Genomic DNA, 72,089 nt, shown 5'->3' on the forward strand with positions numbered 1-72,089 from the left:
TAAGGCTCTGCCTTGGGCTCAGATCATGATCTCAGGGTCCTGGGATCAAGCCCCGCATCGGGCTTTCTGCTCAGCAGGGAGCCTGCTTCCCCCTCTTTCTCTGCCTATTTGTGATCTCTCTCTGTCAAATAAATAAATAAAATCTTAAAAAAAAAAAAAGAAAGAAAGAAAAAGAAAATCATAAGGGGGTGCCTGGGTGACTCAGTAGGTTAAGCCTCTGCCTTTGACTCAGGTCATGATCTCTGGGTCCTGAGATAGAGCCCTACACCAGGCTCTCTGTTGAGTGTGGAGACTGCTTAAGATTCTTTCTCTTTCTCTCCGTCTCCCCTCTCCAGCTTTCTCTTTCTCTCTCTCTCTCAAGTAAATTTTAAAAATATACTAAAAATCCTTTTCTATAATTAAGTTTATTTTTTATTTTTTTAAAAAGATTTTATTTGTCAGGGACACCTGGGTGGCTCAGTGGGTTAAAGCCTCTGCCTTCAGCTCAAATCATGATCCCAGGGTCCTGGGATCCAGCCCCGCATCAGGCTCTCTGCTCAGCCGGGAGCCTGCTTCCTCCTCTCTCTCTGCCTGCCTCTCTGCCTGCTTGTGATCTCTGTCTGTCAAATAAAAAATAAAAATAAAAATAAATAAAAAGATTTTATTTGTCAGAGAGAGAGAGCACAAGCCGGGAGAGCAGCAGGGAGAGGGAAAAGCAGACTCCTCACTGAGCAAGGAGCCCAAGACCCTGGACCCTGGGATCATGAGCTGAGATGAAGGCAGATGTTTAACCACTGAGCCACCCAAGCATCCCTATAATTAAATTTAAATTAGCATTTTATAGAAGCTGCTGTATCTTGATTTTTATTGAAAATCAACCTGCTTTTATTCAATCTAGGTAAATATAATAAGGAATTATGTTTGGCCTTTATCATGCAACAAATTTCTTTTAAAGAATTTATTTATAAAGGTGGAGCAAAATGTACCCTAGCATATTAGTATATGAAAAACACCTTGTACTGATTACAAAATCCAAAATTAATTGTTCCTTGTCATAATGTTTTGTGGGTTTCACTTTAAATTATATTGATTTACAAACCCAAATATCAGTGTGTGTGTGCACTTGATTAATTTCCTACAGACTATAATTTGAGTATTTTAAGAAATCTTCCAACATATTTTATATTTTATGGATATTTTTTGCCCTGAATTATTAAAATAAAAACACCAATGTTCTCTGTGATTTGATTGTATATAATTGTACCTCAGGTGCGCACGATCCAGCATTTGCAATCTCCCACTAAATGAAGTAGCTAGTAGAAAGGAAGAGTAGTGACACAGACCTTTTGTCAGCCAGAAAGTCATGCCTCTTTTGAGAGGAGGCCAGGTTACTCTCATACAGGCCTGCAATAGCTGGGGTATAAAAGGAGAAACTTAACATAAATCCAGGACAAGAATACACATTACCTGTGACCTTCACAGATTGTCCTTTGAAAGCCCAGAATGAGGCAAGCATGGAAAAAGTAGATTTCTCATCAATACATCCATTAAGGTTTGAACAGGACATTCTCACAGCTGGACTATTTGAAGTCAGTTTATTTTATCACACTTTCAGAATGTAGGACACATGGACTGAAAGGGCAAATGGACCTCTCAGTATACGTCATTCAGATTCTCCATTTTCAAATATCTCTGAAAAATTGTTTTCATATTGTACAAGATTTGGGGGAATGGAGGCTTGATCCCCCATGTGGTTACCTTGTTTCTGTCTCAATCACAAACACTGCAAGCTTAGAGCACCCCAAGTTTTGCTCTTTAAAATTATTGCTTAATCTTGACATTACATATATCTTTTCCTCATAGCCTCGTTATTGCATTTCTGTCATCATGGAAAAAGTTCATAAGCCCATTATGAATAGGTATTTAATGATATTTGCTACTAATTATTCTTATAGGCCTCAGCCCCAGTTATTACATTCAATTTTATTCTTTTTAAATAAATAATTTAACTACAGATTTCCTCTGATAAAAACAAGTGTCCCTTAGAAGGCTATAATACAAATAATATTGAACTATATCATCATGCCAGAGGTTGAATTATTAAATAGCTACTCATTAAATCATTCACTTATTCATCTCACAATTATGACTAACAACTTATAATTTATACCAAAGCTTTTCTCCAGATCTGTGAGACATGCAAGAAGTAAAAGTACTCAGACTTAATTAAATGCATGTTGTTTGGTATGTATTAATTAATTCATTAAACAAATAATTATTAAGATTTTTAAAGGTAGCCAGGTCTCTGCTGTACACTAAAGAGAGACAGTCACTGGGATTACAGTGGTCTAGCCTACTGGAAGAATATATAGAAATAATTACAAGTAATTGTGTAAGGGCAGTGACATAGGGATGTGTGCCTTTAAGGAGAACCACAAAATCAAATTCTGGCATGGGTTGGCATAGGATAGAGATTAAGAACAGTTGTGTTTTAAGAGATAGTATCTTATTTGAGTCCTGAGAAATTTTTAAGTGTTAATGGCATAACTTAGGGGAAAAGGAGACAAAACAAAGAAAATCACATGAAATCACGAACCTAACAAGTGGTCCTCATGGAAGCATTCAGTATTAGGAGGGCAGTGAGAAGAACTGAAGACAGAAACATAGCAAGGTAAAGAACAATCCTGTAGATTTTTTAAAAAGATTTATTCATTTATTTTAGAGAGCACATAAGCTGGAGGAGGAGCAGATGGAGAGGAAGAGAGAGAATTCTCAAGGTGAACCCCAGCTGAGTGCAGAACCAGATGCCAGATGCTGGGCTCGATCTCATGACCCTGAGATAATGACCTGAGTCAGATGCTCAACTGACTAAGCCACCCACGCATGCACCCTCAATTCAGTGTCTCTTTAAACTGCTTCATTATTATCCACAGGCAATGGTTATTCAATGTTTGCATAAATCACCTGATATTGGCTGATTTAAGTTTTACGTATACCACTGGTTGTCGTAGAGAAATGAAACTGACCTTTAAGAAAGGCTAGGAAGATACAAATTACAAGTCACCAGAGGCAATTCAAGAGATGCATGATAAGAGTGTTAATGAGGGATATCATGATGGAAATATAAACATGTTCATTAATTATAATTAATAATAATAAACAACGGATCAGCACAACCCGAAGCTTCCAGATCCCCTCTGCATATGTAGGCATGGTCAAATTTTATGTGTTCATAAGTATGGAAGATTAGCCTTCCTCTTTCTCTTTGTGAATATCTTTAGATTAATCTCGTTTTCTCCACTTGTGCTTATTTTACTTTATTGCCCAGAAAATTTTCTCATTTTATTCTTCATAGTCTTTCTGTTGTCAAGAGATATATTTACAGAAACAGCTTCATTTTAAACCTTTCCATTAAGCAATTCACACGCAGTGCAAGACATCGTTTCAGCCACATAGTCAATAAACAGCACCTCCAACAATGTTGACCTCATCGGCTGAGCTACACGTTTCCTGAAAGCCACTGAGGTTCCACCACGGTGTTACTGCTTATTCTGTATCTACAGGTGTGAGCAGAGATATGCCAGCACACACTCACCAACTCAAGCTCATACTGATTGTTCCACTCACTCTTCTGCTATCCATGTATTCAGTTTTTGTACACATTCAATTTTATTGCACTTCTAAGTGCTTCCTGAGTAGAGTTCTACCACCTCTTTTCAATTCCTCATTATTGCCTGAGAGTCAACAAATATTTTATCTTTTTATTCTTATTACTTAATAGATCATGTGAGAAACACAGACAGAAAACAGTGTTGCCTCTGAACATGCTGTGTCTTGCCTGAAATATTTTTTACTACCTTGCATTTGGTTAAATCTTAAATTATCACAGAAAATTAGTGTCAGAATACTTTCCACAGCCTACATTGGTGTGAGGCCCTTTTATAAACTGCCAGCATAGTCTAGGCTCACTTTAACCACTGTCTTACTGCTCTGCACCATGATGTCTGTGTCTCATTCTCCCATAGACCACAACTGTCTTGATGGACTATGTTTACCGATCTTCGCAATGTAGGACTAATACAGTAACAAGTCACATATGTGAACTCGATCAGTGTGAGTTCAGTGAATAAATAAGTGGGGTGAAATTTATGCTATTTCCTAGAACTTCTGTTAATTCTGTATCACAGGTAGAAAAGCACAAAATAATGTTTAGGATATAACTCAAGTTAAGTATCTTTTTTTATTATTTTGTTTCTTTTCTGGCAGTCATAATTTTTGAAGTGAATGTAGCAAAATAGTACCAGCTGATGTACGGAAGTGTTGAATTACTATATTGTACACCTGAAACTAATATTACACTGTGTGTCTTAACACTGTGTGTTAACTAACTGGAATTTAAATAAAATTTTTAAAAGAGAGAGAAATGTTCATGAAAGACATAAAATATAAGCAACTAGAATATAATATTTTTTAAATAAACCTATTGGAAAAATGTAAGTGGTTGATTTCCACCTTTTCTGCTTTTATAGACAACTCCCCTCCATGGTAGATCTCATCAGCAATTCAAACTAAAAACTGCTCATTTTAAATTACAGTCAAATTAGTGAATTCAGTTAAGAAGTACTAAAATGGCAAGTGTGACTTAAAAGTAAAGAGTCTGCAAAAATGATCCATTTGTTTCTATTTTTTTTAAATTTTTTTATTCCTTTGTTTCTGTTTTTAATTAGCAAACATTTGATAAAACTTTGACATATTAATACATTTTATAATTATCAAACATCCTTTCACCATATAGACATAGCCCTAAAATTATATATACTATCTGAACAACTATATTAAACATACCTTAACAAGTTTAAAAGAATAGAAATCATACAAGGTATCCTCATAAACCACAATTACATTAATATAGAAATTAACAACAAGGAATAGCTGGGAAATGCTCAAACTGCTGAAGCTTAAACAGCACCCTTATAAAAACAAATGCCTCCTTTGGTGAGTGCTGTGAAGTGTGTAAACCTGGCGATTCACAGACCTGTACCCCTGGGGATAAAAATATATTATATGTTTATAAAAAATATAAAATAAAAAAAATTTTAAAAAAACAAAAACAAATGCCTCAAAGATGTCTGAAGAGAAAATATATTTTCAAAAACTTCTAATATTAAATAAATGTAAGAAAAATAAATACATCACAAAACCATGTTTCTAGGTAAGGAAAGAAGAACAATTTAAGCTTAACGCAAATAGAAGAAAGAAAGTAATAAAAATTAGAGCAGAAATCAATGAAATGGAAAACAGGAAGCAAAAGGGAAAAATCAATGAAACCAAAAGCTGATTCTTTAAAAATAACAATAAAACTGATAAAATTCAAGTCAGGCTGACCAAAACAAACAAACAAACAAACAAAAAATAGAAGACACAAATTACCAACATGAAAAATGAAAGAAGAGGTGTCTGCACAGATTGCATAAAAACAATGGGATATTAACATAAAGGATAGCCATAAGAGGTTAATAAAACAGGATAGAGTGAGGGAAAAAGAAAAAACAGTAGACTTATGGTTGATTATCTTTTGACAGATATTTCCTTTTAATCTCTGTAGTGTCAGTAGCCATGTTTTCTCTTTCATTTCTGATTTTTTTTCTTTTTCCCCCTTGGTCAGTCTCCCTAGAGATTTATCAACGTTATTAGTCTTTTTTAAAAACTTGCTTTTGGTTTACTATGTTCCTGATTTATTTTCAATTTCTGCTTTCATTTTCATTTTACATTGTTTTGTGTTTATTTTTTATTCTTTATTATATTTACTTAATTGGAAGCTTAGTTAACTGCTATGAATAATTTAGTTGATAAAATTCCCTACAATAATAAGCATGTAAAAACAGGAAGAAGGAAGAATTGTACTCATGTGAGTTTTTGGTTCAGGTGTTCATTTTTTGTTTTTGGATATTTATATCAGCTTAGAGTGTTGTATTACAGTTTTCTTATGCTTCCTGTTTGGTTTTTATGAGAGAATTTTCATCAGCTGAAATGTTTTGATTCTCATTTTCTATGCTCTTCCTGTAATATCTTAAAATACGTTAAACATATTTTTCATGGAGAGGAGTGGTGGGGTGGGTACTTTGTTGGTTTCCTAGGTCAAGGGTGGCCTCTTCTGTCAAAAGAATGCAATGCAGGGGCGCCTGGTGGCTCAGTGGGTTAAAGCCTCTGCCTTTGGCTCAGGTCATGGTCTTGGGATCCTGGGATGGAGTCCCACATCAGGCTCTCTGCTCAGGAGGGAGCCTGCTTCCCACTGCCCACCCCTGCCTCTCTGCCTACTTGTGATCTCTGTCTGTAAATAAATAAATAAAATATTAAAAAAAAAAAAAGGAATGCAATGCAGCATTTTCAATGAAAATGATTTCAATGATTTTGGAGAGAGAAAAAGGTAGGATTTTTGTTTTGTTTTGCTTTTGTTTTTTTATGTCATTTTGTCTAACATAGCTTAACACTCTCCCCACTTAATACACATATACCTGCTTCCTTTCTGACTAAGCTAACTTGGATTATGAAATGCATTTTTATTATCAACAAACACTGGGCACCTGGGGGTTCAGTCCATTAAGCATCTACCTTCGGCTCAGGTCATGATCCCAGGGTCGTGGAATTGAACCCCACATCGGGCTACTTGCCCGGTGAGGAGCCTGCTTCTCCCTCTGCCTGCCACTCCCTCTGCTTGTGCTCTCTCTCTCTGTCTCAAATAAAAATAAAATCTTAAAAAAAAAAAAAAAAGAACCATTGATGTTATCTCTCTTTACCCAAACAAGCAGGCAAACTCAATGCTTTTAGTACAACTTCAGGTAATTTTCTAAGTCACTACAGGAAGCATAGATTTTAGGAGGTAGTAAAGAATCCCTTTTACTTACACATTTGATGGAATTACATCTCATCTGAATTCAAATACCCTGATTAAAACAAGTATTATTCCTCCACTGTTGCCCAGTGGAAGAAAAAAGTCTAAAACTTTGATCCCTGTCCGGCATTTTACAAATAGCAAAAACACCTTCAATAATACCAAGCAGAGAGTTTTAGTTAAATTTACATATTAATCTCCTTCTGTTTTTCACTTCTTCAGTCTTGACCAGAAAGTGTCATTCTAGCAAGTAGTATCCTATCCAATATTTAGTCCTTCAGTCTCTGTATCTACTGTTATATAGTCCTTTAAATGTTTAAAGAAAGATTAAAAACTACACTACTGTGAGATTCTAATCAAGATTCTTATCATTGTTAGAAAATAATTCTATGCTACTGTCTGTTACTTCACAATATTCCCCCAGTGCCTCAGAAAATATATACAGTAGTCCCTCCATCTGTGGTGTCAGTAACCCATGGTCAACTGCAGTCTAGAAGCAGACAATCCTCCTTCTGACATTGTCAGAAGGGCAATAGTAGCCTAACACTGAGTCACAATGCCTACATCAATCACCTCTCTTCATCTCATCACCTAGGCATTTTCCCATCTCAAATCAGCAGAAGGATGAGAACCGTACAACAAGATATTTTGAGACACATTCTCATAACTTTTATTATTTTATATTATAATTTTTCTATTTTAATACTAGTTATTGTTATTAATCTCTTACTGTATCTAATGTATAACTTGAACTCAATTATAGATATTATACATAAGAAAAACAGTATATATAAGATTGGTACTTCTCCCCCCACAGATAAGGGGAAACAGTACATGACCGACATCTTTATTTTTTTACATCTATACAAGACATATTTAGATGTTAAGAATATTAACTCATGACTATATGCACCTTATAAATATATTTTTCAATTTATTCTTGTCTTCCTTTTTGAAAAATTAATTGTAGCCAGTTTAATTACAAGCCATCACAAATTTCCTAAAATTTTTTCTGTAATTTTTGCTTTAAAAAATCCTTCACATTCTGATTCAGTTACTTCATTTTCACTATTTTTTCAGTTTATATTTCTCAATCTACCTTCATTTTTTGAATATATTTTGACATATAGTATGTAAGAAATTTGTAAACCTATTATTTTCTAAATTACACAATTGTTATGCAATAAGCTGTCCTTCCTTAAATTATTTAAAATGCCACTTGAATAAGAGCAATAAAATTCATATTTTTATAAATCTGTTTCATTTAAAAATATGACAGTAAAATGTTTTAACCCTATCAGACAAATTTTCTCTTATTATCATTATAATTTTTTTTTACTTATTTCACTTTCCTCCAGATGAACTCTAAACCAAACTCCTTGATTCATTGTTTGCATATAATAACCAGTGCTCAAAAGCTAATGATGACCAACATAGCATAATAAAAATATAAATAAATAAACAAATAATAAACAAAAATAAATAAAAATAAACAAAACCTTTGGAATAATGGAATATTTGGAATAAGGCAATAATTAGAATAAAACAATTTGTATATGTGTAAAAAAAATCTTAACAAGTTTATATTAAATTGATATTTAAATCACAAAAGCCAAGTATGCAGATTTGTCTACATAAAACCCTTATCGGTTTCTTAATTTTGGAGTAACATGATAAAAAAAAGTCTAGTAAGAGTTCTCTAACAACCCAATTAAGCTGGGTTGCTGAATCATTTTTACATACATCTACATGATATGTAAAATAACACTTTCCAATGCATGCTTCCATGATGCCTCACATTCTGCTATGATTGTACATAAGCAATAATCAGAAGACTTATTGAGTGATAAAAAATATTTCAATCAGTTTGATGCAGTGCATTAACAGTTAAGAGTAAAGTAAATATCCCCATACCTCATTAAACTAAAGCTTATTAAAACTATTCAGTGTCCCCCATGTGAGTCTTAATCTACCAATAATCACAGCATTGGCTCTCTAGCTTTGATTTTTGGTTTCTATTCATTTTCCTTTTTTTTTTTTTTTAAAGACTTTATTTATTTATTTGACAGACAGAGATCACAAGTAGGCAGGGAGGCAGGCAGAGAGATTGGGGGGAAAGCAGGCTCCCCACTGAGCAGAGAGTCTGATGCGGGGCTCAATCCCAGGACCCTGAGATCATGACCTGAGCAGAAGGCAAAAGTTTAACCCAGTGAGCCTCCCAGGCGCCCCTTCATTTTCCTTTCTTAGTTGAAAGCGCAAATAGAAATTTAATTCTTTTTCATATTAAACATTCACTTGTATCTTATTATTTTTTATCTGTTAGTACAGAACTTATATGAATGTTCTGGGTTTAGAAAAATGAAATAAAATAATTTTTTAAAAAAGTAAAGAGTTCAGCATCATCGAGACATCTTCAATCTGTTCAAAACAAAGAGGAAATCATCTAGGTACAAATTCTTTTGTCACTTATATGCAGTTAAAGTATTAAGTATAGTTCTTATGCTTACCTTAGAATAAGTTGTTAAATATAAGGAATATAGTAGGGAAAGCATAATAATGTAGGAGATAGTAAATTTAATTTTAGCCTCCATTTACTGATCATTTAATGCCAGACATGTTTGGAGTCCTTAGCTGATGATAATGCTGAATACATGACAAATGATAGATAAGTAGATACATGGATGATAGGTGGGTAAGTAGATAGATGATAGATGATAGATGATAGATAGATGATGATTGATAGATAGATGATAAATAGTTTGAATGGTATGAGTTTTCCTTGGCAAATGGTATGCTGAAATACTGAGACTTTTACTGTTCCACAGAGCCCACTGCTACCATTTTAACTTCAATTTCACACTGAGATTGGCCATTTTTGAAGAATTTTGTATGTCCATAAAAGTGGGATTTTTTGTTTGTTTGTTTGTTTTTCAAGTGTGTGTTTACTCCTTACAGCACTAGACTTTTTCCACTCCCTTCTTCCTGACTGAGAGTCCTCAATCCATATTACTGAGGAAGCAGAAGTAACTGAGAAGATACCTGAAGTTTTCTTACTTATTGTGACCATCAGCTAGTTCAGTCTGATAGCCTCAGTTTCCAGACACATCCTCCATATTTCCTTATAAAACGAAGGTAAGCAAAATGGAGACTGAGAAGATCTACTTGCTGACTTGGTCCTTCATTTTAAAATGAAAATTTTCTAGTTTCCATGAGTTTACCTTCTGTAAGGGCCTGCTTAGCCAGAGGGAGTCATTTTGTGTTTACGCAGTGAACTTAGATTGACCCTGCGTCTCCCAGAGGAAATTACTTGCAAAGCCTAGATACAAGGGCAGGTCAGGCCAGGTAAAGACATCCAATCAGTGAAGCGCACATATATCTACTAGGGTAATTTGAAATTCAATTGGCCACCCATGTGTAACCTAGCAGTTTTCTCTGTGTGTTGCAGACCTAGCATGACTGTGCAGTTTTCTCTGTGTATTGCAATCTCATGGGCCACCTGTGTATAGCCCGGCTAAACTACCCCTATAAAAGTTAGTCTGTGAGGCTGGGAGGGGTCACCTCTTTGCAAGAGACAGCACTGACCGGTCAGTTTGATGCTCGATACTTGGTGCAAAATAAAGCTTTGCTTGACCTTCACTTTGTATCAGTCTCGCTCCTTTGATCACGGACCCTAACACCTTCTACATAATTAAAATACATAGAGAAGATAAAACATTCACTTAAATATATTCATAGATGCTTAAAAGCAGAGGCCAAATATATAATATGGGTTATAAAATTCTTCCTGTAATTTATCTGCATATAACTAGACCAGTATTAAAAAATCCTTGGGAGGGACGCCTGGGTGGCTCAGTTGGTTAAACAGCTGCTTTCGGCTCAGGTCATGATCCCAGTGTCCTGGGATCAAGTCCCACATCAGGCTCCTTGCTCAGCAGGGAGACTGCTTCTCCCTCTGTCTCTGCCTGCCATTCTGTCTGCCTGTGCTCGCTCTCTCTGACAAATAAATAAAATCTTTAAAAAAAAAAAAATCCCTTGGGCAATTTGATTATGTCTTAATTTCTTGGCACATAATAAATTTAATTTTTTTTGCTTCTCTTTCATATACAATTGAGAAATAATTTTACTGTATGTATTGCAGCTATGATCTTTGCTGTAAAAGAAAAACAAGAAGCAGAAATGGGAGCTGTATATTTGGCTTAATAATGTAGGAGTAAATAAGACGGTTTGAGTCATCTACAAGATATCATTACAGGCACTGAGTTAAACCAAGGTGTCAAACACATTCATTTAATATTTCTTCAATTAACCAAAGCAAGTACAAGTGCAGAATTTTTTTATTAATGTGACCATTCTGTTACTCTATTTCTTTCTCTAAATTCCCAAGGGGAAACAAACTACTCAATGTTGTAAATGTTTTTCAGTTAAAACATTTACTCAGTCATACTGACATACCAACTGTAATTCCACTTAAAATAGCTGCTTTTGTTCACGTACTTTACCACATCAGTGATATTGTCTCTTTGCAAAAGCGTTAAAACTAAGTCCGTGACTACTTCACGATAGAAAAATAAAGACACCACTGTGACCATACTGGTTTAGAAGTTCTGCGTACTAGAGAGGATGTTGGGTAACCAATAAGTCAACCTTCCCTCAGCTCATCACCTTCTCCAGTTACTGCTCAACCTCTCCTTAATTAAATACCTTGAAAAAAAAAATCTAAACTTCCTTTCTCCATCTCATTAACCACTGCAACCAGTTTTGTTCTCGTTAAAAAAAAAAAAAAAAGCCGTATTTTCTAGGCAGTAATTTGCTATCTATAAACGGACTAAAGCCCAGATCACTTGGTAACAGTTTGAAGATGCCTGCAAATTAAGGACTGAGGTGTGGGAACACAATTTCCCAGTTGGTACTGGGACAGAAATTCAACACATGTAGTTATTTTATAGTCTGTCATTGATGGACTCTTTGACCTAAATTAGCAGAATCCTTTTTTTCTTTTTTTACACATTATTTAAGTCATTGAGGAATTGGAAGCTTGGTTGATGTTGCAAATCTTAACCAAAAGCATGCAATTACTGGCACTGTGGCATAATTTCTTATAACACATCACTGTGTATTTATTTAACTTTTCCTAAGAGTATTACTCATCATATTTTATGTATTAAAAATATGTTTAGGGGAAAAATATCTGAGTCGAGTTGACACACAATGCTGCATTCATTCCAGGTGTACAAGGGAATGATCCCTCAAGTCTATACAGTATGCTATGCTCACCACAAGTAGTGCCAGCAGCCGTGGTGTTATGAAAAACAGGTTATGATAGTATCACATCACATCTCTGACTCTATTCCCTATTCTGTGCCCTTCATCCCTATGACTTATTAACTCCATAACTGGAGGCCTGTATCTCCCCTTTCCCCATTTTGCTCATCCTTCCATAGTCCCTCCCTCTGTCAACGATCAGTTTGTTCTCTGTATTTACAAGTCTGTTTCTGGCTTTTTTTTAGTCATTGCTTTTTGTTTTGGTTTGGTTTTTGTTTTTTTTTTGTTGTTGTTGTTGCTCTTCTTTAGAGTCCACATATGAATGAAATCATATGGTACTTATCTTCTTCAGTCTGATTTACAACCCATAGAAGGCATTAAAAAGATGAGATCGTGCCATTTGCAAAAACATGGATGGACCTAACTTTAGTTCTTCTACTATCCCATTAAAGCTACTAAAACCAAGATCACAAATGATAACATCTCTGTAGCTAAACCTATCACTTCATTATTCTTGAAATACTCAAAAGTTTCTAAAGTATTAATTTTTCTGCATTCTTTTCTTTTACAGGGCAATGTAATAATACATTCTCCTTTGGCTCCATTTGACATCATTTCAATACACATTCACATATGGTGCTAGATCTCCTTCTCCATCATGATCCTGCTTTACTAATATTTATTAATAAAAGGTGATTATCAGCTATATATTACTAACTTTGTATTTTTGTGTTTTATATAAATTGTATTATACCTCTACACCATGTCAGCAAAATAGTTATCTGTTAGTTGTAAACGTAGATAGCCAGGTATGAACTTGACATCTTGTCATAAAGAAATAAAAGGAACATATTGCAGTTACAGTGGCTTTTATTTTGGTCTCCAGCTGATTAAAACATGATAGTTTTCAGTCCTTTCCAAATGTGCAAACTATGTAAATATAGTCAAAATGTTTCTATGCTCACAAAATGTTCGAGTCTACTCTCTTCCACTTGCTTCCTGTTTTCAGTAAACCATTGTTAAATGTGGGATTTTTTTTACTGTGCTAAGGGGAATAGATTATAATTTTCTCTTTTTTAAAAGATTTATTTATTTTAGAAATATTGCACATGTGGTTTGGGGGAGGGGCAGAAGGCAAGAGGGACAGAGTCCCAAGCAGACTCTGAGCGTGAAGCCCAACACAGGGCTGGATCTCATGAACCTGAGGTCATAACTTGAGCTGAAATCAGGAGTCAAATGCTCAACTAACTGCACCACTCAGGAAACCCTCGATTAAAATTTTCTTTACCAGAAGTTTTAATATAACTGGCTGTGACTGGAGAAATGAAATGCAGAAGAGAAAATGTCTTGATTTACAGCTAACAGTATGTGAGTCGGTTTAAATTCCTCACAATCCCCCAACTTTCGTTTTTCTACATTTATCACAGACATTTCTGGATCAATGAAACCCCTTGGCAAGTCACAGGTAGAATAATGAAACCCCTTGGCAGGTCACAAGAAGAACTACACTACTGAGTGTTCTCTTACTTCCACACTATTTGCTGCGTGTGTGTTTATTGACTTTCTCTGTGTCCTCTGTGACAGGCTGAGAGGCATCAAGGACAATGTGATTCTGAATTTGCAGGAGAGGACTTTTCAAAAGTGCTTTTCATTTGGGAACATTTTTTAAAATCTATTTTTTACAGATAAATGTAAAGGCTAAGTGCAGAACTAATTTTCTGAGAATTTTTTTTTTTTTACCTACAATTTGCTCTATTGTTAATTGCATATGTATAAGTTAAAACGAAATTTATAAACTAGGAGGTTCTGAGCATTCTAGTCTCATTAAACCAACTAGGCTGTGGTTTTAGAGCATGCAATCAGTGGATGTTTCACAGATATAACAAACTTATTATACCTAAAACTTAAGATTCTGGACCTCCGGAAACCCTTTCTCCTGTATTCCCCACTGAGAGGAGCCATCAGCCAACTAGATGTCCAATGATATCACTGGACTTAATCCATGATCCTAAACAACTGATTCAAATGAGTAAAGAAGAACCTCTCTTTATTTCATCTCCTTTCAGTCAGAAGTTGAGTGGTTGCAGAGTATACCTTTCTCTGTGCCATTTTCTCTGTAGAAAAGGTCTTGTGCTTCACATTGACCTCTGACCAATTCTCACTTTCTCCTTCAGGTTTAAGTTCTTTATTCCATCATTGCTGCTGTGCTGTGCCCTGATTCCCCCTACAGGACTATAATACAAGTTCCCACAGATACCAGGGATGCTGATGCATGACAGCTCAGAGATCTCAGCCCAGAGGCATTGCCCTCAGCTAAAGACATCTAATTCACTCAGGATCACTACCCATCCTACTGGACACCTACATCCCATGTCTGGTTGAAACAAAAGAGATAAAGGCCTGGCCCTCACTTCAGTTTGGGATTATTCTGATGGACCTTCCCAGCTTCAGGAATTCCCATGAAGTTGGCTGAAGTTCTAAGTTGGTTGTGAGTTCCTTGCAGCTTGTTCTGTCCAATATTGTCCTTCTTTCCTATAAAGTGCCGGTCACAAGAGCATTTTTGATTCAATAACTTCTGTCTCAGATACTATTTTGCTTGGAAACTAACTCGTAATGTATTCAAAGGACAATTTGAAGCTTCTGCTACATATCAAGATATAGTTCTAGAAATCCCGTAGGATTCCTCTCCCGGTTCACCCTTAAATCTGAGTTGTGTCCCTTACATGTACTCCCTAAAGAATATGCTCTTTAACTGTCACTGCAATTCTACTGCAAAACTGTAAAAGCTTGTATAGTCTTCTGAATTCCCCATTATTTTGTATCAAATATGGAGTCATTAAATTTTTTTATTCACTATTTTCCAAGGCTTCTAGTGTAATCTTACCTGTCACTAAGTGGTATATTATGTTTATGTTAGGTGCCTCTTTAGATAGGTATATGAGAAAATACATATGCTAGTGTGTTTCAGGGCCTGGATTTTTACATTAAGATATCAGAGTTCAAATTCCAGCTCTGCCACGAACAAGTTCTATAACCTTGGAAAGCTTCAAGTAGTCACTTCTTTCTTCTGTCAAATATTACAATCTACCTTATTTGTTTAAGAATAAATTTGATTAACATATATAAGTCACTTGTAATTGCACTTGACAGAGTAAATTCTAAATGTATGCTTGCTATTATTTTATTTTATTTTTCTTAAAATCTCTAGGCTTTCTTGAGGAACATATTTGGTTGGTGGCACCTTTTATTTGCACAGAAAAAATCAGTGCATGTTTGTGGGAGCATTCATGCTATTGTCAGTCAGACTATACCCATTCTTCTGAGAACTTCTTCCCCTTCCATACATAAGCCTATACCTAAGGTGCCATATATTGATGGCTTAGCTCACCCTTACCGTGACATTTTTTTTTCTAGTAAAATTAAATAGGAAACTTTCTCATCGTAAAAGCTATAAGACAGATGCCTGAGAGTGGTTATTATCTATGTTTCCAATTACATGGAAGCAATCTACCATCATTATGAGAAAAAATAAATAAATCTGACATGGAAATAGAAAGGCAGAGAAAACATCACAGGTGTGTGGTAGAATTGATGTTCCTGGCTTATTTTCCCTGTGGCTAAGCTCTATTGTTACCTTTCCTATGGTTTGTTCGTTCAAACTTTTCTTCCATTAGACATAATAACCAAGTACATTTCCAAAGGTTTCCCATTTTGTTCAAGCTAGATTGAATCCTGTTTCTTTTTTTTTTTTTCCTTTAAGGTTTATTTATTTATTTATTTGACAGAAAGAGGTCACAAGTAGGCAGAGAGGCAGACAGAGAGAAGCAGGATCCCTGCTGAGCAGAGAGCCCGATGCGGGGCTCGATCCTATGACCCTGAGATCATGACCTGAGCCGAAGACAGAAGCTTAACCCACTGAACCACCCAGATGCCCCTGAATCCTGCTTCTGTTACTTGTAATTAATGAAGTCAACCTGACTTATAGAACAGGTAAAAGGACAGGAAAGTAGTAACGACAATTAATTTATCTGTGTCAATAAACTGAACATCATCCTAAATGAAAAGACTGTTCCCTAATGAAAACTTCAACTGCAAAACACTAGGGAGCAATTTTAAAAAGATCTGTAAAGGAGACTAAAACTATAGGAGCAGAGTGGAAGAAAGAAAACCAAGATGGAGCAGAACTGCTCAAAGTAAAATAATACTGTATCTAAAAACGATGATGATGATGACAAAGTGCCAAAAAAAATGAAATAAGTAATCCAGTAAAATTCTGTAGATAGAGCAAACAATACAAGCATTGAAATATATTGGATTTATGAGTTTAACATACTTCCTAACATATATAAAAAAACATATAAAGACATATAAAAAAATTCAAAGCGAATGAACAAATGAATGACTACCAAACAGACCATTAGTATTTTAAACAAAAACAGTCTCAATAAAGAGGAGAAAAAGAAGATACAAATAACAGTGTTCTGAGTAATTATTTGAAAGTGAGAAAATACATAATTTGTGTAGATTCTTCCCTCAAGTACGTTTACTTTGAAAAGAAGCCTAAATAAGGGGCTAATTGAAGGGGACATGAGTAGAACCAGATGGGTACAGATGCATAGTTTCTGTCTTGGAAGTAAGGTATTTTAAGGGGAACTGGTTGCATGTATGTGATGGGAAGATTAATGGCATAAAACTTGAACAGGGGAAGTTGTGGGGAGCTAATCTAGTGTCTATTCAAAAGTAGCCTTTTCCACTAAAAGGGGAAGCAAGGAATTAAAGATATAAGTGAAACTGATATATTTTAAATCTGGTAGGAGGACTTTTGTGAGCAACTTTGGAAGTAGATGATTTCAGAGATTTGATTTATTTTTTCTTTTTTGTGTGATTTTGTTACTGTTGATAATCCTGTACTTTTTTACATTCTTGTATGTTATATGTTAAATCATTTACTTTTATTTCCCAATGTATTTGTTCTAAAGACTAATTTCCATAGGGTCATAACTATAAATGAATAGACTTTAAAATATAAAAGAGGTCTAGGGGCACCTGGGTTGCTCAGTGGGTTAAGCCACTGCCTTCAGCTCAGGTCAAGATCTCAGGGTCCTGGGATTGAGCTCCGCATCGGGCTCTCTGCTCACCAGGGAACTGCTTCCCCCTCTCTCTCTCTCTTTCTGCCTGCCTCTGCCTACTTAGGATCTCTCTCTGTGTCAAATAAATAAATAAAATCTTTAAAATAAAAAAAAAAGAAAGAAAAAAAAATATATATATATATAAAAGAGGACCAGAAAGATTAAGTAGTCATAATAAGTGATATGTTTATTGGTTCATTTATATAATTCTCACAGAATCAATCTGTATTACTTAGAGATTTCTGCTACAACTTAAGATCTTAGAGATTTCTGCTACAACTTAAGATCTTGCCTTCTATCACAAAGTCATTTATCATTTTCTGCCATGAAAAAAAAAGTTACAAATAACATGAAAAAACAATAAAATAAAGATCGGCAGATCTTGAGTCTGTAATATTATTGAGGTGTGAGCTTCATAACTTTTAACTTTCTTCTTCTGATTTTTAGAGGACACTCTTCTCACACAAGCATGAAGAGTACTTAGTGCAGTTATCAGTACCAACAGCGTGTGAATTTACATACACACATTTTCCCTGGAAATCCAGACTTGGCTCTGGCAAACCCCTGAGAAATTAAAAAACACGAGTCATTGGCCATACTCACCATGTTCATACTAAATGATATTATTTAAAAACCACTATGTGAAATTTATTATGCCTAATGCTGTCAAGAACTCAAGGCTGTAAAGACACTCTCCCTCTTTTGCATAAAGAACTCATGCATTTATAGAAGAGGTGAATATATACACAGTAAATAAGTTTCACAAAATGTGGTAATTATTTACAAGTGGGAAAATATACACCAGTATAGAGAGAAAGAGAATGATCTGGCTGGAAAATTATGGCAATAGCATGAAAGGACATATGACCTGGGATATAAAATTATGTTTTAAGTACAGATTGGCATAATAGAAGCCATTCAATTATGCATGCACAGCTGCAGTTGAAGGAGGGATACTTTGCTTATAAAAACATTACATTAGGTACTCAATATTAGTAATGAAATTTAGTATATGCGTACATACACATGTGTGTTTTGGTGTCTGTGTATATCTGTGTCTGTGTAATATGTCAGGACCTTTCCCTGTGCTCTGATGAGTTCTTCAGTTTACAAAGTCATCACTGACATAAATGACATACAGCAGATGCTATCAAATACTCTGGTTGAATTTAGTCCTTGACTAAAGATCTAGAGCATTTTAGGTATTGTCAGTAAAACTACCTTTCATCAACTCTACAGCAAAATTAGTTGTCTAGTATTGCCTGGAAAAAGTAAAGCTTATCTACTCAATTATTAAATGCATAATACATTATTTTTCAAAATGTCAAAGAAATTAGAAAAAATTCTGAACTGCCTAGGAAAAATAAATTGTCAAAATATTTTATACATTCTTCAGTTCATTAATTCCACATATTTATTGAGTATTCTGTGTAGCAAACATTGGACAGGGTTTGAAGCAAGGAATATTCAAGTTACAAAATTCTAATAAATAAAATGATCAACCATGTCATCTAATGTCATCCTGAATCTGATTACTAAAATTTTTTTTTTATTTGACAGAAAGAGGATCACAAGTAGGCAGAGAGGCAGGCAGAGAGAGAGAGAGGAGGAAGCAGGCTCCCCACTGAGCAGAGAGCCCAATATGGGGCTTGATCCCAGGACCCTGAGATCATGACCTGAGCCAAAGTCAGAGGCTTAACCCACTGAGCCACCCAGGCGCCCCTGATTACTAAAATTATTAAGAAATCTTTTTATTGTCATAATGTTTATGACATTCTTCCTTCCCTAGAAGATTGATGAAACTTACTGTGATTGTGGGAATGTGATTACCCTATATGAAGAGATAGACCATGATCACATAAGAAACCTAATAAAGGGGTACCTAGGTGGCTTAGTTGGTTGAGTGTCTGCCTTTGGCTCTGGTCATGATCCCAGGGTCCCAGGATCGAACCCCATGTCAGGCTTCCTGCTAAGGACACTGCTTCTGTCTCCCCCACTGCCCATCCCATTCATGCTGCCTCTCTCATTCTCTCACTTTCTCCCAAAATAAATAAATAAAATCTTTTTAAAAAGGGAAAACATATAATGATACCAAAACCTCCATTTAAAAAACACTGTATACTTAAACGAATTTTGAGATGGAAATATTAAATCCCTTTATCTTTTATAATCGTTAATTTGAAAATGATATTTCTCCTAAGACAAATTTATTTGGGCAATTATAGTGAAAATACGCCAAAGATATATCTTGCCTTTCTCTATAATTTAAAATGAAAGGATGTGATTTCAAAGCCAATATGATATTTCATTTGGCAAAGGAAGAAGAAGAAAATTCATTATTAAAACCAGAAAAAGTAATAAATAAAATTATCAACCATGGAAATAAGCAGACTCAGAATTTAACACAATGGTATAGGTTAAGTCCAGAAAAATATTCAAGGTTGTTCACATGTTGAAATATTTACACAAACCATGAAATATTTAAATGACATATGAAATGAGTTAGGTTATTTAAATATTAAAATTTTAATATATGATAAATATGACATTAAATTCAGTGATTAAAAATAATCATTTAAACAGTATTCTAACAATTGACTCCCTAATTGAAATATACATTTTGGGGATAGACAAAATTATAACTAACGTGAATACACATGTACATGCTTCAACTTTCCCCATCTTATGTCAAAACAAACTTTAAATGTGTAAAGACAATCTCAGTATACCTGAACGTTAACTCTTTGCTCACTTAATAAAAGCAAATAAACTTAAACAGCAAATCACTAAAGGAAAAAACTGGTAAGAATGTCTGAAAGAGTGTTTAGAAACTTAATATATAAGAAGCTATAGCAAAAAATAAAAAAGTAAATAAGATAAAATGGTCAAAAACATTATTATAGGTTATAGGAAAAATCATTTCACTAAACATCAGAAGAATATAACCTTAAAGAACAAAATAAAAATAATCAGCTATCAAAATTATCAAAACTTTGAAATTCTAAGTTTGTCACACAGTGATGAAACAGATGTATATATAGATAGATAGATAGAGAAACACACACACACACACACACTTGCCGTAATTGTCTAATGCAATGTTTCTGGATCACAGTTGACCAATATGTACTTAAAATCATAAAAAGAACACAAACTCTGTAGCCAAAGAGTGAAATTTTATACTTCTAAGAACAACAAAGATGTCCCAAAGTTTATATATAATCATATTCTTCTTCATATTACATTTCTTTCTTTTTTTTAAGATTTTATATTTTTGTCAGAGAGAGAGAGAGAATAAGAGAGCGAGCACACACAGGGAGAACAGCAGGCAGAGGCCGAAGCAGGTTCCCCGCTGAGCAAGGAGCCGCATGTAGGACTAGATCCCAGGACCGTGGGATCATGACTTGACCTGAAGGCAGATGCTTAACCAGCTGAGTCACCCAGGCATCCCCACATTCCATTTCTTATCTAAAATTGTAATTAATCAGATCATCTAATAATAGAAGCATATTTACATTAATTTTAAAAATCTGAATAACTTTATGATTTATAAAATTGCTGACAGTATAATATGAAATAACAGAAGCAAAAAATAAAAATGTCCAGATTCTGTCCCAGGTAATCTTCTCTATTTCCTCAAGCTCTTTAAGCAAAAGACATTAGGAAAGGAATAAAGAATTGGGTTATATATTAGAAACTTACAGCTCAGGAGAAGGAGAGGAGCCATCCTCCCACTTCCATTTATTGTCCTCCTCCTTGTAAGACAGGCCAAGCCAAGTATGAGTTACTGTAATTAATTTCATGATATTCTGGATGGAACCAACAGATACAAAAGTATTAATAATAAAAGCACATCAGAGATGAAAATATGTGATTTGTGTCAGGCAAGAAGTAAAGAATCATAAAAATAAAAATACTGCAGTCTATATATGTCCAGTCCACTAATAAAGGAAACATCAAAAAGTTACTTAGTTCTGTAGTGTCTGTGCTTTTCTCAAACCAGGAATAAATATGAAGAAAAAGAAAAGATAGCTAATAGAAAACTGTATAATCAGCAGGACATTGCACACTAAAAATAATATTTTAACTCATTTTAGCACTTATTAAACTCTGTGACTATTCGTCTAGATTAAAATATATCATTGAACAAAAATGAGAAAACTCCCAATTTGGTGGGATTGGGTCCAGATAGAAGTAAACATCATATACACAAATGATATGTAAGAAGGTGACAAATTCTATGAAAGAAATTAGAGCAAGGAATCACAATGTGGTATCACCTCACACTGGTGAGAATGGCTAAAATCAACACTTGTTGGTAAGGATGTGGAGAAAACGAACCACCGTTTTGCACTGTTGGTGGGAATCCAATTGTGCATCCCCTGTGGAAACCAGTATGGAGGTTCCTCAAAAAATGTAAAAAATAGAACTACCCTATGACCCAGTGACTGCATGACTGGGTATTTACCTAAAGAATACTAAAACATTAATTTGAAAAAATATATGTATCCCTATTTCTATTGCCGCATTATTTACAATAGCCAAGATATGGGAGCGGCCCAAGGTGTCCATCAGTAGATAAATGGATAAAGAAGATGTGGCATACATATCTCCAATGGAATTTTACTCAGCCATAAAAAGAATAAAATCTAGTCATTTGCAACATGAACGGAGCTACAGGGTATAATGCTTAATAAAATACACCAGTCAGAGAAAGACAAATACCATATGATTTCACACATATGTGGAAGTTAAGAAACAAAACAAATGAACAAAGAGAAAAAAAGAGACAAACCAAAAACCTACTCTTAACTATGGAGAACAAACTGTTGGTTACCACTGTGGAGGGGAGGGATGAGTCAATTCGATGGTAAGGATTAAATATTACTCTTATCAAAACATAATGATGTCATTATTTCTGTCACTGAATTAAATAGAATAAGTTAATTTTGAGAAAAAAAGGTGCACTTATGATGTACACTGAGCAATATATAGAATTGTTGAATCACTGTGTCATACACCTGAAACTACTATAGCACTGTATATTAATTATACTGCAACTAAAATAATAAAAGAAATTAAAGATCAGGCAAGGAAAAGAATAAAAATTAGAGCAGGGTCAGAAGGACTAGGCGTACAAAGGAAGGCATCTGTGGAGGGGTAGAAGAAAAGGTGAGCACTGATGCACAAGTTGCAGTTTTAAGTGGGGGTTGTCAGGGTGGGTCTCATTGAGAAGATGGAAACAGAATGAATGCATACTTGAAGAAGGTGAAGTAGTTAGTCATGGTTATAGGAGAGAAGAACATTACATGCAGAGGGAACAGCAGATGCAAGGTTTCTACAGGAAAAGTATGCCTGGTATGTTGGGAAAGAAAAGGTGTTCTGAAGTGGAGCATACCAGGAAAAGATGAGTGAAAAACAAAGCATGGGTATTGCTTTCTCTGGTTTTAGAGGTGCAGGTGAACAGTTACTTTAACTGGTACCTATTACATATTCATATCTCAGAATCAAAGAATAAAATACAATCTCACCTCCAATCTACCCCCTTCTGTCTTAAAAAATGTAGCATTCAAAGAGACACACAGATCAGAACAGTTTAACCAAGAAACCATTTCCATGGTTTGATGGTAACAGTGGTCTTTGTACTGAACCCAGTGCTTCAGAAGATGTCCACACTCGACTCCTAGGAAAGAAGATAATTATAGCTCAGAGTCCACAGACCCTCAAAGCCCACAAACAAAGCCTTATTTCTTCAGACCTTTCCCTTTTAAGATATATAAAATTGTTATTAAGAATTATTATTTTTAAAAAAAGAATTACCTACTCAGAATTTTTTCGATTTCTCCCAAATTACCTTGTTTTTCCTTTAGTTTGTGTAAAGCCTCAATGAGATAATCCTTCTGGCTCTGGAGCCACTCTAGGGTTTCTGCATAGAACAGTAAGACTTAATAGATGAAAATACACATTATATGACATTATTTTTTTTACTATCTTAAGGGTCATAATAATGAAATTCTCAAGTGGCAAATACACAAATAATTCTGGTTTAGTTCCCTTCTCTTCTGAATTAGTTTCATCTCTAGCTGAAATAATTGATTGCTTAGAAACCAGCCTTTTAAAATGCAGAACATAGTGTTCATAGTCAGCAGTGCTGTATTATAAATTCAAAGTTGCTAAGAGACTAGATCTTAACTGTTCTCAATAAAAAATTGATAAATATGTGACATGATACATGATGGTAGCAATCATACTGCAATATATAAATGCATTAAACCAGCATGCCACACACCTCAAACTTACAAAATGTTACATTGTAAAGCATATCTCAATAAAATAAGAAAAAAGAAGGAAATCTGTCTTTAACAGAACCTATCATGAAAAGATTCTCAAATGATTGATTCAGTTATTCAGTATAGATTTGATACTTTGCAGGAAACAAATATGGTAATACGAAGCTTTTGTAAAATATTTATTTATGGTAAACAGACTATTTTATATTATAATTAATTAGCATAAAAGAAGCTTTATGATGACTCCAGTATTTTAAACTTCTCTCCTTAGGAGACATTTAGAAACTATGAAAATACTACGATTTTTCAGATATTTAAGTTCTCCCATTCCCCATGCTCCCCAAATATCTTACATGTACCTCTGTTTCACACCTAGACACTTTGATTTATTTTCAGTTTATACTATTTCTCCTGAGCCTCCTAAGGGCAGGGATCATGCGGATCACAGCCTGGTGGCTGGCATTTAATGTGCATTGAACAAATGTGAATGAATAAATGAGTGAATAAGCTAATTAAAATAGGAGGCTCTGTCTCAAAATGTGTGACTCAGTTTCAGAGGATGATGGGAAAAAGAAGCAAGAAACTGTCCAAACTGTCATGCTGCTGAGTCAGAGAGCTCCTCTTAAGTTTCGCAATCAGCCATTTCAGGGCTGTAGTAAGAACCAACTTGCGTCCTGTAAAGAGAGTTTTTTCTAGCTCTCACATTACCTTTGTTTCGGTCAAAAACTTTTTGGATCTTTAGAAAATTTTCGGTTTTGTTTTGTAAAGACTCAATCCATTCGTTCAAGATCTTCATCTTGGTTGCTGACGCCTCAACAGTGTGAAAGTCTAAGAACAAGAATTCCCAATATATGTAAGCCACATGCTTAATTATGAAACAGCAGTGTATTCAATTATAAAGAATATATTTTTTTAGTTTCCTACCTACTGAAGGTCTCCATAAATGTTTTCAAAAGTTGCAAAAAGTTATTTGGCCAAATACTCTCTCATTTATCCACTATTATTTCTAAAGTCCACATCTAAATCTAAAATATCACCATGATTTCCTTATGAGTTCGAATACATGTTTCTATTAATAGAAAAATGGTCCAATTCAATTGAAACAGACAACAAAAATGGCAAACATCATCTTGAATAAACCTTTTGGTGTCATGATTTAATGTGTTAATTTAATGTGCAGAATTTCATTCCCTGATCAAAATTATAGTGTTTTCAGTATCAAACTAGTGTTATCAATGAAAGAGGAACATTTACTTTTAAATCACCAGTTGGGAATAATTTTAGTAATGATGAAAACATTCTATTGATCTAATTTAGGCTGCTGGAGATATTGAAAATTCAAACAAATTATAAAAGAAGTTACTTTCTGAGTTCTAAATAAATACGGTTGTAAATTCATTGACCTTATTCCTTCACAAATTGTAATTTTCAAATAGTAATAATAATAATTGTTATTATCAAGATCTCTACAGTAATTGCAATAATATTGCTTCCCTAGAAAAATACTGTAGTTACTGAGAGCTTACAAAGTTAAATTCTTCCATATACTAAAAATGTTGTGATAATTTCATGTCATTTTTTAAAAAGATTTTACTTATTTATTTGAGAGAGAGAGAGAGTTCACAAGTAGGCAGAGCAGCAGGCAGGGTGTGGGGGGAAGCAGGCTCCCTGCTGAGCAGAAAGCCCAATGCAGGGCTCAATCCCAGGACCCTGAGATCATGACCTGAGACGAAAGCAGAGGCTCAACTCACTGAGCCACCCAGGAACACCTAATTTCATGTCATTTTTTTGCCCATTCTTTTTTCAATAGCAACAAAACGTTTACCAAAAGCTATTATCTGAAGATGGTTTAAAGAAACATAATCCGAGAAACGTTTTCCCCTAATTAATCAGACTTACACTGATATCCAAAGAACCCACACAACATCAAGAGCAGCAGGGTGAAGATTCCCACAATCACAGGAACGATTCCTTGCAGAGTAAAGGAAAAAGAGGGAGCTAAGAAACAGACTAAGTGATAATCAGAGATATTGTGGGCTTCTATTGTTTAAAAGATTAACACCATTGTTTTCCACTTGTTATTGCTCTTAAAATATCCCCAAATTTCTAATACTATCCAATGTGTGAATTACTATAAACTTTTAGGCTGAATGCAAAGGGGGAAAAAAAAAACAAAACACTTAAAAGAATGTGCAGAAATGAGTTAGCATAGCGGACCTGACTACCATCCTTTGAAAGGTCTGTTTGTAAGGTCGGCCTTTGGCATCTAGAAACCTATATTTCAAGATGGTTCCCACCACGGTTATTGACAAGAATGGTTCACTATTCCTAAACTGTTTGTCACACTATACAGTTTATGATGAACACCTACTTTCCTTCTGGAAGTCTGGAATTTTGTTACATGTCAGCCAGAGGTTGCCTATATAATCACTCCCAATTAAGATCGTGACCATCAATTCTCTAATGAGTTTCCTGGGAGGGCAACATTTGATACACATTGTCACATCTTACTGGAGGAATTTGTGTGACCCATGGGACTGTACTGGGAAAAGACCCTACTCTCCACCATTCTTCACTCCATGTACATTTTCGCTTTGCTGTCTATGCTTGTATCCTTCCATTGTCATAAATCTTAGCTATAAGTACATGTATCTGTGCGAGTTCTCCCAGTCAATCATCATACCTGAGCATGATCTTAGGGACTTCCACCACAGGTGAAAATTTTACATACAGGTATCAAATATCCTTAAGTACCAGGTATAAAATTTCAGTTCAGATTACTTTATCCTCACTAATATATTCAGATGAGGAAGTACTTAATTATTTTAAATCTCTGTTATTATTAAGATAAAATTCTTTATTTGAACTCACTGACTAGTGGTATATTCTTCTCCTAAAGGATTACTGCAAATCTTATGGAATTTTTTAACTGGATGATATTTGGTTTTAGGTGAAACATCATCTGTAATTTCTTCAGTTTCACCACAATAATATGTTACATTGCAACATTCTGAAACCAAACTTCAGGCCATCATTGTTTATAGTCTTTTCTATAGACTGTAGTGTTAAAAAAAAAAAAAGCATTTGTACTTCTGAAGAATTAGACTTCTGAAATAAGGTGAAATTCTGCCATCAAAGAGAATGGTTATATTAATAACTAATGAACAAATCATTTCTTCAACTTTCCAAATACAGTAATGGTGGTTATCAACCAGAGACAATTTTGTACCTACAGCACATTTGTAAATGTCTGGAGACATTCCTGGTGTCACAACTGAGGGGTAAGTGTTACTGGTGTCTAGTGAGTAGAAGCCACAGATGCTGCTAAACATCCAACAATCACTGAACCACAACAGTTACCTAGCCTAAAATGCCAGAGGTGCTGAAGTTGAGAAATTTTGCTCTACTAATTTTTTTTTTAATAATCAAAAGGAGGCAATCATATAGTAGGGTTCTACCTTTCTTGTCTTTTTACAAATTTGCTGAAATTTAAATCATGATCATGTTTTAAATTTTGAATTTTGATCATGTTTAAGTCTCTCAGTCTCATGTCAGGGAACGTCTAAAGTTGGGCAAATGGCTTTTTTTAATCTTTGAATATTTTCCTTAATGTATGAAATTTTCAAATGTCTTTCTGAGAAAATACACTTTTATTTTGCTTCCATATACATTCTGAAAATTGTTGTATCTCTATATTTTCTCTAAGTTGTAAAATTCCCAAATAGTAACAGAGAAAATTAAAATCAGGTGAAGAAGTACCATAAGATAACAAAGAGAGGACATAAGTGCATAAAATCTGCTATGTATACTGTACCATTTATCCTGGTAGGCTCAGAAACTGGGCTCCATTCATGCTCTGGAGGAGGAGGAAGAGGAGAAGGAGGAGAGGGAGGAAGGTCAGGAGATGGTTCCAAGTCCGCAATAGGTATTGTCTCTGTCTGCTCTGTGGTTTCTTTTAGCATAGAAAATAAATTGAGATTAGAACTTAATTTAAGAGATTCATGACTATTTTAAAAAATTACTGGAAAAACAATTATAGTAGTAGACATTCAAACCACATTTCCATTCAACAGCCCACTCAGCTAAAATTATTTAAATGATTGATTACACTTTAGGTTGAGCCAGGAAACAGATCATTATTTCTGTTAATTTTATTTAAAAGCATCCTTTCAGTATGTCTGAAAAATATTAAAGAAAATATAAGAACTTATGCTCCTGTTATAGTCATAACCAGCAGTAATGATAGACAAAGATAATTAAAATGTTACTTTCATTAAAATGGCATAGGATTTTGAATATAAAAAAAAAAAATACCTGGAGGCAGCTCAGAGTCTGAAGCATTGGACATTATGAAGCCTTCTAGATGACTTCTTTATTCCCGTAGTGAAGAAGAGCCCACAAAGATGCTGGTAGGTGAAGGAAGAGATTCGTTCTCTACTATCCTCCCAGAGTTGATGAAAAGTCCAGACCTACTCTAAGTAGGGCAGCTACTTACAGTTGTATGAGACTAACTTACTTTGGTAAAAACCACAAAGGAAATGTGAAAATAACTGGATATATTTCTAACCATTTTGCAAAAATTTTTTTTAAAATTCCCATTTAATTAAATTATGTAAAATAAGACTTTTAATAACATCTGATTTGTGCAAGTAATAATCTGGAAATAAATTAGGAAAAACCACCATCATAAAAAATTGTAATTGATAGTTCATAGTGAAAATTTTCATGAGAATTGAGTATGTACTGAAGGAAGACATTAAGTGTGTGAATCTAAGGGTCTAGACAACTAGAGGAATAAGAAAAGGAACAATACTGGAAATAACAAATATCTGTTAAAGAGAGATTTAAATGACAACCTATAATAAATGGCTATTGAAGATATAGACCCCACAATAAAATCTGTAGATCTAGATATTGACAGTTTGGCTTAAGGTTTTTCCGTACCACGCCTCTCCACCAACTTTTTTCTTTTTTCAAGTAAAAACAAGTTCTATTTAAAGAAATAAATTTGGGTGACCACCAACAATCTACTGTTCACTACTTACTGGACTCCCATGGCTCAATATTTGTAGTGAGTAGAAGCAGATATTGTACATAAACAAAAATAGACATAAGACTCTTTCTCATCATTGGGGTTATAACCTCAAAGAAACAAATACATATTTAGGTCAGTCTGGTTCAACCCACACAAGATACCTTAGACATAGGCAGTTGTCATGTTTTCCACTCTTCTATATCCAGTTCAGATCAGTCTTACAAGTAAATCCTAAAAATATATTGCATTTTATCTTTTAATATAATGAAATGTAAGGTGGGTTGGCTAAAGCAAATATTATAACATTACTGTTCACTCAAAGATCTCAGTAAATTTAGGGATGGAAAGAGCTGAAATTTAATAAAAACAACCATTCATTGACTTTTTGCCCATCTTGTACTTCATTTTTATTTGTTTATTTTCTGACTTTAAATTTAAAAATCTGGTGCATTGTATTGGTTAAGGATTCAGATAAGTACAAGTGGGAAAAAAGAAAAAGCATTGATTCCCTAATGTTTGAATATCATATGGATATATATAGTATTCCATTCATGTATCCTTTCATTCTATTAGAATGAAATAAATTTCCAACATTAAGATCACTGACTGTGTTCTTGAAAGTTCAACTTCATGCTAATGATCGCATCTCTTATGACTTCTAACTCTGGATCCAAGAACTTTCTTCATATGGTCTCATTCTTCCCCAATCTCATTATTTGTCCCCAGAATGTTTATGCGTTTATTTAAGCCATGTTTGCAATAAACATGCTCACCCTTTAAAAAAATAATAAATAAACTTACTGTACTGTAGCTTTTTGATATGACTAATCATCTCTCCACTTGAGTAGTTATATATCCATGCATTTTAAAGAGAGAACACTTTAAAGAATAAGTCAGAAGAAAAGTTCTACATGTTTTGTTGTTTAGAAGCAAAAACCAAGTTGCAGAGTAGTGGGCACTTGTCCAGCATAAAAAAAGACAAGTGGAAGGGAAATGAGGAGGAACAAGAGAAATAGAAGGAGAAGGGGGGAAAAAAACAAGAAGAAATAATGTGTAAATATATTTATTTAATTCATATGAACATAAAAAATATTTATACCGGTCATCATAGACAAGTGAGACTTTAAGAGGAAAAAATTATTCATATTTGCTCCATTTTAAGCTTCACATTATATACATGTGTTACATTTATCATGTTTTTAAATAAGTTCTGCTTGAGATAGGGAAGTAAAAGAAAAGTCATTTAGCATAAAGAGAAAAGTCATGCTGTGAACAAACTTTATCTTAGAATATACCCATAACAGTATTATATCCAAGGACCAGAAATATCAGGGAAAAAAATGTGTCCATAAAAAAGGAATTGGTTAATTCCCTCCTAATATAATGAAACAATACATACAATATAATCATTTTATTGAAATCTACTTTATGACATAGATGTTCATGTGGAGAAATTGACTGAATGAAAAGACTTTTAGTCAAATTAAAATTAAAAAGACTTTTAGTCAAATCAAAATACCAACAAAATGAAAAGACAAAGCATGCAATGGGAGAAAATATTTATAAATCATAGATCTTATAAGGGACTAATATCCAAAATATATGAAGAATGCATACAACTCAATAACTAAATAATTTAATAAATACACAAATGAGTACATTAGTAAATAAATAAATAACCAATACAACTAAAATATGGACAGAGAAACTAAGTAGATATTTTTCCAAAGAAGATACACAAATGACCAATAGGTACATGAAGAGGTTCTTAACATGACTAATCATTGGGAAAGTGCAGATCAAACCCATAGGAATTCCTCACCCCTAAGAACTGCTATCATCAAAGAGGTAAGAGATTAACAAACTTTAACCAGGGTGTTGAGAAAAGGAACACTTTTGTATTGTTAGTGGGAAGTCAAATTAATGCAACCATTATGGAAAACAATATAGAAGTTCCTCAAAAAATTAGAAATAGAACTACCATATGATCTAGCAATCCCACTTCTGGGTATGTATCCAAAGGAAATGAAAGCATGATCTCAAGGGGTGCCTGCACTCCCATGTATATTGCAGCATTATTAACAATAGCCAAGACATGGAAACAACCTAAGAGTCTGCCAACAAATGAATGGATAAAGATCTGATACACAATACATGCATACAACACAAATATTACTTAGCTGTGAAAAAGAAATCCTGCCATTTACCACAATATGATAGACCTTAAGAGCATTATGTTACATGAAATAAGCCTGACAAAGAGAGAAAAATACTGCATGATATCACTTATATAGAATCAGAAAAAGAAAACCAAACTCATGGAAACAGACAGTAGAAGACTGGTTGCCAAGGGTTGTGGGGTGGAGGAAACAGGGAGAGGTTGGTATAAGAATACAAACTTTCAGCTATAAGATGAATAAGGTCTGAGGAACTCATATGGTAACACTATATTATATAATTGAAATTTGCTAAGACAATAGAACTTAAATGTTTCCACCCCCCCAAAGATGATGTTTCAATAAAGCTGAAAAAAAAATGTGAAACTTAAAATCATACAAAGATAGAAAGGGAATGGAAGTATGAACTTTATTTTTTGTTGTTTTTTTCAGCTTTATTAATATATTTTAACATTTATAAGTTTAAGGTGTACAACATGTTAATTTGATATATTTATACATTGCAAGATGATTCCCACTATGAAGTTAGTTAATACCTCATCCCATCATATAATTATCATTTCTGTTTGATACAAACATTTAAGATCTACTACCTTAGCAACTTTTAAGTATATAATATCTGTACTGTTCTACAGTATCATTAACTGTAATCACCATGTTGTTACTTTAGATTTACAGAATTTATTTCTTAAGACTGGAAGTTTCTATCCTTTGACCAACATCTCTCCATTTCCTCCATTCCACAGCCTTTGGTAGCCACCGTTATGCTTGCCATTTCAATTAGCTTGCCTTTTTTTTTCTTTCTGAGACACCATGCAGCAGTTTTATTTTTTTTCCAAGTTTTTATTTAAATTCAAGTTAGTTAATTTAGTGTAGTATTGGTTTCAGGAGTAGAATTTAGTGATTCATTACTTACAACACCTAGTGCTCATCACAAGAGACCTCTTTAACGCCCATCAGTCATTAGCCAATCCCCCCAACCATCTTCACTCCAGCTACCCTTAGTTTGTTCTCTGTAGTTGAGTCTCAGATGGTTTGCCTCCCTCTCTGTTTTTATCTTATTTATTTTTCCTCCCCTTCCCCTATGTTCATCTGTTTTGCTTCTTAAATTTCACAGGAGTGGAATCTTGTAATTCCACTGACTGACTTTATTTCACTTAACATAATACACTCTAGCTCTATCCATGTTGCTGCAAATGGCAAGATTTCATTCGTTTTGGGTTGAGTAATATTCCATTGTACATATATATGCCACTTCTTATTTATCCATTAATTAGTCAATGGACATCGGGTTCTTTCCATAATTTGACTATTGTTGATAGTGCTGGTATAAACACTGGGGTACATAGTTAGTATTTTTGTGTCCTTTGGATAAATACCTAGTAGCGCAATTGCTGGGTCATAGAGTGGTTCTATTTTTAACTTGGAACATACTAGTGGCTGCACTAGTTTTCAATCCCACCATTGGTATAAGAGGGTTTCTCTACATCTTTGCCAATATCTGTCATTTTCTGAGTTACTAATTTTACCCATTCTGACTGGTGTGAGGGGATATCTCATCATGATTTTGATTTATATTTTTCTTATGATGAGTGTTGAGCAATTTTTCATGTGTCTGTTAGCCATTTGTATGTCCTCTTTGGAGAAATGTCTGTGCACTTCTTGTGTCCGTATCTTAACTGGATTATTTGTGGGGTTTTTTGGGTGTTGAGTTTGATAAATCCCTTATACATTTAGGATACTAACCCTAATATGCCATTCGTAATGGTTGATTGAGAAGTCCTAACAGTTCATTTTTGCTTTTGGTTCCCTTACCTCTAGAGATGTGTCGAGTAAGAAGTTGCTATGCCTGAGGTCAAAGAGGTTGCTACCTGTGTTCTCTTCTAGGATTTTTGTGGTTTCAGGTCTCACCTTTACATATGTCATCCATTTTCAGTTTATTTTTATGTATGGTGTTAGAAAGTGGTCCACTTTTATTCTTCAGCATGTGGCTGTCCAATTTTCCCAACACCATTTGTTGAAGAGACTGTCATTTTTCCATCCAATATTCTCCCCTGCTTTGTTGAAAATTAGTTGACCATATACTTGTGGGTCTATTTCTGGATTCTCTATTCTGTTCCATTTGATCTATGTGCCTGTTTTGGTACCAGTACTTTACTCTCTTGATTATTACAGCTTTGTATTATAACTTGAAGTACAAATTTGTGATCTCTCCTGCTTTGCTTTTTTTTTTTTTCAACATTTAGCTATTTGGGGTCTTTTCTGGTTCCATACAAATTTTAGAATTGGTTGTTCTAGCACTGTGAAAACTTCTGGTAGTATTTTTTTATTAATTTATTTATTTTCGGCATAACAGTATTCATTATTTTTTTCACCACACCCAGTGCTCCATGCAATCCGTGCCCTCTATAATACTCACCACCTGGTACCCCGACTTCCCACCCGCCCCCCCGCCACTTCAAACCCCTAGGGTTGTTTTTCAGAGTCCATAGTCTCTCATGATTCACCTCCCCTTCCAATTTACCCCAGCTCCCTTCTCCTCTCTAACACTGGTAGTATTTTCATAGGGATTGCTTTGAATGTGTAGATTGCTTTGGGTAGTATGGAGATTTTAACAATATCCATTCTTCCGATCCATAAGCTTGAAATGTTTTTCCATTTCTTAGTGTCTTCCTCAATTTCTTTCATAAGTGTTCTCTAGTTTTCAGAGTAAAGATCTTTTAACTCTTTGATTAGGTTTGTTCCTAGGTATCTTATGAGTTTTGGCACAATTGTAAATGGTACTGATTCCCTTGATTTATCTTTCTGCTGCTCATTATTGGTTCATAGAAATGCAACAGATATATGATGATTTTATATCCTGTGACTTTGCTGAATTCATTAGTCCTGTATCATTTCTATATCAATATCAGTTCAAGCAATTTTTTGGTAGGGTCTTCCAGGTTTTCTACATAGGGTATCACATCATCTGTGAAGAGTGTAAGTTTGACTCTTCCTTGACAATTTGGATGCCTTTTATTTCTTTTTGTTGTCTGATTTCTGAGACTAGGACTTCCAGTCTATGTTGAACCACAGTGACAAGAATGAACATCCCTGCTGTGTTCCTGACCTGAAGGAGAAAGCTCTCAATTTTTCCCCACTGAGGATGAAATTAGCTGTGGTTCTTTCATATATGGCATTTATTATGTTGCGGTGTATTCTCCCTATCCTTACATGGTGGAGGGTTTTTATCAAGAAAGAATTATGTATTTTGTCAAATACCTTTTCTGCATCTGCTGAGAAGATCATATAGTTCTTATTTCTTCTTTTATTAATATGATATAAGACATTGATTGATTTGCAGATATGAACCACCTTCATCCCAGGAGCCCAGGAATAAAATCCGCTTGACCATGATGAATAATTCTTTTAATGTACTGTTGGATTTGATTTGCTCTGTATAAAATACAGTTTGAGAATTTTTGTATCCATGTTAATCAGGGATAATGGTCTGTAATTCTTTTTATGGGGATCTCTGTCTGGTTTTAGAATCAAGGTAATACTGTTCTCTTAGAATGAGTTTCAAAATTTTCCTTCTGTTTCTTTTTCTTTCTTTCTTTCTTTCTTTCTTTCTTTCTTTCTTTCTTTTGAACAGTTTCAGAATAGGCATTAACTTTTCTTCAAATATTTGGTAGAATTCCCCTGGGAAGCCATCTGGCCTTGGACACTTGTTTGTTGGGAGAATTTTAATCACAGATTCAATTCTTTGCTGGTTATGGATCTGCTCAAATTTCCTCTTTCTTCCTATTTCAGTTTTGGTAGTTTATATATTTCTGGTAGTTTATCCATTTCTTCCAGCTTGCCCAATTAGTTGGTATATAATATTGTCTTATAATTGTTTGTATTTCCTAGGTATTGGTTGTGATCTCTCCTCTTTGATTCATGATTTTATTTATTTTGGTCCTTTCTCTTTTCTTTCTGATAAATCTAGCAAATGGTTTATCAATTTAGTTAATTCTTTCAAAGAACTAGCTTCTAGTTTCATTGATCTGTTCTATCCTATTTTTTTCTGTATCATTGATTTCTACTCTAATCTTTATTATTTTCCTTCTTCTGCTGCTTTAGGCATTGTTTTGATGTTCTTTTTCCAACTCCTTTTAGGTGTAAGGTATTTGAGACTTTTCTTGCTTCTCTGGGAAGGTCTGTATTGCTATATACTTCCCTCTTTTGCTACCTTTGCTTCATCCCAAATGTTATGGACTATCATGTTTTCATTTTCATTTGCTTCCATGTATTGTTTTTTATTTCTTCTTTAATTTCCTGGTTAACCAATTCATTCCTTAGTAGGATTTTCTATAACCTCCATGTATTTGTGATCTTTCCAAATTTTTTCTTGTGGTTTATTTCAAGTTTCATAGTATTGTGGTCTGAAAATATCTACGGTATGATCTCTGTCTTTTTGTATTTGTTGAAGGTTGATTTGTGACACAGTATGTGTCCTATTCAGGAGAATATTTCACGGGCAGTTGAAAAGAATGTGTATTCTATTGCTTCAGGATGAAATGCTCTAAATATATCTGTTAACTTCTTTTGGTTCAGTGTGTCATTCAAAGCCATTGTTTCCTTGATCTTCTGCTTAGATGATTTTTCCATTACTGTAAGGTGGTTGTTAAAGTCTCCTATTATTTTTATATTATTATCAATAAGTTTCTTTGTGTTTATCATTAGTTGTTTTATGTATTTAGGGTCTCCCAAGTTGAAGGCATAAATATTTACAATTGTTAGATCTTCTTGTTGGAGAAATCTCTTTATCATTGTGTAGTGTCCTTCTTCACCTCATATTATATTCTTTGGTTTAAAATCTAGTTTGTATGATATAAGTGTGACCACTCTGGTTTTCTTTTTATGTCCATTTGCATGATAAATCATTCTCCAACCCCTCAGTTTCAATCTGGAGGTGACATTGGTCAAAATGTGTCTCTTCTAAGCAACATATTGATAGCAATTTTTTTTTCAATCCATTCTGATACTCTGTGTCTTTTGTTTGGAGCATTTAGTCCATTTCCATCCAGAGTAATTATTGAAAGATACGAATTTATTGCCATTGTATTACCTGTAAAGTCACTGTTCTGTGGATTGTCTCTGTTCCTTCCTAGTCCTCGTGGCTTTTGGTCTCTTTCCTGCTCAAAGGGTTTTTAATTTTTCTTGCAGAGCTAGTTTAGTGTTTTTCAAATCCTTTAGTTGTTGCTTATCTTGGAAACTCTTATCTTTCCCATTCTGAATCGTAGTATTGCTGAATGAAATATTCTTGGCTGCATATTTTTCTCATTCAGCTCATTGAATATGTCAAGTCACTACCTCTGGGCCTGCCAAATTTCTCTGGACATGTCTATACTAACAATTTGTGTCTACCCTTGTAGGTTAAGGACATTTTGTTCCTCGCTGCTTTCAGAATTCTCTCTTTATCTTTGTATTTTACAAGTTTCTCTATGATATGCCCTGGTTTTGACCTGTCTTTATTGTTCTGGTACAAGTTTTCTGTGCCTTCTAGACTTGAATACCTGTTTCCTTCCCCAGATTAGGGAAGTTCTCAGCTATAATTTTGTTCAAATAAATCTCCTCCCCTTTTTCTCACTCTTCCTTTTCTGGATCTCCTATGATATGGGTATTATTGTGCTTGGTGGAATCACTGAGTTCCCTATATCTACACTGGTGATCTAATAGTTTTCTTTCCCTCTTCTTTTCAGTTTCTCTATTTTCCATAATTTTATCTTCTAAATCACCTATTCATTCTATTCATTCCTCTACTTCTTCCATCCTCATTGTGATTATATCATCAATTTTGCAACTCATTTGTAATTTTTTTTTTAATTTTAGCCTGACTAGTTATGGGGTTTTTTATCTCAGTAGCAAGGGTTTTTCTGGTGTCTTCTCTGCTTCTTTCAAGCCCAGCTAGTAATCTTATGACTAGTGTTCTAAATTCTTGCTCAGATATATTCTTTTTATCTGTTTTGAGCAAATAGCTGGCTATGATTTCTTTTTGATCTTTCTTTTGAGAAGAATGCCTCTGTTTTGTCATTTGATCCAGGTTTCTGTCTCTGGCAAGATATGAAAGCTTGTTACATTTCCTTTTCCTGAGAGTAATGTTATCTTAGGAGGGGTCCTTCACTATCCAGGGCCTGGTGCTTCAGGAAGTGTTTCTCGTGTTTGCTGTATACTCTCTACTGTTGTGTTTTAAATGCTGTTTCCCACAGGTCTGTCCTCACAGAGATCCTCTTAGTTTGCAGTGAGGAGTGTTTGGAACTTTAACCAGGTGTTCTTTGATTTGTTTATTAAAATAAGCATTAAAAAAAACTGATCCAAAAAAAGAGAAAAGGAAAACAAACAGACAAAAGACTATAAGCCTGATTCCAAAGAAAAAGAAGGAAAAAAAGAAATCTGATCCAAAAAAAAAGAGGGAAAAGGAAATGAGAAATCAATCAAAAAATCATAAGCCTGATTCCAAAGGAAAAAAGAGAGAGAATGAGAGAGAGAGAAAAGCCCTGGTCCTATTTCCACTAGAAGCAAAATTGACAATTTGGAGCTCTGGATGATCTACACTTGGTTTGTGTGGTGGACCTGTGCTGGTCTTCTAGGGGAGAGGCTCACTACACTGGCTCACAGTTAGATCTGCCCTAGTAAAGATGTACTTGCAGAGTGCAGGGGTGTGGGGTTTGGTGTAAGTGGCTCCAGCCTCCACTGGGGGCACTGTGTAGCTCACTGAAGCAGAGGGCTAGGGAGGGGAAATGGCATTGATCTGCTCTCCCCTCCCTAGAGAGGGGAGCTAGGGCCTATCAGTATTTAGGAAGCCCTCACAGAAAAGCAAGCAATCTCCTCTTGTGTCCCAGGCTTTAATCAGATCCCTGCCCACACCCTTGTCTGAGCCCAGGTCTTTGGAATGCATGGTACCAAAGCTCTCTTATGTTTAATCTCTGGGGTGCAGCTGGGATTCAAAACTCCAAATCTTAAAGGACCCAGCATAGTGCAGACCTGTTCCTTTCCTCCAGAGAAGAGTAACCTCACTCTGTCTGGGATCTTACTGTTCCAGAAAAGCAATCACACACCCGTGCAGGTGCTGGAGTTAAAGGCAAAGCACAGAGAAAAGCAGCAACCAGATTATCTATGCTCTGTCCCCTGTCAATAAAGAGCCACTCAATATCACCCAAAGGGTCTTTTGTCCTTTGGAGGCAATATGCCCTCTTCCAAATGTACTCCAGGAAGGGGAATGTTCTCTCCCAGTGTGGCCCAAAGGATACCTACACCATGCTGTCCACTCCCAGGTCTCCACCCACCTCCTCCCCAGGAGCGACACCATGCCTGGCTGACTCAACTCTAGCAATTGGGGTGGACTTCCAAAAGCTTGGAGTTTGAGTTCTGCTACTTCCAAAAACTTGTGATAGTCAGTTCCTTTCAACTTCCTCATTAATGTTTTTGAAGAAGTGTTCTTCTTGCATGAATCCAATGTGCTTCTCTCTCTCCCCCTCTCTCTTTCTCTCTTTCTCCTCTCCGTGTAAAGGGTTTCCTTTCCTCCATGGAACCATGGCTTTTCTCTCCCCCAATTCATGTACCTGTACTTAGGGTCTGACACATTCTTTCCCTGTGCAGATTGTTCTCTTAATCTCAGATCAATTTCCTAGGTGTTCAAAATGATTTGATGTTAATCTAGTTGTGTTGGAGGGCAAGCCCAGGGACCCCCCACTCTTCTGTTATCTTAATTCCCTCCCCCTGGAAGTATATACTTAAAACATTGCTAATAGATGTCACTGGGCAGTATAGCATGGGTGTTGCTTATTTTCTTTATAGTCTAATTAATTTTTTGAATTTTCTATAAGGGACATGCTTTACATTAATAGAACATATAAAAACAAATTGTTAAATAAAATTGAAATCACCATATCATTTCTTCATCAGTTCATTTTTATATAACTATAGGCATTTTTTCCCAACTTTTTTTCTGTTAATACATTTTTCCTTTTTCATTCAGGAATCATAGTTTTTATCATTGTTTTTATTCTGCCTTTTATTCCCTATTTACTTTTTCATATTTAATAATTGTGACCTATATTCAGCTAAGAATGTCATCTGAAAGAACCCATTTTTTTCTAGTTATACACAGTCCTAAATCCTATGGTAGAATTTCTTCATTTCTGATTGAGAATTTAAGGCATTCCTGATTAAAAAGAATTGAATTGCAAAATGTATAATATAAGGGAAAAGGCACTGGATAGTTTCAGAAAATCTGTACTGGAGTCAACATAGTTGGATTCTCATCCAAGTTTTGTAGCTTTGATGTATCAGTTTTTTTAGTCAGTTGCCATTGGCTGAACTTCCCCATCTAGAATATGACAAATTAGAACAAATGATCTTAATATACTCTGAACTTAAGGATATGTAAGTATATGCAGTAACTTAACTTTATTTTTTTTTTGTCCCAGCCAGACTAACAGTGAACTCTGAATTTGAATAATTATGAACCATTTCTATTAAAACTTTCTAGGATGACTAGAAATCCTGCTTTTTTTTATAATGCATTTTTTGGTTAACTTTAATAATCAGGGAAAATTAATCAAAACTTGACTTGACAATTTGAATTATACCATTTCATCATTTTTCACAAAACAAATATTAATAACACATAATTAAGGTGAGATTTGTTTTTTTAATATTTATTAGATGTTAATGGAATTTCTATGTGTATTTTAAAGTTCTTTTACATCAGTTAATATTCTGAATTATAAACCAAGTGAAGACAAAGATGGTAATTTCCCACATATCCCTATATAATGCTTATTATATGTGACTATGTTTTAAATACACCTCTTAAGGGCAAAGACTATAACATTTCACATTAATTTCTATAATGACCAGTATAGTATAGGTATAGCATTTTCAAATTTAGCAAATAAAAATAAAGGACACTTAAATTTGAATTTTAGATAGATAAAAAAATGTCAGAGGAATATTTACAGCATAAAAATGTTCATGGTTTATTTGAAATTTGAAATTTGAAATTTGAAATTTATTTGAAATTCAAATTTCACTGGGAACCCTGAATATTATCTGACACCCTACCCTAATCCCAATAGGATGCTTAAAAGGTATTGTTTAGTACTGATAAAAATGGAACAAGTAAATTGAAATTACTGCTCTTTCTAATGAGTTGCTTGCCCTTTTGATATAAGACTATTTCGCCAATGTTCTGTAATTGCTTAGAATATAAGTAATGTGAAGTTATAATACAGGTAAATAAAAATAAGAATTATCAACCTTATTTTCACTCTACAGTTTAAAAATGCTATCACATTTACTTGAAATCTGCATCAATACATTTCAATGTGTGACCATGTCTTACACATCCTTCACTCAGTCTGAAAAGCTTCTGTGGGATAAAAAGAATACTTTTTCAATCTGATGAAAATATTAAAAAATTCCACTGTACAATCTATTCATAATGTCTAAAATTCTAATGGATCAAAAAATTTAAAATTATCTTCTTCTAATTTATATGTTCTTTCTATTATGCTCAATAAAATACAGCAATGCTTTATTGATAGTTTAGGAATGTATAAATGACTAAGAATAGGTAAAAAACACACATTAAAAAATGAAGTTAACACTTCTTCAGAAGAGGAATTTTGAAATGTTTTCTTTAATAAATGAAACAAGATGGGATTGGGAAGGAGACAAACCATAAGTGACTCTTAATCTCACAAAACAAACTGAGGGTTGCTGGGGGGAGGGGGTTTGGGAGAAGGGGGTGGGATTATGGACATTGGGGAGGGTATGTGCTTTGGTGAGTGCTGTGAAGTGTGTAAACCTGGTGATTCACAGACCTGTACCCCTGGGGATAAAAATATATGTTTATAAAAAAAAATTAAAAAATTAATTAAATTAAAAAAAAAAATCTGTTGCTCCTGAACACATAAAATTATATGACTTATGCTTTACAAAAGATGCCATTTTTGAGTAAATATTAAGTTTTTTTCTCTTGCCTACCTTCTAATCTCCACCTTCACTTACCAATGAAACCATAACCCATAGGGTTAATGTGGTTAAAAGTGTCACTAGCAAGACACCCACTGACCCCCCGCACCCCTTCACAAGACTGTTAACCTTATTTTTCAGAGGCAAACAACAAGAGCTCCAGCTGGCCTAAATCTTTTGAGCCTGACCACCAATTCACATCTATGCAGGTGGACCATGGAGTGTCCACAGTTATTTCTACCTTGTTATATTAGAAGTTTCACCCAAAGAGGAGCACAAGCTTCATTAACACAATATAGGATGTATGTATAGGATGTTTTCTGTGTACACGGGGGCAACCTTCTGCCAGCCTTAACATTAAATGACAAAACTTCCTTCTCTCAATATTCATCCTAACTCTAAATAAAAGAAACCCACTTTCTCACACTTGGAGAGTCCCAGTTTTGGAAGATATTCCCCCATGATCTCCTTATTTGCTGCAAATAGCTTCCTTTGTGAAACACCCTCACCCGGTGTAGTCTCTACCTAGGACTCACCATGGAGCTGACTCACTCAGTTCAGTTACACCCACTGTCAGTTATTTCTCCATCTACATCAGAAACCCAGGGAAGATTCTGTATATTTTTCTCAAAATACAGTTAGTAAAAATGCCAAGTACAAGAATGTCCAGTTATTTCCTGTGACAATCCAATCCGTATGATGATAATCAATAGAAGATGAAATCTTGAAGGAAATTTAAATCATATTAAATTAATGTCATCCTTTATGTGGAAGTAATGCATCTATATGATGTGTGGATAAATATAGATATAGATAATGAAGCTCATTATATTACTTATGATTATTGGTTTTTCCTACTAGATTTTCAGATTCTTGGGGAAAGAGCTTTTTCACCTTCAACATGTAACCATAAAATTTAGCAAAATGTTGACCTACAAGGTGTTCATTAAATGGAATAGGCTAGCTTCCTGACACAGATTTTGTACCGCACCATCTGGCTCTACATTTCAGGGCTTCAGTCCTGAATAGGTGTCACCCTATCAGGAAATCCTTCTCTGAGGAGAGTCTCCTCACCCAAGGTCAAGCTCCCTTCTTGGGAATAATTCTGATGCCAATGTTTTGTTACTGTTCTTGTGCCTGATCATTATCTTTTAATCATTTATTCATGTTTTACCACAGAGAATTTTGGTCTGTGAAACAGAACTGGGATTAATTCTAAAATGGAAAGTTTGCATTCAAGAAAAAAGAAAGAATACATGGGAAAGAGGTAAAAGCATATTCAGTGTTTCACATCACACTTTATTTTTTTTAAGATTTTATTTATTTGACAGAGAGAGATGCAGTGAAAGAGGGAATACAAGCATGGGGAGTGGGAGAGGGAGAAGCAAACTTCCTGCAGAGCAGGGAGCTTGATGCAGGGCTCGATCCCAGGACCCTAGGACCATGATCTGAGCCGAATGGAGATGCTTAACTCACTGAGCCACCCAGGAGCCCCTCACATCACACTTTATTAGATATATTACATATGGACAGTAAGAAAAGGACATTTGGCCTTTAGATTTTACTTAATATCATTTTTTTTTTTAGTTTTTTTTTCCCCTTTGTTTATTTATTTATTTTAATTTTTTATAAACATATATTTTTATCCCCAGGGGTACAGGTCTGTGAATCACCAGGTTTACACACTTCACAGCACTCACCAAACCACATACCCTCCCCAATGTCCATAACGCAAAAGGCAAGGGAAGCAAGGGCAAAAATGAACTATTGGGATTTCATCAAGAACCATAAGTGACTATTTAATATCATTATTAAGAAAAGTAAAGTATAATTTTTCATTGTCCATAAAGTGACCTAGAAGCCAATCAAATTCTCCTATAAATATACCAGGGAAGTTTTTTGAAGGGTTTAAAATATTAAAAATCAATTTCTATAAACATATATTTTTATCCCCAGGGGTACAGGTCTGTGAATCACCAGGTTTACACACTTCACAGCACTCACCAAAGCACATACCCTCCCCAATGTCCATAATCCCACCCCCTTCTAAGGATAGTTTGATTGAAATTATTAAAGAGATTACTAATATTTTGGGGTGCCTGGGTGGCTTAGTGGGTTAAGCCTCTACCTTCGGCTCAGATCATAATCTTAGGGTTCTGGGATCAAGCTCTGCTCATCAGGGAGCCTGCTTCCCCCTCTCTCTCTGTCTACTTGTGATCTATCTCTGTCTGTCAAATAAATAAATAAAATCTTTAAAAAAGAAATTACTAATATTTTAATTAATACATTTTGCATGGTACTATCAAGCTATTTGAGAATAATGTGCTAAGCAGTGAGATTTGACTAAGTAATATCAAAAATATGTTCTAATTAATAAGCTACCTTACCCAGCTATTGTTCTTCTTTCAAATTGTATTCTTAAAAGATTTATACTTAAGGAATTTCTAAATAATATAATTTATTCTTAAGATCCAGGTATGGTGAATTTCTGACTTGCAAAGCAAACTGTAACTCTGGAGAATACAGTGTTTCATATTTTTCCTTGTTTCCTACTAAAACAAGCATTAGTGCAATGTAGTATCAACTAGACCTAAAACCTAATAAGCAATACAGAGTCTGTATGTGCTATATATTTTTGACTAAACTTAGTGCTTGAGAATCTAGAATGTGCCACTAAGTGGATTTTCTCCACATGTGACTGAAAATACAAGATAGATCTGGAGAGGAAGAGAATTACAAAAGACAGAGGAAAGTTTTACTTTGAATTGCAAATGTGTAATTTATACGTGATCTTGACTCTGGATTTTAAGAAATGAGAAAGAAACTGAAGAGATATACACTGCTGAAATGCAATTTTAAGGTAGTGATGATGAATTAGAAGACTTAAGATAGTAAAATGTCGATTTTCTGCAATCTTATCTGTACTTCAACATAATCCCAGTAAAAATCTCAGCCATATTTTTTGTAGGAGTTGACAAACTGATTCTAAAGTTTGTATGGAAATGCAATGGAACCAAAATAGCCAAATTAATTTTTGAAGGGAAGGAACAGTGTTGGGAAGTGCACATGACCTAACTTCAGATTTAATATAAAGTTATATTCAAGAGAGTGTGGTATTGACGACAGATTAGGTTTCAACAAATATGTAAATGGTGGCTGGTGGAAAGAAGTTCCATACTGTCAGAGGCACACTTATAGAGAAGCAACAAGAGAAGGTGAAAGTGAATGCTGGCCACTAGAGCATAGTCAGAGATGTCAGTATGTACTCATGTTTATCTTAGGATATATAAAGTTGGTTTGATACAGAAACAAATATACATATGTGTGTTTATCATGGGGCTCTGCCCACCTAAAAACCAACAAGCAATGAAATCCTACAAGTAGGGCACCCAGCACCAGATACCGGTTTCTAAACACTATCCATCAGTAAAAGGAATTACAGATCCTTGGAGAAATGACTGATTCTAAGGATGGAGCAAAGGAAAAAACAGGGTAAGCACAGAGCATCTTATAATGCCAGAAAGTAGGAAAGCATTCAAAAAATATACAGATTGGGATATGTCAAAGGCACATAGGAGCTAACCTGAAAACCCTCCCAATGACCAAAGCTGGAACAATTTACAGCAAAACAAATAAAGGAGCATTCAATCATAAAGGAAGTATAAAATTAATATCCATGAGCCTATACTATTATAAATGATTTAATAATTGAAAGAGAAATAAATGGGAGGGAGAAAGACAAATCTTTACAGAAAAATTTCATATTCCAAATACTACCTCTCCAAGAGACTTAACGCCACCTAGAGTGGATGGGACTTGGTGACTTTGTACAAAGAACACAGAATAGAAGACAGAAAATGGTTAACTCTACCATAGAAATAGGCAAATGCTAAATTAACCAATCAATAACATTAATAAGCCCAGTGATGTCATGTAGATAACATGTACCCTTGATGAGATTTGATTCCACCTTTGGAACTGCCATTCTAGTAACCAGTAACTCCATTCTGAACATGAGAGAAACGTTAGAAAAACAAAAATTGAGAGGCATTTTACATACAATCTGGCTGCAAGAAAAGACTGCAAGTGCCACAGATCAAAGAAAATGTGATGACTAAATGTCATGACGTATTCTCAATTAAACCTTTTTTTAAAGGAATATTAACTAAGGAAGTGATGAAATTCTAATACTATGTGGAGACTCTTTATTAGCAATGTATCAATATTCAGTAATTTGGGTTTTGACTGTGGTAACATATGATTACATTAAAGGAAACTAAATGAGGAATGTAAGGAAATTGTACTATATCACCAACTTTTCTGTAAAACCTAAAGTTATTATAAAATAGGGGTATCTGGGTGGCTCAGTCATTAAGCATCTGCCTTCAGCTCAGGTCATGAACCCAGGGTCCTGGGATGAAGTCCCACATCAGGCTCACTGCTCAGCAGGAAGCTTGCTTCTCCCTCTCCCATTCCCCATGCTTGTGTTTCCTTTCTCGTTGTATCTCTTTCTGTCAAATAAATTTAAAAATATTTAAAAATAAAAAGAAATAAATAAGATAATTATAAAATAACAAGTTATTTTTCATCACATTTAAGGAATATTCTTGCACAAAAATATGTAACAGTACTATTAGTCATTTGAAGAAAATAGAACACATAAAGTCTGTCACTTATTTTACAAAAAATAACAAAGATCTTTCTGTTTGCCTAATATTTAAATGTTTTATTGAGTGGCTATTGTTAAAATTTTTTTAACTCTACTTACAAAGTACTAATATTTCTTTCTTCAGAGAGCAAAATATTTACTACTAATGGCTATAACCAATTATTATTTAAATACTACATGGGACAGAAAGGAAAATAAGCTTGCAGTGTATGTAGTGTATAAAGGAAGTCAGAAAATATAAAACTGCTTCTTAATTTTCATAATCAGAGAAATAAGGCATCAAGACTATTTTGAAAAATGTAATGTTTTTCAAATATTATTTTTAAAAATATGTATGCCTCATGGATGACAAATATTGTGTTCCCAATGCTAACATTTTCTTAGTACTCTCAACTTTTCCATGTATTTAAGTAAGCCCCATATCCAGCATGGAGCCCAATGTGGGGCTTGAACTCATGACCCTGAGATCAAAACCTGAGCTGAGTTCAGAAGTCAGATGCTCAAATGACTGAGCTATGAGGCGTCCTCCATAATTTAAATGTTGAGTTATTTAAACTTGTTTTTTTTTTTATTCTTGATGTTAAGTAATGGCTACCTGAGGCTCACATGAATAGGGTTGGTTGGTTTTTTTTTTTTGTACTTATTTTCATATTTTTTGAGTCTTCATTTAAATTTAATTTAGTTAATATATACTGTATTATTATTTTCAGAGGTAGAATTTAGTGCTTCATCATATAATTGCATATAATTGCATATAACTGAATTGACACCTCTAAGCGCTTAGCACAGTGCTGACTTTTAAAGTGTACAGTAATCTGGGTGAATTAATATTAAAAAATTAGAGAAAGTAACTTGTAAAGTGAGGCATAATATAGTGAAGACTAAGAGAACCATGTTGAATAGGAAAGATTAAAGAATTAGTGAAATTTTGGGAAATAATGGGGCTCATGTTCTGTATAATGAAAATAACTATTATAGTCTTATCGTTCCTTAAAAAAAGATGAAGTGCTAAGAAGAATTAAAACATTTGACAGACTTGCAAATGTGAGAAGCTGAGGCCTCAGCAAATAATTTCAGGGTCTAACATTCCCATCGCATCCGTGTTGAGTGCTGAGCTTGCCAGGGGGCTGTTGCGGTGTAGTCTCTAGCTGTTGGAGAGATCAGGACACAAATGAGAAATGGCTTTAGAAATCCCAAAGGAACATACAGTCAGAATAAAAGTAGCATTATTTTTTCACAGGCTGCCTGTAGTTATCCTTTGATTGCACTCTCTCTGTCTGAACATTTCTTTCTTTTACTACCGGAACAGATTTCCCATTACCTCATTTTTCCAGACTAGAACTCAATGGAGGATGTTTACAAATATGCCACTCCCCCAAAGTTTTTCCATATGAATGGAATCCACCACTGAAATATATCCCTTTACTGTGGTTATTGAATGTGAAAACAGATAAAACTATTTCAGTCTTCCTCTACTGCGCCAGAATCCATTTATTTCACCTACGTTTGTGACCTTTTACTTCTGATCCCACAGGCAATGCTTCTTCAGACTACAAAGAAGGAAGCTAACATATTTCTATTTCTTATAATTACAGACTGAAGAGGAAGGGCACCAACAATTATTATAACTTGAAATTTAGTTTAAATATACTCTATACTTACGTTGGAATGAACTGAAAAGCAGACTACAAATACAGCATGTTACGGGGGAAAATATTTCGAGAGGTAAACCAATTGAATTTACATGTATTTTGAAACCATAGATTGAGTGGTTCTCAATCTAATAAACTGTAAGACTTAAAGAATTTGTTTTTCAATAATTTCTTTCAGATAAACGTGAGGAATGATAGGCTATTAGTGTTTATGGATTTTCACCTGACACAATAGTAGTTTAGAAGATGGATTTAAGTATCTCATTAAGAACAGTTTCTATTTAGAACCCTAAAGGTTAGTATCTGTTATAGGGATTATTTAGAATCTTAGCACTTAGTGGTGATGGTCTAGTGGTGATGGTGGTCTTTCTTTTTTATATATATATATATATATACTGTATTTTGATTCTGCAAAAAATGGGCATGGCCCTTTAAATTATATTGCCCTTTCATCTTCTCTGTTGGATAAACTGCCTATTTCCATATTAAAGTATGCAAATGAGAAGCCAGAAGTTCAAATATGAACTGCTTTCTCACACTTTCACATGTAGCTGACAAATACTGACGCCTGATGGGTAACAAGAGCAGAGAGCATACAGAGCCCAGAAGAATCGCATTGGGTCCCAGCTCCCACATCTATCCCATCCGCCTGCTGGGGCTCCCCTCTTCTGTTTGAATCAGACTCCATACCCTTAGAAGCTGCAGCCCACGGATACAGGTATCACCAACTCTATCTATAGCTATTGCTTTCAGCGCATCTTACTGGTACTAGTACTGCTTGATTGTGTATAGAATAGAGAATTAAAAAAAAAAAAATCCAGTCAATTTTATCTTGCAGGCAGACAAACTAATTAATTCAGATTTAAAAGTTACTTTACAAGATGAATTTTTCATGGCTTACTATTGAATATAACTATAGTTTTCTTAGCAAATATTTCAATATATCCCTGGCATTAACCATATGTGTTAATAAAGCAAATGGTCACGTCAGGGAAGATAGGATATGAGTATTAACTAATTATTTAATCAATGATTAATTTTTCTTGTCTACATAATAATGTATTTCTCTATTTCACATCCACATTGAGACTTTGCTTATTTATGTGATATAGTTTCTACATTCTGATATACTCCAGACTTGGAAAACAATTTTTAAAGCTGCTATAAATGTTTTTCTGAATGATCATAATTTATTTTATTTTATTTTATGTTTTTGGAGAGATGGAAAGAGAAAGTGCTAGCAGTGGGGTGGGGGACAGAGGGAGAGGGAGAGAAAGAATCCAAGGCAGGCTCCATGCTCAACAGAGCCCAATGTGGGGCTCAATCTCAGGACCCTGACATTGTGACCTGATCTAAAATCAAGAGTCAGTCATTTTAAATGACTACACTACCCAGGAGCACCACGATCATAATTCCTAAAGAACAGTCATCATGAGGGAAATTATTAAATATCAGAAGTGAACATTATGAACACATACAGGCCCATATATTTCTAATTACACTATAAGAGATAACAATAGAGCATAATTCTCTGAAAATACTAAAATATGTAAAAAGTGTTTAGTGTGAATGAATACTGGCAAAGAAGTGAGCATAAAAACTGTAAAAATTCTTATGGTATCAGCATTCTATTTGATATAAATTTGTTTGACTACAAGATATTTAAATACTTGAAACAAATTAACTGCTTAAAAATTTGCAAGGAAAATCAGTTGCTTTTAATCTATGCCTTCAAATAATATGGAAATACAACACACCCCACAGGAGCACAGCTAAACCAAATTGTTCCTAATTGTAGAGCATTCATTTTTAACATGTGGGAAGAGTTGACAATAATCCTTTAGGAGATTATGGAAAACAAATTGTCTTTGAGTCATAAAAAAGACTCAGTAAAAATAAATCAAATAAAAATACATCAGGAAAGATCACGAGGGAGAAATTTTAGAATGATCTGTTTATAACACATAACACTATTTTTACAATACAAATGACATATGGGAATTTTTTGGTATTTTTCTGGATAGGGACAATTTTTAAATGTAGTGTAAACATATCATAGGTTACCATTGTTGTACTTTTAAAATTTATTTAATACCACATCTGGAAAACTCCAAGTGGTAAGTGAATGACAATACCTAAGCATGCTAAAGAGATATACTAATCACTAAAAGAAAATAATCTGAAGCAAAAATATTTTTTAGAAAAAAACTGAAAGATAAAATCGTACATTAGCAATTAAATGGCATGAAATACCAATTTCAGTGGTATATAGAAAACCCAGGATGGGCAGAATGTGAAAACTTACTTTAAAAGACAGCTGTCAATCTTTGTGTCTTTTAGAATTGTATCTTAAAGTTTCTCAGAGATGAATGAAAATTATACAGAGATCGAACTTATTGCACCAAAGAAGCAAATGCAAAAAGAAAGTAAGTATTTTTCCCCAAACCTTACTGAATCTTGATATTATTTTTTGTTCCTTATTCTGTTGTTGTTGTTGTTTAAATTAAATTTATTTATTTTCAGCATAACAGTATTCATTATTTTTTCACCACACCCAGTGCTCCATGCAATCTGTGCCCTCTATAATACCCACCACCTGGTACCCGGACCTCTCACCCCCCACCCCCCGCCACTTCAAACCCCTCAGATTGTTTTTCAGAGTCCATAGTCTCTCATGGTTCACCTCCCCTTCCAATTTCCCCCAACTCCCTTCTTCTCTCTAACTCCCCATGTCCTCCATGCTATTTGTTATGCTCCACAAATAAGTGAAACCATATGATAATTGACTCTCTCTGCTTGACTTATTGTTCCTTGGTTTTTGTTTGTTTGTTTGTTTTATGTTTGTTTGTTTGTTTGCTTGTTTTTGGACAAGGGGTGCCTGGGTGGCTCAGTCAGGTAAGCATTTGATTTCAGCTCAGGTCATGACTTCTTGGTCCTAGGATCCAGCCCAGCTTTGGGATTCTGTCTTAGTGAGGAGTGTGCTTTCCCTCTCCTTCCCCCTCTTTTTTCCCCCACACCCCCTTCTGCTCATCCTCTCTCTCTTTCTCAAATGAATAAATAAAATCCTTTTTTCTTAAGAATTTCATTATATTTTAACATTTGATACATTATGTCTAACTTATGTTCAAGATTTTGTCATTTAAAAGATTTACCTGATTGGCTTAAGCTACTAAGCAGAAAACAATTCCATTGATTTTCTTTATTTGGGAAAAATCTTACTCTGCCAACTCTCTTCATGCATATTAATAATTACATGCTTTCTCAGAAATGATGAGAATATGAAGCAGTAAGTACATTTCTGTCTTAATCTTCAGAAAGGAAAAACCAGCCAGTTTACTCAGAAGTGAAAATATATACTTCAAACTCCAATCAGACAAAGACGAGAAAAATGCAATCATCTATAGAAAAAGGTAAAGTACATGTAGAACACCTAGCTTACCTGTCCTCCAATTGCTTAGCCTGTACGTATGTGACTCAAGCAACTTCAAACAGATGAAACTGATCCAAATAAGAGTGAACCTTGCCCATTCATGAGGTTCATGAGGTTGCTTAAACTGTATCTTACGAGGTAAGTGAAAAAAGCAGTGTTAAAAACCAAATATCCATTGTACATTAAAGCAGTTTGAGTGCTATAATCATACATTCATAATCGAGTCAAGTATGGAAATTATTTCTTTTCAATTTGTTTGGAAACAATTGTGGGTCTCCTGATGTCACTACTGACTCGTTCTATGATATTTAAAGAAATGACACTTGATTAACAATATTGGATACATGTTTGTGATTATAATTTCTTCCATATAATAGCTGTGGCTATTCCTAATGTTGAGAACACTATTGCGGCTCCAGTGAGACAATTGTGTATGTTTAAATACCTAAGCAAGCATATGATGTTACAAGCTAATAAATATCTTCTGATTGCGGGTCATTAAAAGAGTTTTCTACAGATATATTTTAGAACATATTAGTTTACATTTTTTGAAACCAAGTCCATATATCTATTCCACTTTGAACCCTTAAATCACTGAGCTAAATTGGGGAGTTATTTTGATAAAGGTAGAATCAGTGCATTCCCTACCAGATAGCGTACTAACAGAGTTGGGAGCAGAAGCCAGGCATGTAACTCTCAGTTCATTATTGTTTCCAGATGATCAATGTCCCTTTCAATTTAACGTTCCCAGTTTGAAGACATTCAAGAGTTAGGCTCTTGAATTTATGGGAAAATCTCCCTCCAAACCCTGCTCTTTAATTCAGTGTTTTCTCTGCTGACTTTCTCTGTGTCTCATTTTCTCTCTGGACAGGGTCTTCAGTACCATTTGCCTGGTGTCTCACTGTAGTGATTCTTGGAACCTGCTGTTTCTTTCTCCTTTTAACAGTGGGAGTCTTGGGATTCTATGGTAAGTTAGACAAGATCTGTGCCTTGAACCAAAAATCTCCTGCTTTAGGAATAATTATTTTTATTGGTCTTCCGCTTCTGCTATTTCCATAGCTATGATATCTAATTTTACGCAGAAAGCCCTTCCACCCTCACCACTGATGTCATTACTTGGCAATTACAACATTCCTCAGAAGACTCTGATGCCTCCTTTACTTATAAACCCTGGATTGTATTCCAGATATTTTCGGAAAGCTTATCTTTGAGGTTTTATTGATGGTCAGTCATGCTGGATGGAGAGGAATCGCTCCCTCCTCTCTGACATATCTTTTCAATAAACTGTCCCAACCTCAGTTCTACCTCCATGTTTCCATTCTGCAACACAAATTTAGTTTTTAAATTGTTTTTTCTCATAAATACTTAATACAATCATCCATAGTTTTCTCCTGTACTATTCCAATCACTTCCTAATTTACCCTGAAGTCAACAGACTCTCAAACTCCTATTTAAAAAGCAAAAAAAAAAAAAAAAAAAAAAAAAAAAAGATTTCTACAAATACATCTCTGATCATGTCACCAAATGCCAAGAAAACATTAAGTTTTTCATTCTTCCCTGAATTAAGTTGACGTTCCCCTGCTTATATTTATTTCATGGATCATAATCTTATTTCAACCAAATAATTTTCAGCTCACAAGTCATGGCTCAAGGGTACAGACTCTCAGTGGTCTCATCAAGACTTAGCACATTGTCTTACATAAAAGTTTCTTACTTTGGCATATGCCCCTAGGCAAATTCCAAAGACTTTAAATGGTTGATATTTTATAATGGTGCTTTTCATCCGTTATGGTTATTTTGCTGAAGAGCAGTTCTACATGCCACCATTCTGGCAGGAAGACTCCTCTCTGCATATTTTAAATATATTCTTTAGAAGTTAAAACCTCTATATTTGTTAGCCACAACATTTTCAGGACATCTTACATGTAATGGATCCTTATTTAGTATCTTCTGGATTGAAATATAGTTTACATTTCAGTCCTGCACCTAACATATTGTAGCAACATTGAGACAAGCAATTCTGCTGTATTTGTGTAAGATCCATTTAAATCTTACCTTATAGAGAGGAAGGTAAGGAACAACCTTAGAATGATTCAAGTTATATAATCAGAATGCCTCATAGTGCTGCATTCAAGTGTTTTACTCCTTATTAATTAAAGAACACATTGGGTGCCTGGGTAGCTCAGTGGGTTAAGCTGCTGCCTTCAGCTCAGGTCATGATCTCAGAGTCCTGGGATCAAGTCCCGCATCGGGCTCTCTGCTCAGCAGAGAGCCTGCTTCTCCCTCTCTTTCTCTGCCTGCCTCTCTGCCTACTTGTGATCTCTCTCTGTCAAATAAATAAATAAAATCTTAAAAAAAATAAAAATAAAGAACACATAGAAGAACTTCTAGGCTATTTTTTTCCCCATTTTTCTCTCTCTGGGCTCTGAGAGATGAGTTTCACACCAAGATTTGTTTTTATTTAATTGTCTTTTAAAAATACAATTTAATAAATGTATAATCTTTTTTGAAATGCATTCATCCTTACCTTGAAGAGATTTGGAGATCAATGAATATAATTTATCTTTTAGTAGTTGTAGATTATTTGTAACATGGTAGCAAAAAATATAAGGCTCCATTTGTGGTGATGCTATACACTTTTCCTTCAAATAAACTTATTTAAATTGAAAATAGTTAACATAACACACTACTTATATAATTATATGGATTGAATGTAAATACAGGAAATTTATCACATGGCAGATAAATGACTAGGGTTTACAAAAAGTAGAAAAACACTAATTCAAATGAACTCCTGTATTTTTGGCAGCATTATTACCTAGCTAAGAAGTGGAAACAACCCAAGTGTTCTTTGGCTGATGAACGGATAAAGAAAATGTAGTGTGTGTGTGTGTGTGTGTGTGTGTGTGTGTGTGTGTATTATTCAGCCATAAAAAATGATCCCTTGCTAGAAAGTATAATGCTAAGTGAATTAAGTTAGTCAGAGTAAGACAAATGCCATATGATTTCACTCATATGAAGTACTTATGAAACAAATAATCAGGGGCGCCTGGGTGGCTCAGTGGGTTAAGCCGCTGCCTTCAGCTCAGGTCATGATCTCAGGGTCCTGGGATCAAGCCTCCTCTGCTCAGCAGGGAGCCTGCTTCCCTCTCTCTCTCTGCCTGCCTCTCCATCTACTTGTGATTTCTCTCTGTCAAATAAATACATAAAATCTTTAAAAAAAAAAAAAAGAAAAAGAAAAAAGAAACAAATAATCAAAGGAAAAAAGAGACAAACTAAGAAAGATTCTTTTTTAAAAAAAAGATTTTATTGGGGCACCTGGGTGGCTCAGTGGGTTAAGCCTCTGCCTTCGACTCAGATCATGATCTCAGGGTCCTCGGATCGAGCCCCACATCAGGCTCTCTACTCAGCAGAGAGCCTGCTTCTCCCTCTCTTTCTCTGCCTGCCTTTCTGCCTACTTGTGATCTCTCTCTCTCTCTCTGTCAAATAAATAAATAAAATCTTAAAAAAAAAAACTTAAAAAAGAGATTTTATTTATTTGACACAGAGAGAGATCACAAGTAGACAGAACAGCAAGCAGAAAGAGGGGGAAGGAGACTCCCTGCTGAGCAGAAAGCCCAATGCAGGGCTTGATCCCAGGACGCTGAGGTCATGACCTGAGCCAAAGGCAGAGACTTAACCCACTGACCCCCCGGGGACCCCAGAAACAGACTCTTGAACATAAGACAACAAACCGATGGTAAGCAGAAGGGAAGGCAGTGAGAGAATGGATTAAATAAGTGATGGGGATTAAGGAGGGCACTTGTGATGAGCACTGGGTGATGTATGGAATTGTAGAATCACTGTATTGTGCACCTAAAACTAATACAACAGTGTGTGTTAACTATACCAAAATCAAAATAAAAACAGTTTAAAACACAGGAAGAAAAATACCAGTTATTTCAAGTGTCTGTCCAATGATGAGTGAATAAAGATGTGGTGTATATACAATGAAAAGATACTCAGATGTTAAAACAATGAGATCTTGCCCTTTGCAGTAACATGGACAGACCTAGAGAGTATTACACTAAGTGATATAAGTCAAAGAAATGCAAATACTATATGATTTCACTCATCTGTACAATTTAAGAAACAAAACAACTGAACAAACAAAGAAAAATAGAGACTAACAAAAAAAAATAAATTGGTGGTTGCCAGAGAGAAGGTGGGTGGGGTAAGACAGATGAAGGGGACTAAAAGTATGCTTATCTTGATGAGCGTGATTAATGTATAGAATTGTTGAATTATTATATTATGTATCTGAAACTAAAATAACACTTATGTTAATTATACTTCAATTTAAAAACAATTAAATGACTGGGATTTAAAACAGTGCTTAATTTAAGTTTTAAAAGAAACATCTTTAAAATAATTTATAAATTTTTGAAATATATTATTTCCCCTTAAAATAAGTAAAATACTACATATAAAACATCAACCGTTCTCTTTAAAAGACAATTCTCATAAAAGATACACTCCATTTTACATACATACACCACATCTTTATCCATTCATCTAGCAATAGATTCTTAGGTTGCTTCCATTTCTTAGTTATTTTCAGTAATGCTACAAGAAACATAGGGGTATATATGTCTTTTTGAATTCCTGTTTTCCTTTTCTTGGGTAAATACACAGGATTTGATTTATTAGAACATATGGTATTTCTATTTTTTTCTTATTTTTTGAGGAAACTCCATACTGTTTTCCACATGACTGCACCAATTTGTGTTCCTCCCAACAGTGTATGAGTCTCTTTGAGTATTATTCAGTCATAAAAGAGAAAGAAATCTTGCCTTTTGCAACAGTACAGATGGATGTAGATGTTTTATACTAAATGGAATAAGTCAGGCTGAGAAGAAAAGTACCAAATGATTTCTCTTACATGTAGATTTTTTTTTAAGTATATACAAACAAAAACCAAAAACAGACCATAAATTCAGAGAACAAACTAATGGTTACCAGAGCGGAAGATGGTTGGGGGATGATTAAGATAGGTAAAGGGGAGTGGTAGGTAGTGGCTTCAGTTATAGAATAAATAAATCATGGTTACGAAAGATACAACATAGGGAATGTATTCATTGTTATCATAATAGCATTGCATGGTGACAGATGGTAGCTACACACTTGTGGTGAGCCTAGCATGATGAACAGAGTTGTCAAATCACTATGGTATACACCTGAAACTATTATAAAATTAGTTTGTCAACTATATTTCAATAAAAAAATAAAAATTTTTTAAAAGATGTAAGAATTCATCATCAAATGTTAAAAGGTTCTATCTGGAAATTACTTTTTTATATTGTGGAGAGAGTGAGAAACAGGGCTAACTAATAGAAAAAATATCACTGAACAAAATTAATATATTAATCGAGAAATTTAATCATGTATCCAGGAGCACTATTCTAAGTTGTTACAAATATTATTCATTCATTATCAAATACAATTTGTGTCACATAGTAAACACTGAAATTCTGTTTTTATCATTTTATCATTTCAAAATCAAAACACAAAACAAATAAGAATTAAACCATCTAACTATTGAGGGAATTTCTATCACAGACTTTCCACAGAAGGATAGTAAGGATATTCCTTAGTTAGACTGAAAAATGAACTGTTCAGAAAATGTTTCTCATACAAAGAGTAAGACTCTGATTTACCTAAAGAAGAATTAAAAATGAATAGATGGGAGGAAAGGCAGATATTTAAGGAAGAATAAATATTCAGACTTCATTTTATGGCTGATAGGTTGTGGGATATAAAGGAGAAGAATAAATGACATTTTAAATCCATATTCTGGGGTCCTTTTCTGTGGATAGTGGTACTTTGCAAGAAAAGAAATAGAAAAGTTCAGTGGATATGATACTGTTTTGCAAAAGATACGGAGCTGTATAAGAACTTTTGAGTTTGAGGTGATTGCAAATAGCCCAGTATGTAGCTGGTAGTATAATAGTTGTAGGACTGCAGCATGAAAGATTTAGGAAAACAATTGTGCCTCTAAATTACTTTTCATAATTCCCATATCTTTCACTTGTGTTCATCCCTTGCTCAGCAATCAAGTGCTATTTAAAATCTGATCATTTGGCTTCACTGTTAGGTAGCTTTCAAAAGTTAAACAAATTCCATATCAATGATTTTCAGTGAATGGGGTAGTAACATAGTCTTCATGATGATTAAGGCCATTAGAATAACTAGCAGAATATTGAACATTACTGATTTCACAAGTGTACTGGTGTGGAAATTAAAACCATTTAGACTGGGGTCCTGTGTTAATAAATTAGCATCTATATAAAATTATATCTTTTTTATGATGTGATTTTTGTTTTTCTTCACACCCTTATTTCCCTAAAATCCTTTATATAAAGTGTACCTTCTGGATGGACTAACTTTGAACCAAATTAATACACCATGTTGTCTCCCTTTTTTGATTTTAGAAAATTGAGTGCCCAAATCTAGATTTTATCATCCATCCTTTTCACTTTCCTATCTCTCATCCATAGACAAACAGCAATTTTAAGGTCAATACTAACGTGTGAAGTCTTGCTGACCTGCCACACTATTCTGAAACATATATTTAGTCCGTCAGGCTCTTCTGAGTTCTAAGAGCAGCTCCCATTACCTTTGCTCTATCACCCACCACATAGTCCTATAATTTCATGCTCTCCCCATTACAGTGAGTTCCTTGAAGCCAGAAGCTTTGCATTTCTGATTGCTGTATTATCAAGCTCTAGTAAGATGTCTTGTCATTAGTTTATGGATTTTCCGCAAATGGGGTATAAGTGTATAAATCATATGTGGAGAAGAGAGGCCTAAAAACAACAGAAATGAAAATGGTCCTTATTCATGGACATTGACTAATATATTAAAATTTAAATTATGCCATTTATTCAGTCCCATGTTGTTTCCTTCAAGCTAATGATGTAGACTAAAGTTTTTCAGGGTCAGAAGACATGCCAACCACAGACTCTTTTGCTGGACAACATAACACAAGAAGACAAATCCACATTTAAAAATACGACTTTCAAAGAATCTCCACTTAACACAGGTATGCAGGTATGGACTGACAGAGACCTACAGGTTTCTACTGTTTCCCTGGCAATATCCTGCTGCTCTGATCAAATTGGACTTTCTTACAGACTTACAGAGTCCCATTTTATTCTTATATAATTGCAAAAGAAATCAGTCTTTCCCAGAGCTTAGATTTTTCTGGAAGAATGATATTATATATTTTATATCACCATCTCTCAAAATAATATTTTTCTACAAAACATCCCCAAAGATTTATTTTATCATATTTTCTTTTTTTTTCCTTTACTAATCATTATGCCCTTTAATACTGGAACACACTGGAATATAGTCAAGTACTAAGTTAAGACCAACTCTGTCCCTACAGATTTTCCTCATCTTGAGAAAACAAAGAAGCCACTTTCCACCCTGGAGTCCTTTCAGTAGGGTCCTTTTCCTAGAGATTTTTGGATATACATAAGTAATGTGACCCTCTTCCTGGCTCTTTTCAGAGAGCAGAAATGGAGAGCATCAGTCTTATAAAATAAGGGTCCTTCAAATGACTAGGACTCTATCTCTCAAACCAGAGGTGCCTGTCAGGGACAACACTGAGTTGTCTCTGGGGCATATCTTTTGTTTTCAAGGAAACAAGTACGGCACATGTAAAACTCAATGGTCATGTTGTGAAGATAAATGCTATCATTTTTCAAGTGAAATGAAGAACTTTGAAGACAGTAGGAACTTGTGCAAGACAATGGGCTCCAAGCTTGTTAAAATAGAAGATGAAAAGGAACTGGTGATGTATATTTTCTGTTTTCTACCTCACACTGTATTTGTCTAGCCTGTAGTTGTTGGCTAAACCTTAATGCTCAGTAATATTTGAGTGCTTCAAAGGCTGACTCAGATCCAGACAGGGGCCATGTTGAAGTCAGACACACCAATTGAAATGAGGTTAGAAATTCATTTAACTTGTGTGATTCATCCACTATTAGAGCTTCCACAGTAATATCAAATATAAAGTCAAACATGAAGCAACTAGAAAATATTTATCTTTAAAATATATTGTTTTTCACAAATGCCTTTATGTCTCCTAAGAGTAAATCATAGAGGTAAAGGTAAAAGTAAAGCTTGAGGTAAAAGAAAAAATCTCTATATGAATTTAAATTGAAGATTAGTTCATCCCAACTCACATAACATTTCAATTCACGTTAGCTTCCAAAGAACTGAAATGAATGTTTTATAATACTTACCATTATGTCTTGCTTTGAATATAGAAATAATTCACCATTATTTCTGTAAAAATAAATATGTTAATATTCTCAGATGAGGGTAATCTTTTAATATCCTCCCAAAGATAGATTAATAGTAAGAATCACTCAGTTCTCTATACTAGTTCAATTATCCACATATGTTCAACAGCTCTGAAATGGCTATAAAAAATATGACCATGAAAACCATCAATAAAACCAAGCAAACTTAGAATCCAGAAAGAAAACATTTGCAGAGTCTGAATTAATCTCCTTTTTACTCCATTACAAAATTGCATGTGTGGTGAAGAGGTTGACTAGATTTATTGTGATCATTTCTCAATACATTCAAATAGTAAATCATTATGTTGTACACCTGAAATTAATATAACCTTATATGCCCACCTATATCTCAGATTTAAAAAAAAAGAAAACTGAAATTGTTCTGTTGTTATTGTTAATACAATTAATTTTTAAAATCCTAATTTGTTTACAGACAAGGTAAAGAATTTATATAAAAATATAGTGAATGTAGCCAGATAATGGAGTGAAGGTGAAATCTGTTCAGCATAAATTAATAATCACATTGAGGTGAGAAAATACCTTATAATCTTTTTAGATGAGAACTATACAATACACATGGAAAGTGACCACATTTTTAGAAATATTATGTAACTGTACTCATACCATCCAGCACTAATACAGAAGCACAGGAAAAGAGATGAGAAGGGTTAGCCTGTGGAACTTTGGCTCTTCCTATGAGTGTCTCTACTTTAACTGAATTTGTTTACCTTCAGCCTTCCTATAGACCTACAGAAATTTCAGAACATTGGAAAAGATGTATTCAGTCATCCTCTATTGGTTTACCCACAGGTGACGCATCGTTCAACATAAGAAATCTTAACTTGGGCTGCATGGGTATACAGAGAATCCAAGTATGAGTGTCAGGTTTAAAAGCCTTAATTTTTCCTTCAGTTTATCTTCACTGACAAATAAATCCATATGGAGAAACCCTAAGTCAAGTGTCACAGCTGATGTTCAGATGCTCACATCTCAGGCTCGAGTGACTAAGCCTTCCTCATTTTCTCAAAGGGGTAGGAATAAAACTAAGGAATAAAAACTAAGGGTGAAAATTAAAGCAGAATGGAGAAACAGAAAGTATAGTCAGAAACCATAAGTTTAGGATGCCTGGGTGGCTCAGTCATTAAGCATCATTAGCATTAAGTGATGCTAAGCATTAAGCTCAGGTCATGATCCCAGCATCCTGGGATTGAGCCCTCCATCAGGCTCCCTGCTTAGCAGGAAGCCTGCTTCTCCCTCTCCTTCCTGCTACACCCCCTGCTTGTGTTTCCACTTTCACTGTGTCTCTCTCAAATAAATAAATAAAATCTTAAAAAAAAAAAAAGAAAGAAACCATGAATTTAACTCTCTTTCACATGTTATTTTGTGTAACTAAATGAATTAGAGCATCAGTCTCCCCACTTGAAAATGGCAGGAAGTAGGTAATAAAACTGGCTGTCATTGTAGCTGCACTTGTGGTGAGCAGAACAATAACCTATAAAGTTGAACCACTATGCTTACTCTACACCTGAAATTAATAATTGTGTGTCAACTATACTCAGATAAACAAACAAGCAAATAAATAAACTATCCTGAGTGTCCTCCCTCCCCCCCAAAAAAGCTGACTGTATTTTCTTTCCAACATATTTAGGAAGATCAAGTAAAATAATATATATGCAGATGCTTTGTAAAAATTAAAGTACAAGATGAATATCGATATTTTATACTTAGCAAGTATACCAAGCTATACAAACACCTGATCTGATGGAATCAGGACCCTTTCCTCAAGGTGACCATTTTGTAAGAAATAAACACAGTGCATATGGAATGAATATATAAAGCAACATTGGTAGTAATCTTAGAGCTATCATACCTGCACTTCAAGGGAAAAACCAGACTTTGCTAAGAACTCATCTTTGAGCTGCAGGAATGAGTTCTGAAAGGAAATTAAGAAATAAACATAGTTAAACTAAGAGACCCTTATTTTGTGTCTCAATCATGCCTCTTTTTAATAAAGTATCAATAATTGAAATTCATTATTTGGTGATTTAAATAGAATCAGGATGAAATTAATTATATGCTTCTTGTTAGTCACGATTATAAAATAATGTTAAGATTATTACTTAATTTCAGAAACTTAAAAAGATTCTTTTTCTTACAAAATGTGTTCCTTGTTTTACAGAACTTCATTCGAAATCAGGTGTCCTATTTCACTTGGATCGGACTGTCCCGTAAAGGAACCCAAAGTACCTGGACATGGGAAGATAACTCACCACCCTTCCCCAAAATGTAAGGTTCCAAAATAGATACTAACTAGTAATTTCTATATCCACAGACAGGGATTTGTACTCCTGTAAGTATAGAGGAAAAACATGCACACATATGTATATAGGCATATGCATACATACATATATACATGTGTACACAAACACACACACATACGCACACTAACACACCAACTCCACGCACACCTCCAAAGGACTTAAGCTCAGAAAAGGACTTTGTGGAGAGAGAGAGAGGCTTTCTGACTGCGTGCCTCTCTTCTTTATAAGTCACTCTCTGGGAAAGCCTAGGGTACAAAGGATGAGTTTCTATAAGGAAAGAAAAGACATACCACCTTAGTTTTGGACCAATATTTTCTATTATCTCTGCATTTATGAATTTTTGTACATCATTTATATGCTCCAGTTTCAGGGAAATTGAATGGAAAGGGAAAAAGCCTGGAAAATGTACAAGCCTGGCTGCAAAGCAGATAGCTCCTTCTGACTGTTCCAGACTCATGCCTTCTATTTGTGAGAAGAAAATTACTTCTATGACCACCTGATAATAGGAACAACAGCAGAAGACAAGTGCAATATTTTTTCTTATAAAGACCCAAACTCTTGAAAGTCCTAATCTTCCTCTCCCATTTCAGAGTATCTTTGCTCTTTTATGGGCTGTACCCACATTTCAGTTTTTAACTGATATGACGTTGGAGTATTGGGTGCACATTCTTGTACATTGTGGTACATCGGTCCATCCACCTCTCCTTTTCACGTAGAAACAGCCATGTTATGGGCACAGTTCAGTGGAGTAAGAGAATATCGGTTCTCCTGATAAAGACTAAAAAGCAAGTATCTCTATAGTTTATTTCTGTAACTCATACAAATTAAGGAAGTAACCCTGCAAAACTTCGATCACTATCATGCATATTTTGTCTGGAATCCAGTACCAAAAGTAATTAAAACTATTACTATTCAGAAAAATTGTGTATGCATTTCTATTCGATTCCTTACTTTTCAAGAGAAGGACAACGTGGTATCCTGGAAAGTAAACGGTATCTTGAATTAGATCCGAGTTTGAGTTAACTCTGTGCTCTCTAGCAAGTTTAAACTTCTGGGTCTTAATTTCTTTATCCACGGGTAAACTACAAGCTGCTTTTACAAGGTGCTTATATCATTTTGCATTTCCATCCACAGTGTATGAAAGTTCCATTGTTTGCATCCCTCCAACATCTAGTACTGTAGTTTTTAAAGCCATTTTCGTAAGAGTGTACTATAATTAAATGTGCTTTTAGTATTTTCCTAATGAATAAAAAAATTCTAACCATACTTTCAATGCATTTTTTGTCAACCATGTGTTTTTTTCTTTTTTTATTAACATATAATGTATTGCTTGTTACAGTTCTGTGAATCATCAGTCTTATACAATTCACAGCATTTGCCATAGCACATACCCTCCCCAATGTCCATCACCCAGCCACCAATCCTCCCCACCTCCCTCCAGCAACCCTCAGTTTGTTTCTTTTATGGTAAAGTGTTGATTCAAATTTTTGCCTATTTTTATTTGGCTGTTCGTTTTCTTATTATTCTTTTTCTTTTGGGAGGGGAGAGCAGGAAAATTTGGATTTATTGTTTCTGACAAATAAGTAGTAACTTTCACTTTGTTCCTAGCATTACAAATATGAAATATAGTTTTTATCCTCAATTGAGAACACATGTTCTTAAAAATGTTTACATAGTGCATTTTTTTAAATGCACAAAATAATTAATTTATTTTATTTTATCTTATTCTATTTAGATTCAGGTATAGATTTGAGTGATTTATCACTTATCTCCAATGCCCAGGGCTCATCACAGGTGCCCTCCATAATCCCCATCACCTCCTCATCCGTCCTTCACCTGCCTACGTCCCCTATAGCAACCCACAGTTTGTCTCTTTTCTTATCTTTCATTCTCTTAATATTATCTTTAGAAGATTTTGGAAGTTTAGAAGAGCAGAACGTTCCAATTTGATAAAATATAATAACTTTTTAAATTCATGATTTCTGAAGGTTTTTTTTCTAAGAAATGTTTAATTAGCTTGAGGTTGAAAATTTCTCCCCCATGCAGTCTTCTAGAAGCTATAAGTTTACATTGTATTCTAGATTCCATTTTTTTAAATTTTTTTTTAATTCTAGCTAGTTAATGTACAGTGCCATACTGATTTCAAGGTGATATTCAGTGATTCATCACGTACATACAACAATGAGCGCCCATCACAACAAATGCCCTTTTCAGTACCCAAAACACTGACATAACCCACCCCTTACCCATCTCCCTCCATCCACCCTCACTTTGGTCTCTATCATTAGAGCCTCTCCTGCTTTCTCTCTCTTCTTCTTTAGTTTGTTTTCCCCCATTCCCATATGTTCATCTGTTTTGTTTCTTAAATTCAACATATCAGTGAAATCATATGGTGTTGTCTTTCTCCGACTGACTTATTTTGCTTACCATAATACACTCTAGCTCCATCCACATCATTGCAAATGGCGAGATTTCATTCTTTTGATAGCCGTGTAATATTCACTTGTATCTGTCTACCACGTTTTCTTAATCCATTCATGAGTCAATGGATATTTGGGCTCCTTCCATAATTTCACTATTGTTGTAATGCTGTTGTAAATATTGGGGTGCACGTATTCTTTCAAATCCGTATTTTTGTATTCTTGTTTAAATACCTAGTAGTGCAATTGCTAGGTTGTATGGTAGTTTTATTTTTAACTTTTTGAGGAAACCTCCATAATGTTTTGCAGAATGGCTGCACCAGTTTGTATTCCAACCAACAGTGCAAGAGGGCTCCTCTTCCCCACATTCTTGCAACACCTGTTTTTTTCTTTCTTTTATTTTTAATTTTAGCCATCCTGACAGGTGTGAGGTGGTATCTCACCATGGCTATGATTTGTATTTCCTTGATGATGAGCGATGTTGAGCATCTTTTCATGTGTCTGCTGGCCATTGGGATGTATTCTGTGGAATAATGTCTATTCATGCCCTCTGGCCATTTTTTGCCTGGATTATTTCGTTTTTGGTGTGGATTTTAATAAGTTATTTTTTAAAAATTTTTATTTATTTTATTTCTTTTCAGCGTTCCAGAATCCATTGTTTATGCACCAAAAACAGTGCTCCATGCAATATGTGCCCTCCATAATACCCACCACCAGGTTCACGCAACCTCCCAACCGCCTCCCCTCCAAACCCTCAGTTTCTTTCTCAGAGTTCTGTTCTTTATAGATTTTGGATACTAACCCTTTATCAGCTATGGCATTTGCAAATAACTTCTCTTCTTCCATAAACTGCCTTTTAGTGTTGTTGATTGTTTCCTTTGCAGTGTGGAAGCTCCTTCTCTTCATGAAGTCCCAATCATATGTTTTTCCTTTTGTTTCCCTTGCCTCTGGTGACATGTACAGTAAGAAGTTGCCGTGGCCAAAGTCAAAGAGGTTGCTGCCCGTGTTCTCCTCTAAAGTTTTAATGGTTTCCTATCTCACATTGAGGTCTTTATTCCCCTTGGAATTTCCTTTTGTGTATGGTATGAGAAAGTAGTCAAATTTCATTCTTCCTCATGTTTGTTGTCCAGCTTTCCCAACACCATTTGTTGAAGAGATGGTCTTTTTTCCATTGGATACTCTTTCCTTCTTTGTCAAAGATTAATTGACCATAGAGCTGTGGGTTCATTTCTTGGTTTTGTATTCTGTTCCATGGATCTCTATATCTGTTTTTGTGCCAGTGTCATACTTGATGTAGTCTTGATGACTACAGCTTTGTAAAAAGCTTGAAGTCCAGACTTGTGATGTCTCCAGTTTTGTTTTGTTTTGTTTTTCTTTTTCAGAATTGATTTGGCCATTCCTGGTCTTTTCTGGCTCCATTCAAATTTAGGATTATTTGTTTCAGCTCTGTGAAAAAGGCTGGTGGTGTTTTTATAGGGATGCATCAAATGTGTAGATTGATTTGGTAAAGACATTTTAACAGTGTTAGTTCTTATAATCCATGAGCATGGAATGTTTTTCCATTTCCTTGTGCCCTCTTCAATTTCTTTCTTAAGTGTTCTATAGTTTTCAGAGTACAGATCTTTTGCACCTTTGGTTAGGTTTATTCCTAGGTATCTTGTGGTTTTAGGTGCAGTTATAAATGATATCAATCCATCAATTTTTTCCTGTTTTATTATCAGTGTATAGAAAGGCACTAGATTTCTGTATGTTGATTTTATATCCTGCAACTTCGTTGAACTCATGTATCAGTTCTAGCAACTTTTTGGTGCAGGCTTTAGGGTTTTCCATATAGAGTATCATGTTGTCTGCAAAAAGTGAATGTTTAACTTCTTTGCTGATTTGGATGTCTTTTCTTTCTTTTTGCTCTGATTGCTGAGGCTAAAACTTTCAGTAATATGATAAACAGTAATGGTGAGAGTGGACATTCTGTCTTATTCCTGTCCATAGGGGAAAGGCTCTCGGTTTCTCCCCACTGAAGATGATATTAGCTGTGGGTCTCTCATATATGACCTTTATGATATTGAAGTATGTTCCATCTATCACTACTTTGTTGAGGGTTCTTGTCAAGAATGGATGCTGTATTTTGTCAAATGCTTTTTCTGCATCTAATTAGAGGGTTATATGGTTCTTATCCTTTCTTTTATTAATGTGGTGTATCAAATTGATTGCTTTGTGAAAATTGAACCAGCCCTGCAGTCCACAAATGAATCCTACTTAATTGTGGTGAATAATTCTTTTAATGAAGTGTTTAATTCAATTAGCTAGTATCTTATTGAGAATTTTTCTATTCATGTCTATCAGGGATATTGATCTCTAATTATAGTTTTTATTGGGGTCTTTGTTTGTTTTGGGGATCAAGGTAATGCTGACCTCATAGTATGAGTTTGGAAGTTTCTTTCCATTTCTAATTTTTGGAACAATTTCAGAGGAATAGGTATTAACTCTTCTCGAAATGTCCAGTAGAATTTCCCTATAAAAACATTTAGCCTTGAACTATTGTTTGTTTGGGAGATTTTTGATTACCAACTCAATTTCATCATTAGTTATGAGTCTGTTCTATTTTTGTCTATCTTCCTGTTTCCGGTTTGGTAGTTTGTATGTTTGTAGTAATTTGTCCATTTCTTTCAGATAGCCTAATTTGTTGCTCAAAATATTCTCTCTTTAAAGATTTTATTTATCCATTTGACAGACAGAGATCACAAGTAGGCAGAGAGGTAGGCAGAGAGAGAGGAGGAAGCAGGCTCCCCACTTGAGCAGGGAGCCCGATGTGGGGCTTGATCCCAGAACCCCGGGATCATGACCTGAGCAGAAGGCAGAGGCCTCAACCCACTGAGCCACCCAGGCACCTCAAAATATTCTCTCATAATTGTTTATACTTCTGTGTTATTGGTTAAGATCTTTCCCCTTTCATTCATGATTTTGTTTATTTGGGTCCTTTTCTCTTTTCTTTTTGTTAAGTCTGGCTAGGGGTTTATCAATTTTATTAATTCTCTCAAAGAACCAGCTGTTACTTTTGTTCATCTGTTCTACTGATTTTTATGTTTCTCTCTCATTTATTTTTGCTCTAATATTTATTATTTCCCTTCTCCTACTGGCGTTAGGCTTTACTTCCAGTTCTTTTTCTACCTCCTTTAGGTGTAAGGTTAGGCTGCCATTTGAGACTTTTCTTGCTTCCTGAGGTAGGCCTCTGTATTGCAATATACTTCCCTCTTAGGACGGCCCTCGCTGCATCCTAAAAGTTTTGGAATGTCATGTTTTCATTTTCACTTGTTTCCATGTATCTTTTATTTCATCTCTAATTTCTCGTTTGACCCACTCATTCTTTAGTAGGATGTTCTTTAAACTGCCTGTATTTGTGGTTTTCCAAACTTTTTTTCTTGTGATTGACTTCAAGTTTCATACAGTGTCATCTAAAAATATGCATGGTATGACATCAATCTTTTTGTACTCGTTGAGGGCTAATTTATGACACAGTATGTGGTCTATTCTGGAGAATGTTCCATGTGCACTCAAAAAGAATGTGCGTTCTGCTACTTTAGGACAAAATGTTCTCAATATACATATTAAATCCATCTGGTCCAATGTGTGTCATTCAAAGCCATTGTTTCCTTGTTGATTTTCTGCTTATATAATCTGTCCATTGATGTAAGTGGGATGTTAAAGTCCCCTATTATTATTATATTATTATCAGTTTCTTTAATTTTGCTATTAATTTATTTTTAAATTTTTGTGCTCCCAAGTTGGGGGCATAAATATTTACAATTGTTGGATCTTCTTAAGGAAAAGACCCCTTAGTTATGATAGAATGTCCTTCTTTATCTCTTGTTACAGTCTGTTTTTAAAATCTATTTTTTATATAAATACACTGACTTTCTTTTGATATCCATTAGCATGATAGATGGTTCTCCATCTTCTCATTTTCAATCTGCAGGTTTGTTTAGTTCTAAAATGAATCTCTTGTGGGGCGCTTAGGTGGCTTAGTCAGTTAAGTGTCCACCTCTTGGTTTTGGCTCAGGTCATGATTACAGGGTCCTGGGATCGATCCCCGGGTAAGGTTCCCCACTTAGTGGGAAGGCTGCTTGTCTTCCTCTCCCCCTGCCCCTCCCCCCAACTCTTGTGCATTCTCTCACCCTGAAATAAATAAATCTATTATAAAATTTTAAAATATTTAAAAATTAAATAAAATGAGTCTTTTGTAGGGAGCATATAGATGGATTTTATTTTTTTTTCATCTGTTTTGAGGACAGATGTGCTACAAACCTGATCTGTCTTCTCTTGTAGGTTAAGGACTTCTTTTTTTCCCCTTGCTGCCAGTATTCTCTCCTTATCTCTGTATCTGGTGAGTTTGGCTGATATGCCTTGGTAATGGCTGGCTTTTGTTAAATTTAATGGGAGTACTCTCCACTTGGATTTTGATGTCCATGCCCTTCTCTAAATTAGAGAAACTTTCAGTGATAGTTTGCTCAAGTCAACCTTCTGCTCATTTTCTTTCTCTTCATTTTCTGGGACTCCTACAATATGAGTATTATTACATTTTAATAAACCACTGAGTTCTTAATAAGTCACTAAGTCTACCTTCATGGTCCATTACCTTTGTTTTCCTCTTCTTTCCAGTTTCATTATTTTCCATAATTTTACCTTTTATGTCACTGATTGCTCTGGTTCATCCATCCTTGCTGTTTGGCATCCATTTGGGTTTGCACCTTGGCTATAGAATTTTTTATTTCAGCCTGACTAGATTTTAACTCCTTCTTTTATCTGCATTAAGGGATTCTCTAGCGTCTTCTATGCTTTTTTTTTTTTTTCAAGCCCAGCTATTATCCTTATAATTGTTGTTTCAAATTCTTGTTATAACTGTATTGACTAGATCCTTGGCTGTCATTTCTTCCTGCTATTTCTTTTGGGGTAAATTCCTCTGTCTCGTCACTTTGGAGGTTAAAAAAAAAAAAGGTAAGATTAAAATAAATAAAGTAAGGAAACTAGATCCTAGGTATGTTTTGGTCTGCTTTAAGAGAAGCTTGATGGAAAAAAGAAAAAAAAATGTACTTTGAAAAAATAAAATAGAATAAATAAAATTTAAAACTTGCCCTTTCTATGCACAAAAAAAAAAAAAATTAAAAACTCAAAGAAAGCCAGATCCTCTTTATGCTAGAGCTGAATTTTTGTAGCACTCTATGACTGATTTGGTGTCTGTGGAGGGTTCCTGCTGTTCTTCTGAAGCAGGAGACTGCTGCTCTGATTTTCAAGCTGACTTGCCTAGGGAGACATGCCTGCAGGCAGGGCTTCATGTAAATACCTCCAGTCTTCACTTGGTGGCACAGTTTTTCTCTTACTGAGGCATTGCTACTTGTGGGCTAGGGGAGAAAATAGCTTTCCTTGCTCTCCTTTCTGGAATAGGGAGTTCCTGCCCACCACTCTTCAGGAAGCTCTCTCAGAGGAGAAAACAATAGCCATTTTGTGTCCCCAGCTTCTGTCAGATCCCCGTGTTCACCTTGTCTTTGCCCAAGCTATCTGCCTGCCAGGCCACGTAGCACACCCGTGGTTTATCTCAGGCATGGCTGAGTTTCAAAGCCCAACACTTCAGAGACCCTGGCAAAGCACAGGCTGCGCTGCTCCTCTGGAGGAGGGTCTCACTGCATTGTAGCTGGTGCCGGCCTGTCCTAGAAAACAGTCACATGATGGTGCAGCGGTTTAGAGTTTATGGTAAACTGCAACCTGCAACTGGCACCAGGGTTTGCTGTCCTCACTGGCTTTGTTCCTGTGTTGGCAAACGGGCCAACCCAATGGTGCCACAGGATTATTTGCCTGCAGAGAAGCCATATCATCTCTATCTAAAAGCACTCCAAGCAGAGGAACTGTTTCACCCCATGCCACCCAGGGGATCCTCAGACTGTGGTGCCTGCTCGCAGGTGTCGCCCTCCTTCAGCACAGGAGCACCACCAGGCAGAACCCTGACAACGATGCTGACCTCTGAATCTTCAGACTCTGCACTCGGCTGTTTACAAAAAACTGGCGGTATTTAATCCTTTTGTTTTTCAAGTCAATAATTTTGGGGAACAGTTTTCTTATGTAGTCCCCTGCACATTTTTTCACATTTTTCCCATTTTCTCTCTCTCTCTCTTTCTCTCCTCTCTCTCTAATTCTCACTCCTCTTTCTGTGATCAGGGCTCACACTACTCTGCAGCACTGTGGCTCTTTCTCCCACCAAATCAGTTCTCTTCAGCTCCTACCTCCAAGTATCATGGGTTTTGCTTGTAGACATGCAGCTTTGTCCTCTAAGACCTCTGATTAATTGGGGGGGGTGGTGTTCAGAATGATTTGGAGAGGCAAAATTAAGGTTGCCCTATTCTACCATCTTAACCCTCCCTGTAGACTCCACTTCAAGTCAATTTTTGTATGTGGTGCAAAGTATGGATTGAGTACCTTTTTTAAAAGTTTTTGCATATAAATGTCTTAGTATTCCAGCATCGCTCTTTTTTTTTAACAACATATAATGTATTATTTGTTTCAGGAGTACAGGTCTATGAATCATCACTCTTACACAATTCACAGCATTCACTGTAGCACACACCCTCTTCAATGTCCATCACCCAGACATCCTATCCCTTCAGCCCCCAGCAGCCCTCCGTTTGTTTCCTGAGATTAAGAGTCTCTTATGGTTTGTCTCCTTCTCTGGTCCCATCTTGTTTCGTTTTTCCCTCCTCCCTCCCTGCCCCCGACAAACCACCATCCTTCCTCTCAAATTCCTCATATCAGAGAGATCATATGACAATTTTCTTTCCCTGATTGACTTACTTCACTTAGCATAGCACCCTCTAGTTCCATCCACGTCACTGCAAATGGCAAGATTTCAGTGGTTTGGGGTGGCTACATAGTATTCCATTGCATATATATACCACATCTTCTGTATCCATTTATCTGTTGATGGAGGCCTAGGTTCTTTCCATAGTTTGGCTACTGTGGACATTGCTGCTATAAACATTAAGGTGCACGTGCCCCTAGGATCACTACATCTGTATCTTTAGGGTAAATACCCAGTACTGAAATTACTGCATTGTAGCATAGCTTTATTTTCAACTTGTGAGGAACCTCCCATACTGTTTTCCAGAGTGGCTTGACCAGCTTACATTCCCACCAACAGTGTAGGAGGGTACCCCTTTCTCCGCATCCTTGCCAAAATCTGTCCTTTCCTGACTTGTTAATTTTGCCATTCCAACTGGTGTGAGGTGGTATCTCACTGTGGTTTTGATTTGTATTTTTCTGATGCTGAGTAATGTGGAGCACTTTTTCATGTGTCTGTTGGCCATTTGGATGTTTTCTTTGTAGAAATGTCTCTTCATGCCCTCTGCCCATTTCTTGATTAGATTATTTGTTCTTTGGGTGTTGAGTTTGATAAGTTCTTTGAAGATTTTGGATACTAGCCCTTTATCTGATATGTCATTTGCAAATATCTTCTCCTATTCTGTCAGTTGTCTTTTGGTTTTGTTGACTGTTTCCTTTGCTGTGCAAAAGTTTTGATCTTGATGAAGTCCCAATAGTTCATTTTTGCGCTTGCTTGCCTTGCCTTTGGCAATGTTTCTAGGAAGAAGTTGTTACAGCTCAGGTCAAAGAGGTTCAACATCACTCTTTGAAAGCATTTTTCTTCTATTGAAATACAGGGTGCTTTTGTCAAAAATCAATTGACCATTTACATGTGAATCTCTTTCTAAACTCTTTATCATGTTCCATTTATCTGAATATCTATTTTCTTTCACCAACCTCTTGATTACTGTGTCTTTATATACATCTTCAAGCAAGGTAATGTGAATTCTCCTACTTTGTCCTTTCTCAAAAATGTTTTCACAAATTTTTCTTTTTCTTTCTTTCTTTCATTTTTTTTTCAATAGAAGTCTAGTATTCTATGTTCTTTAGATACAGAGGTAGTGGGAAGGACTTTGTATTCCTTCCCTTTTTAGGGACACAACCCAAACTTGAATTTATGTATTTTTGTCTGTAATTTTGTATTTGACTACATATTGGCAACTTTCATATTTTGTATGATTACATATCTACTACTGTATATTGATTTATGTACATGACATAATCATGAATGAATATACAGAAGGAAAGTATAGCTAAATGGAGCTATTGCAGTGTACGATCTACAATGCTATTTTATTCTGCAGTAGGTCTTCCACCTTTTCCCAATAGAGACACAAGTGGATCTGGAACTTTATTTTAACTTTAACCTAGAATTCCATTGTATGAAATATATTACACCTCACTCATCTATTTCTTTATTCTGAGACATCTCAAGTATTTCTCATTTTTCACTGTCAATAATGCAGTGAACATCTCTGTGGCAATGAGTGAAACTGACTATTCATACAATCAGAATTTTCTAACATTTAGGTTACCTTTTTCTTATTCCAATGAACAAGTTTTGAATGAAAAATATA

The 72,089-nt window shown here is 34.9% G+C and overlaps 1 protein-coding gene across 2 annotated transcripts; it reads right to left on the reverse strand.

Moving 5' to 3' along the window:
- Positions 1 to 17,457: 17,457 nt before the first annotated feature.
- On the reverse strand, positions 17,458 to 28,011 carry LOC116592366 (NKG2-D type II integral membrane protein-like). Of its 2 annotated transcripts, none has more exons than XM_032345604.1 (8): positions 27,867 to 28,011; positions 27,367 to 27,504; positions 25,452 to 25,523; positions 24,261 to 24,380; positions 23,117 to 23,188; positions 22,794 to 22,945; positions 20,965 to 21,071; positions 17,458 to 17,826 (listed from the first exon to the last, which is right to left on the reverse strand). In XM_032345604.1, the coding sequence occupies exons 1-8, from the start codon at positions 27,898 to 27,900 to the stop codon at positions 17,706 to 17,708; spliced, it is 816 nt and encodes a 271-aa protein (XP_032201495.1). In that variant the 5' UTR covers positions 27,901 to 28,011; the 3' UTR covers positions 17,458 to 17,705. The 2 variants fall into 2 exon arrangements, with proteins under 2 accessions (XP_032201495.1, XP_032201494.1); XM_032345603.1 differs by having other exon boundaries at positions 25,452 to 25,550.
- Positions 28,012 to 72,089: the final 44,078 nt, after the last annotated feature.

The sequence above is a fragment of the Mustela erminea genome, chromosome 6 (assembly GCF_009829155.1).
Source record: "Mustela erminea isolate mMusErm1 chromosome 6, mMusErm1.Pri, whole genome shotgun sequence".
Taxonomy (NCBI): Eukaryota; Metazoa; Chordata; class Mammalia; order Carnivora; family Mustelidae; genus Mustela; species Mustela erminea.

Coding starts and splice junctions, on each gene's coding strand:
- LOC116592366 (XM_032345603.1), bottom strand. CDS start 27,900: ATGTCCAATGCTTCAGACTCTGAGCTGCCTCCAG. Junction 24,381..25,451: donor TGGGTTCTTTGGATATCAGT/GTAAGTCTGATT, acceptor TCTTGTTCTTAG/ACTTTCACACTGTTGAGGCG. Junction 21,072..22,793: donor CAGAAGGGGGTAGATTGGAG/GTGAGATTGTAT, acceptor GGTTCCATCCAG/AATATCATGAAATTAATTAC.